This window comes from Lagopus leucura, unplaced genomic scaffold (genome assembly GCF_019238085.1).
Source record: "Lagopus leucura isolate 7727_CA_CO unplaced genomic scaffold, USGS_WTPT01 Super-Scaffold_100048, whole genome shotgun sequence".
Classification (NCBI taxonomy): domain Eukaryota; kingdom Metazoa; phylum Chordata; class Aves; order Galliformes; family Phasianidae; genus Lagopus; species Lagopus leucura.
The window spans coordinates 1068511-1137833 of NW_024962294.1; the positions used below are offsets into that span (position 1 = coordinate 1068511).

At 50.1% G+C, this 69323-nt stretch overlaps 4 protein-coding genes across 4 annotated transcripts in view; 2 read left to right on the top strand and 2 right to left on the bottom strand.

Moving 5' to 3' along the window:
• Positions 1-2777: 2777 nt before the first annotated feature.
• Positions 2778-28312, bottom strand: KIAA0319L (KIAA0319 like). The gene is made up of 21 exons (XM_042885006.1): positions 28211-28312; positions 27176-27342; positions 22432-23129; positions 17532-17823; positions 15565-15666; positions 14926-15023; positions 13669-13756; positions 12858-12950; positions 12138-12270; positions 11551-11779; positions 10737-10860; positions 10066-10198; positions 9600-9748; positions 9147-9298; positions 8836-8974; positions 8363-8522; positions 7447-7589; positions 7034-7156; positions 6442-6532; positions 5971-6062; positions 2778-4197 (listed from the first exon to the last, which is right to left on the bottom strand). Exons 2-21 carry the CDS (start codon positions 27315-27317, stop codon positions 4010-4012), a joined length of 3369 nt encoding a protein of 1122 aa, XP_042740940.1. The 5' UTR covers positions 27318-27342; positions 28211-28312; the 3' UTR covers positions 2778-4009.
• Positions 28313-28620: 308 nt separating this feature from the next.
• Positions 28621-33059, top strand: NCDN (neurochondrin). Its single transcript, XM_042885245.1, has 6 exons — positions 28621-28806; positions 29388-30374; positions 30746-30975; positions 31490-31705; positions 31915-32057; positions 32336-33059. Exons 1-6 carry the CDS (start codon positions 28711-28713, stop codon positions 32770-32772), a joined length of 2109 nt encoding a protein of 702 aa, XP_042741179.1. The 5' UTR covers positions 28621-28710; the 3' UTR covers positions 32773-33059.
• A 4010-nt stretch (positions 33060-37069) lies between these two features.
• TFAP2E (transcription factor AP-2 epsilon) lies at positions 37070-51991 on the top strand. The gene is made up of 7 exons (XM_042885265.1): positions 37070-37096; positions 37208-37654; positions 37993-38044; positions 48239-48461; positions 48815-48933; positions 50837-50978; positions 51612-51991. The coding sequence occupies exons 1-7, from the start codon at positions 37070-37072 to the stop codon at positions 51898-51900; spliced, it is 1299 nt and encodes a 432-aa protein (XP_042741199.1). The 3' UTR covers positions 51901-51991.
• A 9383-nt stretch (positions 51992-61374) lies between these two features.
• PSMB2 (proteasome 20S subunit beta 2) overlaps positions 61375-69323 on the bottom strand; it is an 8675-nt gene continuing 726 nt past the window's right edge. The window contains exons 2-6 of the mRNA XM_042885142.1: positions 69058-69180; positions 68348-68418; positions 63946-64108; positions 62483-62532; positions 61375-61606 (exon numbers count right to left, since the gene is read on the bottom strand). Coding sequence (XP_042741076.1) covers positions 61499-61606; positions 62483-62532; positions 63946-64108; positions 68348-68418; positions 69058-69180 — 515 coding nt within the window. The 3' untranslated portion in view covers positions 61375-61498. The remainder of the gene's footprint in view (positions 61607-62482; positions 62533-63945; positions 64109-68347; positions 68419-69057; positions 69181-69323) is intronic.

Genomic DNA, 69323 nt, shown 5'->3' on the forward strand with positions numbered 1-69323 from the left:
TGCAGGGCTGAGAGTTGGGCATCGCATCCCATCCCATCCCATCCCATCCCGCAGCATCAGGCATCCTCGCACCACACGTCCGGTGGTACCCCAGCCACCCAGGGCCACCCCCACTCCTCCTCCTGCCCTACACACGGGAACCCCCCTCAGCCCGGAGCTGTGCCCACCCAGCTGCCATCAGCAGAGCCGCGGTGCCGCGAGCAGCGGCCGCATCCCCACCCGCGCGGTTCTGCCTTCCAGCGGCGCTTGCTGAAGGTTAAACGCCGGCAGTAGGAAAAGCCCCGCAGCGCCCCGCGCCCACTCCCTCCCTGTCCTCCCCCCCCCAGCACTCACTGCCCTGGAGGCGCCCGGCGCGGAGCTCCGGTGGCAGCAGCTCTCCGCGTCCCCGCCAGCTGCACGCCGCTCCCCGTGACTTTGCCATAGGACTCCTCCGGTTCGTCCGCAGGAGCTTTGCAGCATCCTCCGGTTCAGCTGGAGAAGTTCCCTCACCGGAGAGGGAGGAGGGAGGGAGGGATTTAATGCAGCCCCCGCCTGAGCTGCGGGTGCCGCCGGGCTCAGGCGAAGCCCCTTCGGGCACGGCCCCCTCCCCGCCCCGCGCTGGGCCGCCGGGATGCGGCTGTGCCCGACGACGAGCATCTCCCCCTCGGGGCCGCGGCCACCTCCTCCTCCCCCCGCGGCCCCCGGTTGTCCCGCAGCGCCCGCAGCCCTCGCCCTGGCCCAGCAGAGGCGCGGAGGTCCCACGGGGCGCGACGGCCTTCGCCGCTCAGACCCCGCGGGGATGCGGACGCGGTGGGCGCGGGGATCCCGAGCGGAACGGGGACCCCCGGCAGAACCACCCGGCTGAGCCCGGCACGGCGGGGCTTTTAGGATCACGGCGCAGAGCGATGCTGCTCTGCCCACCCCGCTCGTCCCCCCCGGCCCTACCTCTGTGCGGGGTCAGCACGGGGACCCCGCGGTGCTGCCCATCCCGGCACCGACGGGCAATGCACGCCCCGCGGTGCGGCTGCCCCGGGTGGCTGCGCTGCTATTTTTGGCAGCCTCCGAAGAGCTCCTCTCGGGCTATTAATAATGAGAGTGCGAAATTCGTTTGGCCTCTCCTATATAAGGAAAGGTAGAGGCTCAGAGGCAGCTAAATATACTGGCGCGTGCGGGAGCGAGTGGGGAGGCTTTGGCACCGGGTGTGGAAAAGGGATCGTTGGAACAATGGAAAGACAGAGCGAGCTGCGCAGACGGACGGACGGACGGAGGGATCCCCGGGCTGCCCGCAGGCAGCGCCCGATGTCCCAGGGCTGCGTCTCTGCGGCAGAAGCACGAAGGGCAGAGCAGGAGCGGCCGGGATGCGCGCAGCACCGCGGTGCCACCAACACAGCCGCGTCCTCCCGCACCTCAGCCCCACCGCTGCCCCACTGCTGCCCGCAGACCTGAAAGGCCCCGACAGCTCCCAGAAGGGACAGCAGAGATCCGGGGAATCCCAAAGACAGGAAGGCAGTGAGGAGCGGTGCCAAACCCACACGGTCAGAGCAAGGACAGCGCGGGCAGAGGGGTGAGAACTGCTCTCAGCCTGAGCTCCACGAAGAGCCCTTTTCTGTTCTCCTTCTAATTCCACCTGGGTGAGGTGGTGGGAGTTAAGAAAGCAGAGAGATGAGCAGCGGCAAAACACCTCCCCTCTTCATTCACCAGAAACACTTGGTTAAAAACAATTACGTTTAGCCTGGATCCAATTAACGCTGCAATCAGGCACCGTGAAGCAGAGCTGGGCAGGTTGGGCGGCCCGCTGGTACGCAGAGGAGTGAAGGTTTGAGAGCAAACTGTTTTAAAACTGGATGGCAGCGTTTGCCTCCATCATCTTAACGAGGGTTCAAAGTCAATTTATGTGAAAGGAAATAAAACCAGAGGCTCCGAGCGTTTGTCCAACAGCCGCCTCCGCCTGTAACTTCCACACATGGGTGTCTCTAATTGTGAAATCATAATGCATAGCAATGCAGAAACCTTCCCCGTGCAAGGTCAGAGAGGGACCACAGAGCTCGGGTAGCAAATGAGCAACGCTGGTGGTGACGTGGAGGGGGGAAGAGGGGTTTGGGAGGAACGCATTCACTCTCACGCGCGGCCCCGGGGAGCCGCGTTAAGGGCGCGTTGTGTCACATGGCTGCAGCACGGCGGGGTTCTCCTCGTCCTCCTGCCCAGCGCCGGGCCGCACTCTGCACGCTGTGCCCCGTGCGGTGATGCCGAGGCATTGAGGGTTAAACGGCAGCGCGCTCCGGTGCCGCACGGTGAGGGAACGCCAACGGGGAGCGCTGCGCCGTCACAGAGCCGCGCTCGGCGCTGACAGATGGCCACGGAGGGAAATCCTGAGCGGGGAAACGCCGCAGCAGCTGAGCGAGGCACCTCAGCCTCCGTGTGTTTCCCGTAGAGAACGCCGAGGACAAAGAAAAGAACCTCGGCCGTGCAGTTTTTTGCTTCTTCCCTCTCCAACGCTCTGCGCTCGCGGTGAGCGTTACTGATCTCTGCAGCGGGGAGAGCCGGCGCACACAGCACTGCAGAGGGGATTCCCCCACGAGGACAGCGAGGGATGCGCAAGGCAGAGTCCTCCAGCACGGAACGAGCCCCAGCGCCACGTCGGCTCCATCCCCCCAGCTCCAAACCCTCCTTCTCTCGCACAGCGCTGAGCTGTGAGCCTTCCAGATGTGGGGGGCACCTCTGTGGCACAGCATCCCTGCGTGTGGGCTGAGGGGGAGACAACGGACGGCCCAGAACATAAACTCAGCAGCAGCCATGGCCACATTCAGCAGGGCAACGTCCCCCCGCATTCGATAGTGTTTAATCTTCAACTCGCTCGACACAAATCAGTAGTGCAGCAATATAAATACAACCGAGGAAGTCAAAGCCTTTTGGCTTTCACAGCTCGAAAACAAAACAAAATAAAACAAAATAAAAGCCAGTGAAACGAGTCTTCCAGTTTTAAACACAAAGGAAGGCAATAAACTGCCCACCCAAGCACTGAGGAGCAGCGGCATCCTTTGTGCCTGTGAGAGGACCGGGGTGCAGCCCATGACAGCAGCACAGTGAGATACAGAAGCAGCTATGGGGAAGGACCACAGCTGAACCCCGGCACTCACCAGGTTCTCAGGGTTCCCTTACCCCACTGCAGTTCAGAATTGAGATATGGTTGATGTTCAGACTCGTGGAGGGCTTAAAGACCAACAGAAAGTGCTGGGGGTGCTGAATGACATCTCAGAGCTTTGGAAATTAAGTCTGCTGTGAGACAGAGGTACCAAAGGTGAGAGTCCTTCCCTGCTCTGGTACCAAACAGGAGAGCTTGCTGCAGGAGGGGGTCTCCCAGCCCAGCTAATTACCACAGACAGATCAGCTTCTCCACACTGCCATCCCAGTGAGAAAAGTCTGACCGTTACTTAAGATGGCTACAAAACCCTCTCCTACCTGCAAGCTGATGCAGCATGACCACAGTGTTTAGATTCCTCCTCCTCTATGCTACAAAACAGCCAGTGCTTGTGAAAGGACAAGCCTAAATTAAAACAGCGCTTAAACCATTAGGGAAGGTGGAAAGAAAAGAACAGAACGGACAGCAGTAGTTGGTGGCGAGCTGCTGGAGCCTGGAGGGAGCTCAGAGCACAGCCTGCAGCACAGCTCTGACCTTCCTTCTTCAACAGATTTCCAAGGCAAAGAGCCTGGAAGTCCACAGGTGCTTCCTGTGCTGCAGTGAGGTGGGATAGGAGGGTCCTGCACACCCACAGTCGCTCCTTCCAGATCCAGCTCTGCCTTTTCTGATGCCTGCGGTTCACAGTTGTCTTCTCCTCCCTTTGATTTTCCTTGCAGTTCAAATTCAAGTACAACCAGTTTTAACTGAACGAAAAGAAACCCACAAAGTTATTTTCTACGGAACAAGTTAGCAGCTGCTGTCCTAACCAAAGCGGCCTCCAAAGGCCTTTGTAGAACAGGGACGGGCCTTCTCCTCCCTGCTGAGCTCCAGCAAAAGGCCACCTGAAGGCAGCTAGAGGACCTCCTCCCTCTGGCTCTTGGCTTTCAGTGTCACCTGCCCGTTGCGCAGGGAGCCGTTCTGGCTGCGGAGCAGCTTCCCTTTTTCCCGGTCAGGCCAGGTGAAGATGGCTTCATCGCTGTCCAGCTCTGACTCCGAGTGCATCAGGCTGGTGTTGAGGACCTGGGATTTCTGCCTGCCACCTTAGAAGGAGAGAGATTTGCAGGTTAAAGCAACTCAGCACTGCACAACCACAGCTCCCTCCACCCCCCGTCTCATTTCACGTCACGTCACAGGGGTGGCCTAACCTGACCTCCCCCCATCTGACACTCATTCCCTCACAGGCTGAAGCCAAAAACAGAGTTGATCCTGTTTCAGAAACCTCGGTGTGACAAGAGGTGACGCAGATGCTGCACACAGAGCAAAGCACAAGGCATGGGCAGGGAAACAAACCGCAGAATACCTGGGATCTGCCTCCCTGACCTTGCTGAGGGCACTGCCTAGAAAGCCCCCTGGGGGCTGGGGGCTGTGGTAAAGAGAACATGCAGGTGTGCAAGAGGAGATCACTGCGTTCTTACTCCTTTCCCTACTCTCATCTCTGCTTCTCTTGCCTGCAAGGGGAGGCAGATAAATGGGCTGAATTCAGATTAATGCGCAAGGACGGGAAAGAGACATTTGCTGATATTGTCAGCAGAGGAAACACTTAAATTTAGCTTTTCCTTAATGGAGAAATGCAGCCTTTCCTCTGTTAGGAAATGCTCCCTGGACGTATCTAGAAGGAAAGAAGACGTCTGTCAGCAGCCAGGCCTGGAAGAGGCAAAATGAGTTTGGTTATCAGGGAGCAAATGGTTGAGGCACCTTTGCAACAGCCTGCAGAACAACCAGGCCTTTATTTAACAGTGGGGCTCTCCTGCACCGTGAGGCAGAGTTGGGTGCTGAGGAGGAAACCCACCTGATTTTTATTCTACAGGAGCAGCTGGATTTGTGCAGCTCTCAGTTATGTGTCCAGCTCTGCTGCTGCAGTGCCCTCAGTGCCACCATCAGGCACCGTTTGCTTTGCTGGACCACTGCTGCATGGGATAGCACTAGGATGAGTCATTATTTTCCATAGTAATCAAGGACCAGGGACTGTTTTTCGCTCCCTCTAAAAGCAGGACCAGCATTCTCAATCAGAACACATATTTCAGCAGCCCAAGCACCGCGCTGCGTTTGGCAGGGCCAGGCTTTGCAGGCACCTTCCCATTCCTGCCTCCTCCCCTGGTCAATCAGCAGGTGACAAAGGCTGGCTTTTGGTATCAGATAGGACCTGATACAAGCCTGCAGCCACAGAAAACACTGTGGGCCTCACTGGTCTCCCTCCTAAGAGAAGCATTTGATTCCAGCAAAAATTAAAGGGTGGGTGAAGCTCTCAGAGCCTCATGCCCACGAGGAATGGAATGGATGCACTTACAAACAAGTACTGTGGAGTGGGAGAACATGAGGGCAGACATGAACAGCACTCTCTGCAGGCCACCAAGAATGCTGATGTTGCTTGGTGTCCTTTTGTTTACCAGTCAGTGTCAATCAGTTCAGTGAAATGCTCAAAGACACTGAATTCATGCTCAGCCTTGCCAAGGAATTGGATGCTGGCAAGAAAAGAGTACATGGAAAACTTGGGAGCTGGAGAAGCTGCAGCTGACACCCAGTTCTGGACTTCTTGGATCAGGTCAGTCTCTGAAGGGCTTATGTGCATCCACTTTGTGATGAGAAGCAGAAACACTTGGACTACGCCAGTTTCAGCCCCAAATATTTAAACCAAAGTTAGTTAACTTGATTAAACAGCCTGTCTGCAAATGAAACAAGCTGAGATCTTCAGAGACTCATCCATCAGTGATGAACATCATGTTTGTTTCACTCTGTGGTTTTTAAGTCCACCGAGGAAGAGTTTTCTTAGCAAGCATTCTGGAACTGCTGAGCTCTTCCCTCTCATGTTTTACCTGCTTTGGGATTTGGTTTTAACTCCAGGCTTTCTTGATCCGTTGCATCCAAAATCTTGTATTTGCTTTTTCTTTTGGATTTTCCTTTTCGTCTAAAGGGGGAAAGACAGAATTCAGAGGCAGGCTGCTTCTTCAGAACAGTTGGAAGAAAAAAACCAAACCAGAACAACACACTGATCTTCAAAGCCAGAATACTTGCTTATTTCAGACTATTGTTAACATCAGAAAGCAGAACATTAAAAACATTGCTTTAGTTGCACATTTACAGGCTAATCCAAGTCTCACTTCTTAAACAGACCCAGAGTTTTAGGGCTTCAATGTTCCACTTGAAACACTGAGCCAGAAAAACCAACGTCCCAGGGCTGAGCAGACAACCTGCTGGGACTCTGGGTTTAAAACTCTTTCACCTCCTAAAGCAGCCACTTGGCTCTGCAGCACTGACACTGGGGGGGGTTATGGCCTCAGTCCCACCTCTTGCAACAGCAGATCACCATCCAGGATAAGATTCCAAAGGCAACCACAATGACGAAAGAGGCAATGATCACATACAGCACACTCCACTCTGAAAGCAAAACACCCCAGAGATAAAGACGTTGTGGCAACTCATCCAGCTGACAGCGTGCACTTCAGATGACTGCTCTTGAGACAAGAAAGAAGGCAGGCTCGACCTTCTGTGGAATTACAGAGACTGGCACCCATCACTGGCAGGATCTCTGATTCTCCAATGGAAGCCAGAGGTTTGGGATCTGCAGTCTTTCTGCACAAGTTTGGGGTTTTTTTTTCTGTCTGTTGTCTTAAAAATTGGCTTTCCCATGGCAGAAAATCCCCCATAGGATCACAGTAACAAAGGGGCATAATTTATAAACTGAGAATGGACTCAACTCTTAACAAATGCTCACCATGAAGAGCATTTCCTAGCCACTCTTTCCTATGTGCTCTGTGAGACCAGCTCAGGGACTGCAGTGTCACAGTGAGCAATCAGGCACCTCTTACACAGCGAACCTCGGGCTACAAACTCTGTTTGCCTCCTAAAGGTGAGCAAAGCCAGGGAGCTTTCACATACCACAGTTACTTTCGCCATCCCCCATCTGCACCTTGATGAAGTTCTCCATCCAAAAAGGGTCACAGACGCAGCGTTTGGTGAAGGAGTCGCAGCGCCCGTGCTCAGAGCAGTTCAGCTGACAGGCTGGGGGCCAGAAACAGCAAGGTGAACTCAGTGACTCACACGTGAGGCAGCAAAAAAAGGACAAGACAGCTCAGTATGGCCAACCACCATGAGGTTTTTTACTCAAATCACCATGCCGTAACTGCAAGAAGGGCAAATGTGAGCACCCAGGCCTGATGCCAAATCAGCCAAGTCCTGCTTCATTAGCAACTTCACATGTGAACAGGCTCAGAAAATTCTTGCCGTTCTTGCAAGTATCCAAAAAGAGTGCAAAAGGCATCAGCTCACATCACAGCAGCTCTCTGACTTACTGACTGTGTTGATTTCCAGTGCCCGGAAGATGAGGAAGTCTGACTGCTGCTTCCGCAGTTCATTTCTTAGAGTCCAGGCCACCTCCCGTCCTTTGAAGATCTGATGGGGAGGCTGATTCTGCACAAAAAACACCATCTTCGTGCTGCAAGTCAGACAAAATGGTTATCTCCACTGCTTCTCCAAACACCACGCAGTCATTCCCCTCTGTCTGTCATTACAGGGACTCATTCAGAATCCCACACTTATTTGAACTTCAGGTAAACCTGCTCATGCAGCAGACACCCCACTGGGACATCTGATCCAACCCCATCTTCAAAGCTGCCATGGTTTTTAGTTTGCTAATGGCTTCGTCAAGCCAAGTTTCAAACATCTCCAAGCACAACTTTGCATGCTCACACTAAATGTGGAAATACCCAAGCCTTATGGCCTTACTGTTTTCATAATCTCCTCCCTTACCATGGGATGCCTGGACCTCCAGCACCCTCAGTCACAACTAAGGCAACAACAGACTGCTGTTAATATGGACAATGTGGCCCACATGCAAACTAACACTTGTTTAGAAGAGGCCAGCTGTAGCTTACTTTTAACCACGCTGCAGTCAAAACCAACCTTCTATTTTCTGTTCTAACAGCTGTTACACTGTTTCTCAACATTTAATTTCACATTAAATTGAACTAGTTGTGTAAATTGAACTAGTCTAGTAGTGCCCAATGAAAAGCAAAGCTTTTCTGGACAATCACCACCTGCAGAGGTGAAGGATAACCAAGACCTGCTTGGCAACTCAGAAACATCAATTTTACACAAGGTCTTTGCATGTCCTGGTTATCCAATCTGCTTCCCCAGGGGGAAAAAAGCCCCTTGGTCACTAAACACTTCAGCAATTCCTCTCCTTGTGCCTTCACAGACAAATCCTACCTTTGCTCAGTGTATGGCTGGATCTTTTGCACAGTGATGTCTGAGTCAAGGACCCCCAGCAGAACTCCTATCTGTCGGATGAACATGCCCTTCTGCCTCTCAGTCAGCTGGCTGACATTCACATCCAGAATGATCTCCACAAGGTTGTTTTTCCTAGGATCTAGAGAGAACACAGACAGCACAGACCTTTAGATCTTCTATTTAACAGTCCAGGTACAAGTCAGGTTTCTAGCATCCTTCTAAAATGCTTCTGGTTTGAATCCAAAAGTACAGAATACAGGTCTATGACCCTCATAGATAATGACATGGTAAGAGTCAGCCTCCTAGAACCACACAAAAATATGATTGGTTTCCCCTACACGTTTGACCTTTTACACTTCCAAGCAGGACCCAGAACTTGCAGTATAAACTGTATTCAGAACAGCAGGCCAATGAACTGTAGGCAAACTTGCTACAGCACAAAAAGCACTCACCAGGTTTGACTTCCACCGTGGTCCTTTCCACATCACTCTCTCCTTTGGCATCTGTTACTCTGAGATGGAATGTGTAAATTCCTTCTACCAGATTGGACAGGAGAAGCACCGGATGGTGGTCTGAATTATTTAAGACCTCCTGGAAGGCAGAGCAAAGCAAGTATCAGTAAACTAAGCATCAAACCAGGATGGCTTATCACTAAAAAGTAACCAGGGCAATGATCAGCTTGATGTTTCCTCAGGAGCTATCAACGCTCCCTCTCTCTGACTGCTGTGATGCTGCAGGATGCCATTTATAAAAGAAACTTTACCCCAGCTGCAGGGCTCCCCTCATCCCGAGTCCACAAGTAGCTGACAATTCCCTTATCATCAGAGGATTTTGATCCATCCAACTCAGCTGTATTTGTAGGCAAGGTGATGACAACATTCCCCGCAATCTTTGCAACTGGCGGCTTGTTTATCTCTAAGCAAACAGAAAGAAACAATTGGAGAGAAATCTGGTAGTGCCCAATGAAAAGCTACAGCCTTCAGCCTCTGCTGTAACCCAGAAATCCCCCTCTAAAGCTGGTGGAGAGAAGTGCCATTAGGTACTGTGGGAATCAGTGAACAACATCACTCCTCCGGGAAAGGGCAGACATCTGATAACACAGGCAATTTCAGTGCTCTGCTCATCATCCTTCTTCCATTCCTCCTAAGTTTGCCTCTTGCTCAATTGCTCAGAGATAACCTGGGCCCCAGGTAGTTCTGTGTACGGCTGGACCTACCTTCTTTGACAATAACGTTGACAGAACTTTGGCTCTGCAAGTTCCTTTCATCCTTAACTGTAAGAGTGAACTCATACGTCCCAACCTGGAGGCCTGTTACAGTGGCAATGCTGCTGTTGGCATTCTCCAACTTGACACCATCTGGTCCCCTAAACAGAGCACAAGAGGATCAGTTCCAACTTTGCACAGCGTGGGAGCTGACCATGAGGCTCAAGCAGAGTTTACAGGGTTGGAAACACAGACACCTGGAAATACAACCAAGTGCTTGGCAGAAAGCAAAATTATTTTCTCCCATCACAGCAAGGTAATCAAAAGAAAAAAGGGCAACATTCGCTCTAGTTTAGTGGTGAAGCTCATCATGCCTGACGTGGCAAGGATTTAAGACAAGAGGGGTAAATGTGGTGGTCCTGGTTGAGATGAAAGATCCAGATGCTTGCAGAAGAAGGGGCTGGAAGTTGATACGCACCGTGTTTTTTCCCACAGAAAGGAGACTATTTTCTGGTCATCTGAGCTCTTGCTGCCATCTAGAGTGGTGCTGTCCACAGGAAGAGTTAATTCTTTATCAGGACCAGCATCTGCCTTTGGGGGCTTATTGTTCTCTGAAAAAGCATTGCAATACTTTTTACACAGATGCCAGAAAGGTGGAGCTTGCTCCCCAGCATTAAGAAGTTCCTCCAAGAATCCCTACATATTTTCTGCCCATTATTTCAATCAACTCAGACCAAGTGAGTCAAAAAGCAGCTAAAAATTCAGATCAGAGTTTTATTGACACATCTACACTAAAAGGTAGATTAATGAAATCTAGGAGTTTTGATTTTTGACTCTCATCCTCTAAGCATTACCTCACCTTTCCTGCTCCTGCACTGTGAGCAGAGACAGCACTCAGGAAACACAATCCTGCCATCACAGGTGGATAATACCAACTAGATGACATTGTGAAAAATAAGATAACAGCCTGCAAGGGCAATATTTGTAGAAATTTTCTTAAGTTGGTTCATCAGCAACATAAAGTCCTGGAAAGGTCCTCAATTAAAGCTTTTCTGGAAGCAATAGAAAGCTACTACAAGATCTAGAGTATGCTGACACAGTGATGCCCACCTGGAACTGAAGAAGCAAAAGCAAGGAAGGGCAGCTTACCTGGCTGGACTATCACAGTGACCTCTGCAGTGGACTGGTGCCCAGCAGAATCAGTCACTATTAGCTGGTAAGTGTAGTCACCTTCTTGCAGTGCAGAGAGCTGCAAGACTGGCGTCCTCACCCCCTGTGAGAAACCATATGAATGCATTGAGAAGATTCTCTCCAGCAATGATTATAGATCTGAAGACTCTGTTTCTAAAGCCACTGTTATCAGCAGGTTCCAGGTGTTTATTATTACCTCCTGTTAAAGGACCAGAAGTCTTGTGTCACTTCTGGGAATCTCAGTGCCATCCTGCCCCTTGTTTTAGTTAGATAAAAGATGACACAGCCTGGCTCCACACCTTTTGACTGCACTTAAGCATCCATCCTATAGCACCATTGATTTAGTATTCACTAATGTTCTGAGGAGTCAGCAACTGAGCAGACAGAAAGCACACTTCCCTAGCAGTCACATAGGTTAAAAGGAGATACAAGCTATGCTGAGACCTGCTATATGGAACAGCAGAGTCCAAAGCTATCAAGTTCTCATTTCTCTTAATACTCTATCCTCAAGCAGTATTTAAAGCTGCATTGCTCAAGAAAGGAAATAGGATGCCACTGAAAACCTGTGGCTAGACTGGTGCACCAGCTCAGCCATAAGCTAATAGCATCTTTGTGTGGATTCAGTTTGAAGTACCGAATCGTCACATTCTTACTCTGTAAGCTTAAAAGGCAGATTTGCTATCAGCCATTTAAAAACTGCTTGATCATAGGAAAAAAAACCAACAAAACAGCTAACGAGTAATCAGAGATGAGATAGGAGACCTGCACCGACCTGCATCTCCATCACTTTCCCTTTGCTGTTAGGGCTGAGCAGCCACTCGTAGCTGACGATGCTGTGATCATCAGTGCTCTGGTTGCCATACAGGGTGATGGAGTTCTGAGGCAGGGTGATCACTTGGTTTGGGCCTGCATTTGCCACCGGGGGGTAATCCACTGCTTTGTTCACTGTCAAGTTGGCAGTGGTAGAGTTGCTGGCACCGTCTGAGTCCACTACTGTTAGACTGAAGGAAAAACACAGATAATTGTGAAAGCAACCCAGAGTCACAATTGTAAGAGCAGAATATAAAATGGTGGCTGGAGAGGCACAAGAAAAGCTAGAAAGTTAAGACACTTAAGGACAGTATTTCCTTTTCCTCTTCTAGTACTTTCATCATCTTGGACCAGTGCTACAAATTAAGAACAACAAAGCAGCCAGATAGCTTATCTTTTTTAAAGTGAAAAGCTATGAAACCACCTGAAATTCTGATGAATATATCTGAAAACCGAGTGCCATTCCTGTTTGTTTGGAGAGCAGGCTGACTTCAGGAGTATTGTACATTTTATCCTCAGGGAACAAGAACTGGCAAAGGTACAACCTACCTGAAAGTGTAATTGCCAGGAACCAGGTTGGTCAGTGTCAGAATGGCAGTGTCACTGGAAACCTTCTCTTCCCGCAAAGGACCCTTCAGTTCTTCCCAGTGATAGCTGACAATTTTATCATCATCCGTGCTTTCTGTGTCAATTATGACAGAAAATCATACAAGGAGCTGGAAAATAATGCTTCACAATCCCAGATGTTCAGTTCTCCACTTCAGTGCTGGGCTTAGCGAGCAAAAGCTTTTTTGGTCCAAACCCAACCTCAGATACCCAAAGTGTCTGCCCTCGTCTGCTCTGCTTCAGGGGTGCATTTGAATATCCTTGATTCCAGGTTTGTGTGTTGAGGGAATGAAAATAAACCCAAACACAAAGCCAAAAAATACAGATAAAATAGTACTGGTCCTGGACCAGCATTTAAAGAAACTCCTGAAAAGCTCTACTGTGGGCCAGGGTCATCACAAGTGATGTGTCAGCTAACCAAGGCACGAGAAGCTTAACACGAGAGGCCAGTTCTTTTGATTAAGAGCCTTTTTTTCCTAGGAGAATCACTCAGGGCAGCATCTGCAGAAGGAAACACGGAGAGGTGCCTGCGTGTCAGCATGTGGATTCCCCCCTCCTAGCAGGAGAAGCTGATTCTATGCACTGAACTTATCCACCAGGCCAGAAAGAAACAAACACAAAGAAACCAGGCACAGCAGCCTATTTAAAGCAGGAGATACTCACGGCTGCCATCAATAACAGTTGAAATGGTTGGCAGTGAAATCTCCTGGAAGGGTGGGGAGACGATGGCAACAGGAGGACGATTCACTCGAGGCTCTGCAACAAAAACAGAGCTGTTACAATGACACCTACAGGCAGACCATGGTACAAGGTCCTAGCCGAGGAGCTAGAAAACTGCTTTGCTTTTGGGCACTAGGAGTGGCGAGCAGAACACGTGCTGCACATCTGCCCTCTCCCCAGCTCTATCTATCCCTTCAGACCCTGCAACCATCTAACTGATAGCCTGGAGAATCCAGGAGTCCAAAATGTGGAGCAGATGTGCTGTGCAGCTTCAGGACAGGCACAGAGACCTGCATGATCACCAACACAGTAATTCTTGCTTCCAGCAAGTTATGAACCAGTGCAGGGAAGCAGTGCTAACAAAAAGGGCTTAAACAAGGAAGGAAGAGAACTGCTACCACACGAGTACTCCAGAAATGGCTGCAGTCCATCAGTGCTCCCATGCTGAGACGAGATGATTCTAAGTGAGCAGCACCTAGAGCTTCTAGTTTCTATTGCAACAGAGCTCTGCCAGCATGAGGCATTTCCTGAGCACTTGTGTATCAGTATTTCAGCCCTTGCACTGGGTGGTTGGCCTGCATGTGGTACAGCAAACAGCTGCGTGTATCAGCATAGCTTCACATCTCAGGAAATGACTCAATGCACACTGGGATCTGAGCACAATCAATTCCCATGATGTTAATCTAGGGTCCAGTCCAGTAAGCAAAACAGAGAGGCAGGAAGTTAGCAACAGATGCACTGACACTGAACTCACTTGGATTCACTGTCACATTCACATAGCCCTCTCCGTGTGCATTTTCCCCATCGACCACAACTTTGAATTCATACAGGCCAACAGTAAGCTGGAAAGCAAACACAAACAATTATTCACCTTTGATCAAGACAGCAGAACCACAGTTTGACCTGCTCAAAAGTCAACTCACCATGCCTTGGTGCTGTATTAGAAGCACAAAACACACAGTTCTGCTCCAATCCATGCATACGAGGCAAAGCACGGCTTCCAAGCCAAAATGTTACTGCATATATTTCAGTTTACAACAACTAATCAGAAACTAAAGACTAACATTTCTTACTGCCACAGGTGACAGGATTGTCAGTCAAGACTGACTTTCCATCAACAACAAGCAAACAGAACAGGTCTGAGGGATTAGTTCAGGCTGTCTGGCCACAGGAATCTGTACAAGCAGACTGTGCTTGAGATTTAAAAAGCCTGAATGTAAGAAAAAAAAGATCTCTTCTTATGTGTTTTTACAAAAAAAATGTATTTCTTCTCTTTCTTCTAGGGGACATGAGTCAGTTTGTCACCCTTTCGTCACAGCTGAACCCAAATGAGAAGGTCTGGGTGCTGCACAAGTCATGCAATCCAAGAGACTGAAAACCTGACAGGGACAGATGTGCTGCTTTTGAAGTGCTTTTCTCTGCATGGTATCACAGTTAATGCCTGCACATTTTGTTCTGAGTGCAGAAGAATCCCTGATGCTCAAAGGAATGTCCCATAAAAACAGAAGTGTATATTCATGCAATATTTAAAGTCATTCTCTTGTTAAGAAACTCCATGTGCAGAAACCAACAATCCTTTCATTCCTTTAGATCTTGTCTAAAAGCAGCAGCCAGGGACATGCTAGGAGGTATTCCATCTCTCCAAGCTAATGGAACCTGCCAGTCCTTTTAGAGACTAGCACATGGCTTCCAACCTAAACAGACCACTGCAGTGTTTCGGTAGTAGAAACATTCACAACCTTTTGTTAATGTTAAATTGTGTCCTTTTGAGTTTGACACATCGCATGTAGGCAGCTTTTAGATCCTGAAATCCATTTCTCCCCCTCGTTCCAGAGCAACCTCCTTTTTCTAAGGGACTCAGAAGAGGGCTTGTAGTGAAATGTTGGCTGCTGGCCCATCGTGCTATTTCCTCTTCATTGTGAAATCACACAAGTCTTTCCTGGCTGCCAGGATTCCTGTTTTCCTCACTTGGCATTCCATACAACAGGACACCAAGCAGCAAAAGCTTTACCTTAGATAACTTAAGGGTCTGGGAGTGTTTCCCTTCCATTTCTCCACTGTAGTCTTTCGGATGAGTAATCAGTTCCCACTCATAGGAATAAGTGGTTCCTTGAAAAAAGAACAAAAAAGAAAAGCTCCAGAAGTTGGTTTTTAAAGGACTGCCTTTCTGCCTGCTAAAAAAAAGCAAAGACATTAAACATTTACAAGGCCCATTCTGCTGCACAGAGAAATGAGACTGCTTAGAGTCTGGACTGCAGCTTTTTGGGAATATACCCAAGACAAGAGACAATCTGTGCTCCTAAACACATTTACTCCAAAGCCAAAGCCCATCTTTCTGCCTGGAAGGCATTAGAGAGCTTCGGAACAGTCACAACTCAGGATGGTAAGAGAGAAAAGCGTGATTGTGCTCACAAATCCTGCAGGCACAACATAATGCCAGTTTCTGAACAGGGACACGTCTCCCCCTGCTGCTGTGCACCACGTCACTTGCTCGCCTCCGCTCCTGCTGCTATTACTGACATGGAAACTGTCTTCTGACAAAAGACACTTTCAAGACTGCTGTTTGTAATGCTTTTTTAATGCTGTTTGTAATGCCTGCTGGTCTTTTCACCATCACCTGCCCTTGGCTGAAGCCCCAGGGAAGCCTTACCAGGTGGTGGTTCAGGAAGCACAAATGCATTCAGCTGAACTTCATTCTTTGGCAGGGTGACTTCTACGCTGTCTCCAGCAGAAACCACCAACTCCTTCATAACTGAGAGGGAGAAAGACAGAATTGAAAGAGAAACGGAATAATTACACACGTACCTAAAAAGCCACCTTTGCTTCAGAGCCCTTGGAATAAAAATCAGCAGCAAATGGGTGTATTTTGTAAACACCTCATCACTCAGTGCAACTCCTGCTCCAGGTTTCAGTTTCATTGCTAAAGCAGGAGCGCTAATGGGCAAAATTACTCTGTCACCTTCAACCCTTTGCAGATGCTGGGCAGCTCCTGCTCCTTTTCTGAAGAGCTGAAATGTGACCCTCAGGCACTGCACAGGGGCCTCTGGGCAGCCAGGTCCAGCAGGATGTGAAGGGCTTTTTGCTGACAGGTTTTTGGCAGAGAACCCGGCTGCAGCCTTATGGCAAAGCAAGACCAACATTGCTGTTTACCAAACTGCAATTTCAGATCTTTACAAATACATGAAGAATCCAAGGCATTTCTTAAGTTAAAAACTGCCTGGGGGCAAAGAAATTTTCTAAAATCTGCATAGCTACAGCACTGAGTTCGGGAACTCAGAATACAAACAGGATCCTTTTGTTTAGATTTTCCTCTTATCCTTTTCTTTTCCAAATAGAAAATCACTGCAGCACTTACTATGACCTTTCCTCCACTACCATTTCAAATCCACTGGCAGATAAAGAAAGCTTACTCCTTCCTAGTTTGCTACTTCCTAGTTTGATCCCATCAAAGACAATGTTTCAAAGATAGGTACCAAAAATCCAAGTAAAGATGGACATGGAAAACACCAGTAAATATTTAGCCTTGCTTCCATTTGTTTGATAGCTATTGGAATCAAGCAGTTAACTAAGAGAAAACAAATGTATCAGATCCTTTCTTCCCTCCCTCAATTACTCCACCTCCTGAGATTTTACAGCCCCATCAGTCTTTCAAGCTGCAAAGAATCCCAAGACAAAAAGAAACCTGACCTCATCAGAAAACAAACAGAGAAAAACTTAAAACTCCTCTGAGAAAAAAATACCCTTCACGTGACCACCTCTGCACCACTGAGCAAAACAAGGAGGCCCTGGCTATGCTGCTTTTCCAGCACAAACCACTGAAGACATTTTAAATAAGTCTTTCAGCTTCAGTTGGGTTTAAGTCCCTAAAAAGAATGCTAACTTGTTAGCACAGGCATCCAACCAGCTGCCTGCCTAAAACATCCTTGGATGCAACATTTCCTTTACATGTTCTGTTTGTTTCCTTGTAAGGGAAAAGAAACCCTATGTTCAAAAGAAATGCAGAAAATCAGATTAACTGAATTCTGAGCTCTCACACAACCAGCACGCATTGGTCAGTATGAGCAACACGTCCCCACAGGGTGAGATGATGGCCTGTGTGGGTCCACAGAGCTGCCCAAAGTGCGTTTTTGTTTTCCTACATCTTCAAATGTTTGCTTTCAGAAATGCCAGCGTGAACAGAAATGCCACTTTGCTGCAAAGCACAGCGTGGGCGAATGGCCAGGCACACTGCTCTGCTGTGCACTGACATTTCAGAGATGGAAGACAATCAGATGAACAGACATTCATTAAGCTTTCTGCTGAACTTGGTAGAGAACAACGTGTCACAGCTGCTGAAGCAGTGCTCCACATGACTGTGCCTCACACCACATCTCAACCTGCACTTTTATCACAGTTACTTTCAGTCCATTCTTGGAAACAAACCCAACGGTCCTGTGCAGATTTATGATGCCAGTATCTCACCAATTAATGGGGACCAACCACTGCACGCACTAACACTCATGTCCCAACATCCTTTTGATGGTACCACCCTTAAAAGACCCAGTGCTTTTCAGTGCTGCAGTGGTTTATCAACAAAACCTGAAGAGGTGACCATGAGGGATCCCTGCATGCTTTCACCTGGTGCAGCTGCAGTAGTGCTCGGTGCCACAGCAGTGTTTGTCTGGACTGGAGAAACACTGCTGTTTGTGGGAGCACCACTGGGCACAGAAGTAGAAGCCTGCATCTTCGTTGTGCTTTTCCCCTGTGCGGGGCTGATGGTGGGCAACGTATCTGAGGAGTGGGTTTGGATGTAAGCATCATCCAGCAGCTCAGGTTTCTCTGTCTTTCCAATAGCTGTCAAGCTCAGTGCCACAGGACTGGAGAGCGTAGTCAGCACTGGTGGCTCCGGTGCAGAAGTTCCTGCATGGATCTGGAAAGGAAAGAGTAGTTTTAGTCAAACTGAGCTCAGTTTTGTTTTGCTGTGTTTGTTTCACAGAGGATCAAAATGCCATTGGATTGTTCTATATACTGAACTCCACCAAAAGTTGCACTCCTCCATTCTGGGGGATGCTGAGAAGTCCCTGGGTTGTTTCTCCCCTTAAGGATGATGTTTTACTGCTTCTAAAACGTTTCTCCATGTTATTCCACAGCAGAGAAACCATTTCTAGCTGAGCAGAACACCAGCTGAGACCTCAGATCTAAGTACAGCATCTGAAGTGTCACTGCTGTTGATGTGGCAGACGTGACAGAAGATCTGGGCTCAAAACTGCAGAGAACAGGACCAAAAGAATGGAAAGGTGGAATAACACAGAAGCAGAAAACAAGGATTGGGAACTGGGGTTCATTTGGGGCGTTTGTTTTGGCCACGTCCTCCTTGTCCTAAAGCTGCACAGCTGGCAAGCACACAGAGAGGGGGCTGCAATGGCATTTTCATTTAATAATGAAAGATTTTCAGCAAGATGAAATTTATTCCAAATCTCCCTTCAAAGCAAGGTGGTCTGACATAAACAACTGCCTCAGTGCATGCCAGGGGAGATGCTGCTGGGGCAGGGAGCAGAGCCTGAGGGCAGAAAGCTTGCTCACATCTACACAGGATGAACAACTTTATTGAAAGTAATCAAAATGGCAGCAACAATTTCCTTTCTTTCATCAGAAAATTCCTTTTGCAGGACCCAGCCCTGTTCCCATTCCAGCTCTCAGTGCAGCAGGCACTGCTCTCGACAGCTCACCTTCCACCATGAAGCACACTTGTGCACCACCATGTGTGCAGCACATCCTGCCGAGCTAACCCTGCTTGGGGAACATCTGCTAAATGTTTAAGATGGAACAACTCCCTGCTTTTGACTTTGGAAGTGTTTTGGAACTGGATTGCTCACCGCTGCTCCTCACCATGGGAATCCATCACAAGCTCACATTGGAGGAAACGTTTTCAGGCTTTTATGCCATGCTTTTGGCATCCAGTCCAGGCAACAAGTGCTCTAGACTACAGTGGGCAACATCCTGCTAGTAAACGGGCCAGGCTTATTAAGTACAAAATGCTGGTTGTTAAAATAAAGCCATTCTGCATGCATTGGAACAGCCAGCCCAGCCATGAGCAGCAACAGAGGCACTGAAGGTTTCTTTGCAGAAGCATTTTTTGCTGTTTCAGGCAATTTCCTCCCTCCATATCCTGGTTAGCCTTCCCCAGCCCCTGAAAGCATTGCCCCGTGCTGCTCTCCAGCAGCAGCCTTGAGACCAGCAGCTGTGACTGGAGATACTGGCACACTCTTACCAAGTAAGATCAAGTCAGAAAAGCTTCATGAGAGCTCAGCAGCCAGGCAGGAACTCAGAAACACTCAAGACAAGCTGCTTCAGGAAAGCACAGGAGGGAAAAGGGTCCATGACTGCACACCACCACAGGGAACCTTTACTTTGCTTAGTGAGAATCGACCCATAAGGGCTGCAAAAACAGCTGTCACAAATAAGGCACAGCAGCTGCTGTGCTCAGTAGTATTCTCACTGAGATGGATGCTTCCTTGAGACACCTTTAAATGCCTAAAATACCTGACAGTTAAGAAAGACCCTTTTCCTCCCAGAAGTCTTCAGGATGAACCGACAGCCAAATGTCTGTGTGCAGCTCAAGTGAGATAAGCTTTGCCCGGGGCAACATCGCAGTCAAAAATGCCTCTGATGCTTGTAAGCTGAGACATTTCTTATCTTTACCCAATAACCCCAAATTCTTTAAAGCAAAGAACAGAAGATGGGGGTGAGGGGAAGACTAGAAGTTTGCCAGCTGTCCTATCTTATTAGCTTACAAAACAGAGAAAAGTGGCACAGTGGCCCAAGAGAATGTGCCAGACATTTCTTATTCCAACCTACAGCTGCCTTTGTCTGGGACAAGTGACCTCTCTCCCTGTCTGACAGCATTATGTCTGTAACATTCTAACAGAGCAGCTACGTGCATCAGAACCTGCCCTGAACTTTAAAGAAAAACACCCATGATCCAGAATTCTGCTTCATCCTTCAACTCAAACGGGCCTTTCTTTGGTGAGAGTGGTGTGCATATGCAAGACAGCCTCTCTGCAGCTCTGATTGTTGGCTCTGTTGTCAAAACCCCACTTTAAAGGCTGCAGATTTTCTCATGGTCTGCCTGCAGGACTGCTGCAGTGCTGCTGGAGCCATTGTCATCAGCAGGGCTGCACTTAAACACTTCTCCTGTTTGGCTATTGCATGCACTGGGAGAGTCTAAAATTGGCAAAGTAATTCTGCAACAAGGTGGAAAGATTTTAGTGCCTGGCAAATATCACTCACTAAAGAAAAAGCCCAGATTTCCCTTCCTTAGTTAAAGACAGGTGAGGGTGCACTGCAGCTCACCCTGCTGTGCTGTCCTTCCCCCATCTCTGCCACTGCAGCACGGATGTAGTTAAAGCCACAAATTAATGCTAGCTGCAAATCAGCAAGTGACACTGCAGATGGCTGTGAGGCTGCCAGAAATGTGAGAGGAAAATCAGAGCTCAGAGAGGCAATGTGCTCCTAAAGCATCACCTGACCATTCCCTGCATCTTTAGGGAAATCCTTTCATCTTCTCCTTGCCACGCATCCAATATTCTCACCCACCTCAGATGTTTGATGCTCCCAAGCATGCACTGCTTTGCATGCAGTGATTTCCTCCAGCTTCCACCCCACCTGCCAAATCTTTGTAACAAATACAGCATTAGAAGCACTGCATTCACCTGCTCAAACAATGTACCTGATCAAATCTAGCTCAGATTAAATTCTATTGATTTCCCCATGCGTGTAACTTCACTTCTTTTGGCCCCAAACCAACCCAGCTTGGAAAAATCCCTACTTTGGCATCTCCCTCCTGCAAAGGCTGGCCAGGGCCCAAGTACAAAGCCTTCAATGTTGTATCCTTGGCCTAAATTAAACTGCTCTCAGATCAGAAATGTGAGGACAGCTGCATAGCTTGACTTATATTTTGCTGCTGAAAGTTGGATGCTTCGCTAGCCAAGGAATTAGCCCAGGGCTGGGCAGCATCAGCCTCAACTCAACACTCCTGTTAAGGTGGTTTTTCTTAATTCTTCCTCAAAAACTGCATCCCAAACCTCAGAAATGTGGTTGCCAGGATTTTCATCACCTTTTAGGAAGAATTTCATCAAACATTCAGATCTTCTTGCCAGCAAAGACCAGAAAGGTGAAGGAAACCCACTGCCCCTCACATCCACCCAACAGTGCACCTTAATGACAAAGAGGAGCACTTGTACATATGGGAAATTTGGATACTTAGCAACGTTCACCCATTGATTACTCCATGTAATTTAATATTTGCAGCCCATTTTCTGACAGGCACTGAACAGTAATAATGAACACTCAGCTCTGTGCAGAACAAGCAGGGAGATACAGCAGCTCTTCAAGAGCAATAGAGCTCTCAACACAGGTTATGTGCAGAATAAATGAGAGGATGGGGTCACCGTGTAAATCTCAAATAGGAGGAGGAGGGGAAAAAGCAGCAGGGTAGGAATGCTGCAGTACTGCAGGGGAGAGAGAAAGCTGAGCTTTTATGTCAGCCCTGGGTGCTGCGAGGCTCTGGAAACTCAAACATTTGTGAAGTCCTGGTGCAGGATTTCACATGGCAGCAGGGCTGCCCTGCAGCTCCACGTGGTGCCTCTTGGCTGCTCTCCACATCCTGCTCACAGCCTCACCTGGAACCACGATTTGCATTCAAAGGAGAGAAAGAAATTCAGGCATTTCCAGTAGCAACAGGAAAAGGCACCAGGCTTCAAATCCTGGAGGTGTGGCAGAAGATATGCAAGGAATTTCACAAAGGATTCTTCTCGTTTCACTGTCATTTGTGGGCTTTTCTGTGTATTTTTAGAAATATTTATATCTGCAGATGTAAAAATGCTAACTTCTCTTAGGACCAACATCTGGATTTACTGGATTAACGTGGCGCGCGTTTGCAGCAGAGCCTGAACTGCTTTCATTCAACCAATGCCAATGTAAGCTTTTGGGGATTTGAAAAACTGAAAGCCTTCAAAAAGAGAAAAAAAGAAGAGAGTTAAGATGCCAACACAAGTAAGCAGGCTGACATGGGAAACCCTATGCATACAAGTCCAAGAATAATTTATCTGGCTGCTTCAGTTCAGTACTCCAAAGGAAACAGGTTTTGACTTTGTGGATCCAAAAAGGTACTTTAATGGGTAACAGGTATCAACTTCCAGGTGCTTCCCACTGACATCACAGCTATCATACCTCAATTTTGCATCTCATTTGGTCAGTATAGTCCATGATTTCATACAAAATGCAAGCATTATTATTATTATTTCCATCTTCCTTCTCAGTTTATCCCAAATAGGAAGAAGTAGGGGAAAAAAAACCAACTCATCCCCCCTCAAAACATACAAAACAAAGCAGAAAATGAACACTTGTCCTTGCCTTGCTGACAGGAGACTGAAAGCAAACATCTAGAAAGTTATTCTATCATGTAAACAGTCCAAATCTATATAAAGCAAGAGCAGGAGAGCGACAGCTGTCCAAGACAGCCCCATTAATCACTCACCTGTGGGAAGCCAGCACTGTCTGCATCACCAGATCCATTCACATTATTGCTTTTAGGAGGGAACGGGCTTTTGGTTTTCTGCTCTTGAGGATTGGGCCCATTTTTCAGCAAGTCTTTCTTTTGACTTGGATGGGCCTCAGGAACAGGCCTGTCCTCCCCCAGCTGCTTCAGCACTCGATCCTTCAGGCGCTCTGCATCACTTCGGCTGCTTCCAGGTCTGCTGTCTGCTGCTCTGGCTGCAGCCCCACCACCAGGGCTTGCTGCTGTGTCCCCTTTCAGGAGCTGCACTCTGTTATTTGCCAAGCTCCGTTTCTGGAAAGATCTCCATGGTTGTTTTTTCCCCCACACTGGGATGCCCCAATCTAACCACCTGCGAAGCCGGTTCTTCGCATCATTTCCTGTTTGAAGCTTGAAGAAGTGCTCTGTGCTTTTGGATTTCTTTAAAAACACCAAAACAGAATCAGAAGTGCCAGTCCTGTCTGTCTGACACACGGCAGGCAAGGAGCAGTTCACCTGGATGCACATGCTTTCCGAGAACCAGAAGGCATCACAGGCAGGGCTCCGGCAGCAGGCAGCCTGACAGGACTGCACGGTGTGAAAGCCTGCCAGGAGCTGCAAGTGATGATCTTCCCATGACTGCAAACGTCCACCAAGCACGATCTTCCCTGGCTCACACTTAGATCTGTTCCAGTCTGCATCTGGGAACGAAGAAGACAAAAGACAATTCTCAGTTTTCTAAAGCAGTCGACAAGAAATCCTCATCACCGCTGTCAAGGCAAAGTCACCATGCTCTGCCCATAGTCTCCCTGCAGTGCCAGCAGTGCCTTGCTTCACAGTATAAAAGCAATTATCTGCCATGCATTTCTTTACAATTAAAGCTGCTTCAGATTTCAGACTGGGGGTAGAGCAGCAATTGCTTTACATATGGATTTTATTTTTTTTTTTTCTTGTGCTTGTAGGGATCAATGGATTAAAGGCTTCCAAAATTCAGAGCTCTGCAGATTAAGGACTCCCTAAAAATAAACTAATGACCTATGGGACTGTTACACTGTGCTGTGCTCAGCATCCAAGGCACAGCAGGTCACTGGAAGATTACTTTACCAACTATGCCACTGGACTTTGAGTCGTGCAGCTGGAGGCTGTGCTCTGATCTGCCCCCTCCCTGTTCAGACCACAACACAAATGGGGATCTTTTTCTCCCCTGTTAAAGTAGTCACAATTTCCCTTGTTTTTTTCCCTCCTATTTTTCTAATCAAATGTGGAGCTCACAAGCAGCAGCCAGCCTCCACCTCCAGCAACAACCACCCTGGGAAACTCTCTGTGAGACTGTGACACAAACACAGCGTTCCCCACCTTGGCTGCTTTTATCATTTGACTTCAGAATATTCCTGCCACGGAGGCACTTACCTCACACTGCTGATGTGGCAATGAACTCTGATCCTCTCAATCGCAGTTAATACCCAGAATTGGCAGCACAGATTTGCTGTGACTCTCCCCCTCCTCCTGCATCACCCCCCAGTATCTCTGGGATAACATTATATGACCAAAGAAAGCGAGCAGCAATGACAGATGCACTTCACTGTAATCCAGTTATCACAAAACATCACAGTGGGTGTTACAGCTCTTCTATTACTCATCATTAAAGGCTTCCAAATACATTAATTTGGTTTACCCAGAGTGGATAAGGACATCTGTTCAAAATAAAGAGTGATGGCCATTTTCATGTTCCTTCCACGTGCACCTCTTGCAGCACCAAGAGTTTCAACTCAAAATGGGAACTCAGACCACGTGCAAAGTTTGTTCATGATACAGCAGAAAGAAAGAAGCAGAAATGTTATTCATGGCTCATTTGTGAGACTAGCACAGCAGAGGCAGTTTGAAGACAAAGCTGAAGCAAGCCAGCATCAGGCACAATAGGAGGCACCTGAGATCTGCAAGGGGATCACAAGGGCCCAGAGCTCTCTGTGGGTGTCTGAGCCCAGAACTGCAAGAAAGGAAGGGAAGCTCTTCACTTGAGAAAGTGCAATCTGTGAAATATTGCATATGTTCACCAGAAAGAGATGCTGACAACAGCAGCTTTACATCAACACAGCATTTCCTTGCAGAGCAGGCAGGCAGGCTGCCCAGGGCCAGCAGCTGACCTCATTCCACTCTGAAGTGCTGGGCTGAAGTCACCCCAACACGTGGCTGTGAGCAGGCAGGGATGAGCACCTGGCACCAACCTGGCAGGTGTGGAAATGGGGCAGAGCACCAGGAGGGGCTGTGAGCACACACACAGAGCACACATTGGGCTTGGAGGAGCAGGCAATGAAAGGAAGGATAACACTTCTGCTGGGAATTTCAAGAGGATCTGCAGAGGTTTGAGTTAGTCTTAAAAGAAAGCAACAAAAGAAATCCTCACTTTCTGTTTAAGGTGAAGCACTGTTCCTTAATACCTACTGTGCAGAAAGTGCTGCTTTCCACAACCTTAAAAAGCCCTTCTCATCCTGAACTCATCCATCCCTCCTCAGGTTGAGCCCTGGCTCATGCCTACCACACAAACTAAGGCTCAGTGCAGAACCCAGGGCTTTCCACCACAGGCACAGAACTGAGCACAAACAGAATGGCTGCATTTAAAATGCTCCCCAGGAAGACATCACTCGTGAGAAAGTCACTACATAGACAAGCATGATATGCATGCATCTAAAATTTGAAACTCTAATCTCCATAAGCATCTCCTAGGTATGCCAGAGCCAGGATTTAGTCTAGATGACAACACACCACCATGCTGAGAACACTCTGCTCTCCTTTAACCCGCCATGAAAATGCAGAGATCTGAATTATATTTCATCCAGACTTCATTTCCAAAGTTCTGGTAATGCCCACCTAGGGCATGTTTATCTGAAATAAGCCAATATGGTTTTTGTATTGCTCTACACTGATAGCTTAAAGCTCAATTAACTCACAGAAATACCAGAAGTTAAACAGGCAACTCACAATCTGGAATGCCAGCATTGAAGATGAGCACTTTTCATAGAACCACACTGATTCTCATCTATGCAGTTCCCGTGGTGTTTGGCAGGGGTCACAAATCATACAGCTTCACTGAATCACGCAGAGCTCTTCTATCAATCTATCAATCTACATTTGCATTTCACCTCTGGTCTGCCAAGAAAACTCACCTGGCCTGTTCACAACACAGTGCCTCCCCAGATCCCATAGGAACACCCTAAGGGCAGACAAAGCCCCACACTGCTATCTGCAGCCCTATAAATGGGGATCTCTGCAGCACTGGGCAGATGTGGACCTGTACCAAACGAGTGGAGGCAGCTGTAAGCACAGGCAGTTACCTACTTTGGCTTCCTTAGACAGAAGCCACCTGCTCAGCCCCTTACAGCTCTTCGTGCTACATCCCAAGCATGGCAGCTGCACAGAGGGACCTGCAGGCTGGGTCAGGCCAGCAGGGTGGTGAATTTGCTCACTGATCATCCATGCCAGCAGCTTCAGGGGATGCAAAGCAAATCTGCAGCAGGAATGTCCCTGTGCACAAGTCCTATCTGAGCTCCAGAAAGGAACCAGCCTTGCACAGCACCAATCACATCACTGCTGCACACTGTGTGCTTAGTCACTCCTCAACACTGCTTTTGTCATTTTTAGTTCTCTAGTGTATATATACATATGCAAAAAATGCTGTCCTTCTCAATCTGTAGAGCTCCTGTCCCTCTGATGCAACTCGCAGCTCTGCTGAACAGCAGGGAACTAAAATGGATAAGAACAGTTTCTATTAATAAGCTCAGGTTCATAGACTTAGGCAGTTAATCCCCCCTGATAGAGAATTAATGATTAACAACTTGACTGCACAGACTTTTTTTTAGCCTGTCACATGTAACCAAGTATGTCAACACAGCTCCCTGGGTAACCCCACATGAACACACCGATTTCTGGGCACCTCTGATTCCTCTTCAGTTGAACAAACTCTGCAGCCTAAGAGATACCTACAAAACCAAAAGAGCAACGTGCACACAGGGTAAAAATGCCACCTTCTGGGGAAGATGTGGGCTTAAAACACTGAAGAGAAATTTAACCCATTCATCTGAAAAGACAGAATTTGATATATATATATATTTTTTTAAAACAAAAGAAAACCCAAACACCCAGTCCTTTACATGAAAGTCTCCACACCCATCTGGTGAATTTACTTGAGCAAGAGGTTGATTACTCAAGTTTGAACAGGAAACATAAAAACAAACAAAAATTACCCGTAGGCAAATAGAATATTGACTTACAGTGTTTGTGGAGACTTTACAAACATTAAGTGCTTCAAAAGGCTCTTGCCTTCCCAACCTCCTTCAAGTACTGCTCAGATGAAATTATTAACCAGAGTATCACCTGCTCCTTTTTGAGAAAAGGACTTTCAGCTCAGAGAAAGCTCCCTGTGAGATACAAACGTCTGAAAGCCAGCAGCACACGTGAAGATGCCCACATTTGTGGGGCAGACAGACCCTGCTGCTCAATAAGCAGTTGGGTACCAGAGTGATACAGCATTATAAGAAACAAGCCCTCATTGCCCCACACCTCTCCACAGAGCTTTGGTTATCCCACATTTCTGACAGCTCATTTAGCAACCATCAAGTTAGTTTGGTTTTAATCCAGCTATGAAGGCTAGCAGCTAATAACTCCACTTTCCTCTCTGAGTATTTCAAACATGTGAGACAGATAAATACCCACAACACAGACAAGGTCCCAGGCAGAGCAGCACAATCACCTGTTGAGGAGCACAAGGCACACAGGCAGGCGCACACGTAGAGCAGCTGCAGGCTTCTCAGCTCCCTTGCAGGTCTTCCCCAGCAGTATTGTGGCAAAAATGGAGCACTAATGCTGAGCTTGGCTTCCAACCTCTTCTCCATGGCCTTTGTGGGCAGCAGCAGGGTTCTGGAACCACAGAAGATATCCACTGGTCATTGGTATATTCCTGCAAGGACTCACTCAGCATGATGGAGAGCACGGAGTGTTTGCAGAGGAAAAGAAACAGCTAATCTTATCAGCTGAGCACAGCAAATAAGCAACCATCCATGTCACAGTGCTAAAGTGAGACCTTTGGCAGCACAACTCCCAATCACTGAACTGCAGCAAGCCTTGCAACCCCCCCCCCCCCACCGGATTCAACAGGGAAACACCAAACAGCATAAATTGCAAAGTATTTGGGGCTTTTTGGGCTTCCAATAACCCACAGGCGATGGATCCTCACCCAGCTCCTCCAGCACAACACACTGACAAACCACACACTGACAAACCACACATCTGTGCGGCGATGTCACTGCTCACACACTGGTGCTGCTCAGTGCCAGCCACCAACAAAGCCAGCAGAACACAGAATCGTTGAGCAGCACGAAGATTAAGGGCACGTCCAGCTCCGTGGGCACAAACCAGAGAGCACTGATCCTCGCCTGAATGTCAATTTTCAGTATCCTGAATGTCAATTTTGGAGCCTCAGATGCTCCCGAAATCCCAACCATCTCTAAGCAAGGTGCGATACAAAACTCAATTCCGCACGAGGGATAAACAGCGCCTGTTTGCAGGGGCAATGGGGCGTTACTGGGCACGAGGAGCTCAACCTGCCACGGTTCCAGGCTCGGAAGGCAACGTCACCACAAAACCGGCCGTCAGCACGTCGCCTCAAACTCGTTAACTGCTAAATCCGGAGGGCAGCCGCCCCGCACACGGAACCGGCCGGCAGAGCCCAGCACCCCGCTCTGCCCCACGGTCCGACCCGCGGCGGCTCTCCGCGGCAGACACGTACCAGGGCCGCGTGCCGCTCCGCCGCTCCTCATACCGGGCGGCCGGGCCTCCAGCGCTCCGGGCCGGGGGGCAGCGCGGCCTCCTGCCCTGCGGCCATAGCGCCGGGCGTCCGCTCAGCCCCGGAAGCGCACGGACACCTTCCGGAAACGGAACCGACACACCGGGAACGCCTGGACCGGCGCCGTCGGCTCGGGGCTGCGCCGCTCCGCTGCCCGGCTCGGCGCGGGGAGGAACCTCGAGCCGCCGCTCCTCCCGCAGCCCCGGGAGGGATCGGCCGAGCAGCCGCGGGGGATTTGCCCATAGGGCGCGGCTTCGGGGACTACGCAACAAGGAGGCGGCTGATTGGTTGGCGCCGCGCTGCGAGCGCTCCGATTGGCTGAGGGGCCGCGGTGGCGATGTCCGCGTGGATCACGTGCGTGCCGCGGCGCGCCGTGGCGGCCGGGTGCCGTTTGCTGTGCAGAAAATAGCCGCCTAACCGCGTGCGGAGCCGCGCCGGTCGCCATGGCCTCGGGACCCGGAGCCGCCACGCTGAAGAAGTGCCTGGAGGTGCTGAAGGACGCCAGGAACGACAGCGAGCAGCTGGCAGCCCTGCTGCTGGTAAGGCTGCGTCACCGCCGGGCCTGGGCCGCCGCTCGTCGGTCCCGGGAGCGCCTAAAGCCGTAGCGAGCTTCTTGCTATTCATTGTGAGATTGAGAGCCACTTTATTGAGGGCGACGAAGATGATCAGGGGGCTGGAGCACCTCTCCTACGAGGACAGGCTGAGGGAGCTGGGCTCGTTCAGCCTGGAGAAAAGAAGGCTGCGGGGTCACCTCATTGCAGCCTTTCAGTGCCTAAATGGAGCCTGCAAACAGGAGGGGAATCAACTCTTGGAAAGGGGAGATAACAGCAGGACAAGGATAAATTGTTTTAAGTTGAGGCAGGGAAGATTGAGGTTGGATGTCAGGAGGAAGTTCTCTGCTATGAGAGCGGTGAGGTGCTGGAACAGCTGCCCAGAGAGGCTGTGATGCCCCGTCCATCCCTGGAGGTGTTCAAGGCCAAGTTGGATGGGGCCCTGGGCAGTCTGGGCTGCTGTGAAACATGGAGGTTGGTGGCCCTGGCATGTGGTGGGAGGTTGGAACTTCATGATCCTTGCGGTCCCTTCCAACCTGGGCCATTCTGTGATTGTCTTTGCTTTCCAGGTGACCAAAGCAGTCAGAGCTGGAGAGCTGGACTCAAAGACCCGCCGCCAGATCTTTGATGCCATCGGCTTCACATTCCCCAACCGCCTGCTGAACTCCAGGCAGGCACCACCAGGCTGCCCCGAGGACACATTCAGGGCGCTGGGCCTCACCCTGCTGGCGTGCTTCTGCACTGATCCAGAGCTGGCCGGCCACTCACAGATCCTGAACAAAATCCCAACCTTCAGCGACGTCCTGCTTTCCCCCTGTAACCCGGACAGCACGTCCATGGTGGATGATGCGTACCAATGCCTGGCTGCTGTTCTGGGCACTCCCAGGGGGCCCAGGGAAATGGTGACCAAAGGAGCCGTCTCTGCTCTGTGCCAGGCTTACACGAATGGTGGTTATGGCTCTGAGCGTGCCCTGACGCTGCTCTCGGGGCTGTTGGCTGTAGCAGAGGTGAAGTGCTGGCAGAGAAATGCTCCGCACCTCCTGGCTGTGCTGAGCAAGCTCTCTGAGGAGTTTGTCAAGGCTGAAGACGTGACCAAGTTTGAGCTGTGTGAGCTTTTGCCTTGCTTCATCCCCCTCTCACCACCACTTGCTGAACTCTCACAGGGCTCTGAGAGCATCTGTCAGCTTTACAAAGGGCTGGCCAGCATTCTGGGCAGTAAACTCAGCCAGTCACAGCGGGACCCTGCTCTGAAGCTTGCTGCCAGCCTCATGCAGGCCTGTGGGTCAGAGTGGATCCCAGCAGGGAGAACTGGCAGCAAGTTCCTGGCCTTGCTGGTGAACTTGGCTTGTGTGGAGGTCCGCCTAACCCTAGAGGAGCCTGATCCCTTGGAGGTGGAGGGGAAAAAAGAAGTGGTAACAGCCTGCTACGTTCTTATTGAGATGGGGATCCAGGAGTGTCTGAAAGAAGAGGAATCCCTGCTAGATGAAGCACAGAGAATGCAGCTCATGAGGATTATGGAGGAGGCGTTTGGAGCTGTAGTATTTTACCTGAGACAGGTAAAGAACTTTTAAGCAAGGAACACATTTGGTGTCTGTTCACTGTGGAATTTCTCTGGGAGGTTTTAAACAGCTCCTACAGTGCTTCAGTTGGGTCCTAGTGGCCTCTTACCCACATGCGGGTACAGCATGATGCATCCAAGCTCATAGATCACAAGATAGCAAATGAATAACTCAGTGATTACTGTGATTCTTGTTCTTATATTCCATCCTTTTCCTACCTCAGAATAAGAGAATCAGCATCTACTGTAACCACAGAAGTCCAGACTTGCCCTAGCAGCTCACGTTCATAAGCTGCATAGACCAAAATACACATCTTGGCCCACTGTACTTTTCATCCTTTTCTATCAGCTGCTTTCTTCTGTACCCAGGTTAAAGAGGAGGAGCTGCAGGATCCTTTTGTATTTGCTTCTGTTCGAATCCTTGGAGCTTGGATGGCAGAGGAGACATCCTCCCTCAAGCAGGAGATCTGTGAGCTCCTGCCTTTCCTTGTTCATTATGCCAAGAAGCTTTTCAAGGAGGGTGGTGCAGCAGAGAATCTTTCCCAGGCAGCTGGGCTGGTCAGCAGTGACAACTCCATTTTAGCCCAGGATGCTCTGAGGTATGTATGTTAAGTACAGAGCTGATGCATTTCAACACAAAATAACTCTTTTTTCCGTGTCCAGAGAAATGCATCCTGCATTTAGGTCAAGTTCTTGTTGATCCTTTGGTGTGAAAGAGGTGACTAGAACTGCCACAGTGCAATGCAGCTGTCCAAGCCCTCCATGTGTGACTAATGGGAGATGGCAGCTGCTCACACAGACCGAGAGGCAGGGAAAAACTTCTGCAAGTTGTGTGCCTAGGCTTTAGTGATAGCAAGCAGGAAAAGAATAGAGTCTTTGTAGAAGCAGATCAGCCCACATGGGCTCTTCTGTAAGATTTCAGCACATTTCCTTCAGGCATAAGGAACTCATCACTGTGTTCCTGGTTGAGCTGATTTTGAGAGTAGTTTCTCCTTTCCTTTCTCCCTGCAGTATCAATTATGTGGCTCTTTTTTCCTCAGTTTGATGTAAATCCAGGGCTTTGACCCCAGCTTTTACTCTACCTTTTGTTTTCAATTTTTTTCCACCTTGCAGACTTCTGCTACCTGGATTTTGCCATTTAACAGCAGAGGACAGACCCAGAGACATCCTCATCTCAGAAGGGGCACCAGCACTACTGTGTGATTACTTCCTGCATCAGTGGGGGGTGCTGAGCTCTCAGCCTGGGTCCCTGACAAGCACTGAGATGAGTCTACAGACTTTATGTGGGATCTTCCTTAACCTGGTTGTGACTGCACCAGACCTCATCAGGTAACAGAGCCACAGAAGCTTGTTTTAAAACTGTCAGTTGGAAGGAAGAGGATGCAATGAGAGATGAGCTTCCAGGATCCTTTAAGACACTTGCACTGAAAGTGATATCCCTTTTCTCAGTGCCAATCTCATTGCTTTTGTTAATGCTGCCTTTATCAAGTGTGTCTGGCTCTGCTCAGGAAGTTTCTCAGAGTTTCCTTTCTCTCTAGGCAGGAGAAAACTTTCTCTTCTTTGATGGACACGTTGCTGAGGTCTCTTCCCTTCCTTCTACCTCAGAAGGATCACCTGGTTCTAGCAGCCAACGTTGCCACTCTGGGATTGATGATGGCAAGGATCCTTTCAAATTCAGCAGGTAAGAAGCATTCCTGGTGGCAGAGCTGCACATTGCACAGACTGAAGACCCCAGAATGTAAGGGGAACAGCCCCAGTTTCACATAGGGCTTTTGTCATTGGAAGTGTGACAAAACCAGAATCCCAGAGGAGAAAGCAGTATGCAGGCTGAATGGCTGGGAAGCAGCGTGGAGCACAGTATTCTGCTCTCCCTGAAAGCCCTGCTGCAGGCCAGCCCACCAAAGGGTCCCTCCTTTGGCCAAGTATTTTATCAACTCATTTCTTTCCTCTCTCTTTCAGTTCTTCAGAAATCTGGCTCTGCAAAGGAGTTTTTCAAAGCCACCATTTGCTTCTTGTCCCAGGCTCACACGGCCCAAGCAGACCCTGGTAGCCACGGCTTGGCTCTGGCCGTATCCCCTGCCTATGTGAGTGCCTGGGATGACATCCGTGAGCTCTGGTTCCTGGGGATGCAGGCCTTGGCCAGCTGTGTGTCTCTCTTCCCCTGGCTGCCAGAAGCTGTGCTCCAGGCACAGTGGCTGGAGGAGCTCTCAGAGTTACTGACACGCGTCACTGCAGCCTCGGTGGATTTTGAGCTCATTGCTGCTTTGCAGGCTGTGCTGGTTGAGCTGGCCAGAGCCAGTGAGCCGTGCAGGGAAGTGATCCTGTCACACCATGGGGAGGAGTGGGCCAACCTTTATGGGATGGCAGCTCTGGAACAGTGTCTGTCCAAGCAATAAAGAGCCGTTTTTCAGCAGCGCCCTGGTGTGGGACATGAAGCCAGACACCCGCAGCATTCCTCATGCACCTTTTGGTGCCACTGAGGACAAGAAACATTTAAGTGACCAGCTTCATAAAGTCAGCAATGCAGCAGAGCTCTGCAGGATTCTCTCTGTCCAGAACCCGACACACACAACTATTGCTGCTTCAGAACATTTCCAGATGTACCTCATTTATCTTCTGTCAGCATTTCGTTTTAAAACCAGATCATTTGACTATTAAAGAGGTTTTCTGTTCCTTTTCCAAACATGCAACACTGGGATTTCTGCCCAAGGCCCTCAGAGGTTTCCTCTTTCTCTAACACACTTCCCAATTTTGGCACCCCTTCAGGATGTCACCTTACTTTCTGCGAAAGCCCTGCGTGTCACTGAAGTGGTTTTGCATGACAGGTAGAAGACTGCAAAAAAAGCAGCAACGGGAAGAGCTTGAACTTTTAACAGTAACAGCAAGGATAACTATGAAATTCAGCAGCAATCTGTCCCTTTCTACATGTGTGGGGGTGCAGAAAGGCCCTTCTGTTCACATCCACGATAGTGCCATCGTCCCAAATTCACCCTGTAACAGCTGCACAAGGCTTTGTGGTGTTTGCTTACACTCTTTGCTGCAGGGATGGATGTGCAAGGGTTGCTTCCTGCTCTTGCAGGGAAGAGGGGTCGTTCAGCCTGCAAAGACCTTCCCTCTTCATAGAGCCTCGGGTAAATGCTATGAAAACAAAATCAAGCGAACTACACCTCAGCATCTCAGCAGATGGAGAATTACCGTTTGATTTATGGCAGAAGGAACCCAGGTGTAAAAGCACACGCATCTGTACGGTGGAGGAATATACCATCAGGGCTTTGTCAGGGTGCCCTGGAAGCAGAGGCAGCAGCCTGGCTGGGGCAGAGCAGGAGCTGGACGAGCCGAGGATGGCTTCACCCAGCCCGCAGCTCTGCCAGCGCGTTTCGAGGCATTTCCACCAGGTGTCAGCATAGGAGCTCTGTGGGAGAGGCAGCCCGGCCGGCAGCTGGACGCGGCACTGATCCTGCTGCCCTGCATGGTTGGGGGCTGCGGGATGGGATGATGGAGAGAAAAACAGGCGGGGAGCTGCCCCGAAAGGAGGGCTGACTACAGGGAGCCCAGCTTAATGCACGTATCCAGCTCAAATTCAGCGCCTTACATAAGCAGAGAGGAGGCATCTGCTGTTGATCAGGTATCTTCCTGATCTCACCAGCTCAGCCCTGAAACGTTAATGCAAGTTGAAACAAAGGTAGGTGCTACCAGCAAGCAGAGCAAGCCAAGCAAGCAAATGAGAGTGCTGGAGTGGGAAAAGAGCAAACCTGGTGTGCGTGGGCTGCAGGCTTCCCATCCTGCCAGGAGCAGCTCATCCTGCAGCGCAGGGCAATAGAAACACGTCTCAGAATCGTCAGGAATAAAATAATCATCACAATCCAACCCATCAGATTCTTCAACCTCAGCTCTTCTCAATCCCACACAACGCAATGCTTCCAACCGAAGGCTGTGGGATTGCTAATCAAAGGCTATCGTTAGCATTAATGAGAGATAGGTGGCTGTATCAGCAGGTGGGAGCTCCCCAGTGCCCCCAGCTCAGGGATGTTTGTGTAATGCTGGGCTGACAGCATTAGCCCCACATTTACCTGGCCCCATCCAGGACCGGAGCAGTCCCACACCTCAGGTCCTTCCCTGTTGCCTTCAGTGCCCAAGCAAACTGCCTGCTAACACCCAGCTGCGCTCCCTGGCAGCAAACCCAGAGCCCCAGAAATCCTCCAAGTGCTGGGCAGCAGGTTTGAGCTGCATGAGTCCCAAATTCAGCACAGCGGCCCATGGTGTGAGGACCATCCAGAGCTGGACCTGCTCAGGGATGCTCGGGACACAATGCATCATTTTCTGTGCCATGAAATGCCTTCCTGAAGGCCAGCAGAGGACAGGGTGAGGATGAGACAACCCTCTGCTCAGCCAGAGCCCCCTCTGGGCTGACCCCCTGCCCAGACTGACCACCTCTATCTCCAGGCTGACCCCCTCAGGCTCTGGCAGAGCAGCACAGCCCAGGAGCAGCACATGGCCTAATGCCGTCGGGCTCTGCCACCCAGGGCTGTGTCCACCTGCAGGTCTGCCAGCTCTCCTCGTGGTGCAAAACATGGGCTGCAGCTGGGCTGGAGCTCTGAAGGTGAGCCGCACTGAGCTCTACCAGCCCAGCTATGGGTGCTGCTGCCAGGAGCTGCTGTGCCCCTCACAGAGCAGGACTGCAGGACCTGGGGCAGGCAGCAAGCAGCGCGTTGTCTACCAGCCCATCTGCAACACCGGGGCGAGCTCTGCAGGAACCAATCCCTTCCCACAGCTTGGACAACATGCAAAAGGCCCCAAACGAGCAGAGGCACATCCGCCACAGCTAAAATGTCACCATTCCATTGCAAGCCCTACCTCGGCTGTTTCACCTCGCCGTGTCTTCGTGTCATCCCAAGAGCACTGGAAAGGAGATGAGGTCTTTCCTAAGGCTGCTCTCTGGCACTGCAGGAGCCTCGTGCTGCAGGAGGGGATGGGGGCAGTGAGGGTCTGCCCAGAGCTGCACGTTCCCATTTGAGGATGGAAGCACAACTTCCCCACTCGCCGCATTCCGCAGGTTCACCTCTTCCAGATGAATAAAGAGTGGGCATTATTGAGGGACTCTAAGAATGAACTGGAACATCGCTGCGAAATACAGCATGTCCAATCCGATTTTTCTCAGCAAATGAAATGGATCTGGTGGAAAATAAACACGGGACTTTCAGGAGCAACGTCCTTGAAAAGCATCGGGGGGGGGGAAGGAAAGATGTGAGCACATCGGCCCTTTACCTCCTCATACCCCTCCTCCCTCTCCTAAATGCCATCTTTAACAGAAATAAATTAGAATAAATGATGAGTCTTTGCCTCCTAAAGACAGGTGGCGGGGTAATATTGAAAGAAATGAATAAAAATTCGTTTAATGAGCATTGTTAATTAAACCTGGAAATCAAAGAGGTCTGAGATGTGGGAATTCAGAAGAAAAATGAAAATGAAGGGAGCCGTAGCTCGGGGCAGGAAGAGCGGAATTAAATTAAATGTAATGTGGGATTGTGTTTGTTAACGTCTATCACACATCACAGTGTATTACAGTTTAGGGTAAAGTGTTTGTTTTCTGCTCGCACACAAATTACGCTCTGCCACGAATTGGAACTCCGGCACGGCGATGGGCAGCGCGGTCCCGGCACGGTGAGGATGCGGGACCGCGGAACCTGCATGCGTGCGTGCGGCTGCGTGTGCAGGAGCGCCAGGGCGAGCGTGCAAACGTGCCGATGTGGGTCGGTGTGCATCAGTGTCTGCATGCGTGTGAGCATCGGTGTGGGGCAGCGCGGTGCCGAGAAAACCCCCGGCACCTCAGAGCCGGAGCCCCGTGCCACGCGCAGGGACACGGCGCTGCCACGCTGCGACCCGAAGGGAGGGCGCAGAGAGGAGGAGGGAGGGATGGAGAGGAGGAGGGACGCATGGAGGACAGAAGGGAGGGCCGCTGGGCCGAGCGAGGAGCGCACGACGCCGCCCGCTCTCCGCTTTCCCCTCGCTCTGTCGCTCCGCAGCGCCCTCCGTCCCGCCCGTCCCCTCGGGCAGCAGTCGGTCCCGTAGCGCCGCACGTTCCTCTCTCCCTCTCGTTCTCTCTCCGGTGCCCGTCGGGCAGAAGTGAGGAGCGCCCCGGGGGGATCCCCGGGCTCTGTCCCTGCCCCGGGCACTGCTCCGGCCGCCGCCGTCGGGCAGAGGATTCCGGGCTGCCGCCGGCGGCTCCGACACTCCGCTCGGGTTAATAAAGCGAAACCGTCGGCCCCGCCGTTCCCCGCACCCGCCCTCTCCCGGCCCTCGGGGCTCTCGGGGAACGTGACCCGGGGCGGTGGGTGCTGACGTCGGGGGGAGCCCCGGGGGGGTGACGCGGGAACGGCGCGTGCCCGTGGGACAGCGGAGCCGCGCGGCCGTCCGACGGCGTCGGAGAGGCCCCGGCCGCCCTTCTCCCCCTCCGCCCGTCGGGAGTCGTCGGGGCCCCACGGGAGCGGGCGGCGCGTTCCCGGCCCCGCGCACTGACGCGCGGCCCCGGCGCGGCGGGCGCGCCCCCGCCACTATAACTGGAGTGCATGGAGTCGGGGCCGGCGCAGAGGAGCGGGCGGGCGATGGGAGACGCCGCTCCGGCGGGATAGAGGGGCGGAGACGGGGGCACCCCCGGGGCCCGGCCCGCCCGGGGCTCGCCGTGGGCCCGCACAGATGCTGGTGCACAGCTACCCGGGCATGGTGAGTGTGCGCCGGGCCGGGCCGGGGGTCGGGCCGGGGTCGGGGCCGGGATGTGGGATCCGGGACCGGGGCTCCGCTCTCCTCTCACCGCCGCTGTCTCCGCCGCCGCAGGACCGCGCCGAGGGGCTGCCCGGGGCGTCTGCCGGGGCCCGCTTGCCGCAGCTGCCCGCTCTCAACCAGACGCCCTACGGCTCGGCTCCGCCGCTCTGCCACACGCCCGCCGCCGACTTCCAGCCGCCCTACTTCCCCCCGCCATACCCGCAGCCGCCGCTGCCCTACCCGCAGGGCCAGGAGCCCGCTTACCCGCACCTGGCCGACCCGTACGCGGCGCTCAGCCCGCTGCACCAGCACCAGCAGCCCGCCTGGCCCCCGCAGCGCTCCCGGCAGGACGACGCGGGGCTGCTCTCGCAGACGCACCGCGCTCTGGGACTCGACCCCCGCCGCGAGTACCCCGCCGTGCCCCGCCTGCTCCACGGCCTGCCCGACGGCGGGCACGGCCTCCCCGACGGCCCGCTGGGCCTGCACGGCCTCGGGCACCACGGCCTCGAGGAGATCCAGGTAGCGGGGGCTCGGGGGGGAGGACGGGGGGTGGGCGCGGGGGAACGCGGCCGGATCCGGCTTTGGTGCCGGGAGCGACCCTGCGGGCAGAGCGGGGCCCCGGGGCGCTCGGACCTCCGGGCGAGGAGCGTCCTGCCCCGCTACCGGCAGGGAGCGCGCAGCGAGCGGCCGCCGAGAAGCCGGGCCGACGCTCCGCTCTTTCCCCCGGGGCCGCCGCGCTGGGGCTCGGCCGTAGCCGAACGATTTCATCGCGCCGCGGCCTCGCGGTCGCCCCGCGCCCAGCAGCCGGGAGCCGCGCCGGGAGCCCCCGCTGACGGCTTTTGCTTTGGTGCTTCCAGGCGGCGGACGACGGCGGGATGAACCTGCTCGATCAGTCCGTCATCAAGAAAGGTAAGAACCCGCGGGACGCGGCGCCGGGCCCGGCTCCTGCCCTCGAGGCTCCCTTCCGTCGGGTCCCCCGCGACGGCCAGCACAGCGCGACTCGGGAAGGGGGATAACTGGGGCGAGGAACCGGCGCGGTGTTCCGGCTCCGGTGCTGCTCGGAGGTCGCTGCTACACCCGGCGGCGAAACGAACGCGGCGGATCCTGGCGGGCCGAGCGCACACGGCTACTGGAGAGCCCCGACGGCCGCGGGCGGTTCGCGGTGGGAGCCCCGGTGGGACCGGAGCGATGCTGGGGTTGCAGCCGCGGTCCCGCAGCTCGCCGGGAGCGGGGAGGACGCATTGAACGGGGCCGAGGCGGTTCCGAGTGGGGCTGAGCCGCCTCCTGCACGATTTTGCTGCCGATTTTTGCCGACCCTTTGCTTCCAAACACGGCAGTGGTTCCACTCCGTAAAATAGTTTTTCTCATTAAAACATCGTCGGGGCACTGTTGGGAGCGAGAGGAGCACGAGGGACCGCTGTGCCGCACGGGGTGAGAGCCGCACGGAGCAACCGGGCGCTGCTGTCGGCGTTTTTAACAGCAGCGGGGAGAGGGAAAGGAGCACAGCGTGCGGGTGGCGGCCCGGACAGCAGACGAAAGATGCGGGATCGACACCGCGCGGGGGCTGCGGGGGCCGGAGGAGCGGTGCGGGCGGGGAGCCCCGGCCCTGCGCGATGCGGCGCGGCGCTCCCGGATCTCTTCCCTGCCCCCCGTTCCGTGTAAATGGGAGTTCAGCGAATTCGTGACACGCGGAGCACGAACGGACCGTCATTATTGGAGCTCTAATTGGAACACGCGTGAGGCGTTGCGTGAAATGGTCGCGGTGTGCGCTCCGCTCCGCGCCTTCCCTTTTGTGTGTGCGGGCGGCATCGGGGCGCTTCTGGAAGATGCTCTCAGGGACGGCGTTTGCGCGGAGTTCGGCTGAAACCAGCGCTCGTTTTCATTGATTTTTGTGCATATGCGTGGTTTGTTTTGCTACGTTTTGTTTTCCTCCCTTTTCCAAAACGGGCGCCTACCCCCAAATCTTCGTTTGCCTTCGGGAGGAATTATTGCTCGGTGCCACGTTTGGACCCGGAGATCCTTCGGTTGCTCCGTTCGGATATAAAAGGTCTCACGGCGCGCTGCTCTGTGCCTGGGGCGGCCGCGTCTCTTCCCATCCGTTCTTTCTTTATTTTTCCGCCGTGTTTGGAAGAAAGATGCGAACTCTTTGTGGGTCGGGGGCTCCCCGGCGGCTCGAAGCGTTTGCTGGAACAGCCGCGCAATGAGCGCCCGCGGTGCAGCGGGGCGACTCCGACCTCAACTGACGGATCTCCTTTCGTTCTGAGATACATCGTGGTCTCATTTAATTTAATTTATTGTGATTTATTTTGCGGCTCTGCTGTGAGCCGCGGCCCGGACCCTCCGGAGCCCAACAGCAAACCCCTTTTTTTTTGCCGTACGCCCTCGGAAAAATAAAAGCGGTGGCAGAGAATCCGCGGTGCGGGCGGCAGTGGGGTGGACGGGGGGGGGGGAGAGCAAATATCTCCATGGGAAGCGGAAGAAATTCGGTCCTAAATCCCCAACACCGCACTGGGGGCATCAATGCCCCAATTCCTCGCGGTGCGGCCGTCGGACGGAACCCCGATGGAAACGCGTGCGGCCCTCAGCCCGCAGCTGCCCTTCGTGAGCCGCCGCCGTGCTGCGATCCCGGGTCAACCAAACCCCGATCGCTGCCCCAAAGCGACCTCAGCTCCGCCGTGGGGGGCAGCGAACGCACAGCGGCTGCGGGGAGCGGTGCGGGACGGGGAGAAACGCGCTCCGGTATTTGCGGCTCTGCGTTTCGTGTCCCCCCCCCCCCCGCTTAAATAAACGGATTCAGCGGCTCTTAGCAGGGATTTTTTACGGGACTGCGAGCTGAGCGCTGCGCTCGGGGCCGTTTTGCTGCATGAAAGGGGACAGCGAGAGTGGAGGGGGGGGGGGGGAGGCAGCGGGGATCCCCCACACCGCACACAGGGGCTGCATCGCTCCGAAGGGTTACGTGAGCAAAGCCCTGCGTGGGGCAGCGCCGGTTTTCTGGCTGCCTGTTCTGGATCCGTTTGTTTGTTCTCTTTCTTTTTTTAATAAGCAGTGCAGAAATGGTTTTTTGGTTTTTTGTTTTTCCGGTGTCTTTTTCTTTGTTTTTTAAATGGTGCTTTTGGGTCGATTTGGTTTTTGTTTTTATTTTTGTTTTTTTTTTTGCTTTTTCCTCCTCCCCAAGCGTTTCTGTAAGACCGGGAATATAATGGATGTAAAAACATTATTGTGAGCTCTGAAAAAGTTCCGTCCGTGGCTCCATCTGCGTGCAGCAGGGTGGCATCTTCCAGCAATGGACCCCAGCATTCTGTCGTTGCATTTCTTAGCAAAACAAAAAACCAAACCCAAAACAAAACCCCAAACCACAAAAAAACCCAACCCTTCAGCTTGGTCGTAAAATAAGGAGGAGTTTTATGGCCTCACCGTTCTCTCGGGCTCAGCAGAAAGCTTTTGGTGGAGCCTTTTTATTCAGAAGGAGAACAAGAAATCCCTCTCCCCAACACGGTGCTGCCTGTGGGGTTGAGGGGAGCCGCGGGGGGGTCCCTGTGAGCAGAAGGCTTTGGCTGCTCGGCTCTGCTTCGTGTCTGTGAGCAGCAGAGATTTCCACAGGAAGGTTTTCGGCCGCCCCGCAGCAGCGGTGCAGGAATGCGGAGCTGGGCAGGGAGGTGGGCAGGACGGGGCAGGGGCTGTCAGCGCTCGGGAGCACGGAGGGCTGCGAGGCTGCGGGGCCTTTCCCCCTGTTTGGTCTGGTGGGAGCAGAGCCGCCGCTCTCAGCTCCATCCGTGGCCGAGCACCGAGCCAGACGCGGCGGCAGAAAAGCGCTCTGACGCTGGCAGCAGATGAGATAAACATCATTTCCTGCGATGGGGGAAGGCAGTGAATGAGGTCACCCTATAAAACACCTGGGGCTGCGAGGACTTGTTGCTCTCCGGGCTGCAGCAGCTCCGGGTGGGACGCGGCGCTGTGAGGCTGCAGGGCCGGGCTGCGCGCTCAGCTCTGCTCCCACCTCCAAGACGCGGCGCATGCAGGAACACCTCCTATCAAACAGCAAAAACTTGAAAGAAAGTTTTTCGCTCTGAACTGAGTCCAGATCGCCGTTCCTCCATTAAAATTATATTTTTAATGTCCTGTAATTGCGCCGGGATAAACCCAGGTGTGTGTTCATGTGAGATAACACACGGAGGTGCTGGTGGAGGTGCTGGGCTTTGTCTCAGCCTTCCCGGTGCCTCCCAGGCATGTGTTATCTCCGAGTTTCATATACCTTGTCATGACTTACTGCTTAATTAGATGTTTCTAAATGAATATTTTGCTTTGTTCCAAGCAAAGAGCAGCTCTTACAGGGGAGGTTCGGTGAAGCCAGCTGGGGTTGCTTGTTGGCGTGTGGCTGGTGAGTCAATCAGCAGGAGAGGGGCTCCGGGTGAGGTTTGCCCATAGGATGGGGCCGAGGTGCCCTGGAGATGCTCCTGCAGAGCAGTGCTTTGGCTGCTCCTGGGCCCATGGGACCCAGTGGTGGACGGTCGGCACGAGCTGCTTGTGGGGAGGGATGTGGGCAGCAGCAGCTGCTCTGATGGGGAAAACTCAGTGCCTCTGGGGAGGCCTCTCCTGTGGGCACTGGATTGCAGGGTGACATTTCTTCTGCTCCTCGCTGAAGTTCCTGGCCCAAAACCGGGGCTCCCGTGCTCCATTTTGTGCCCAGCACTCCAAACCTTTGCAACGCAGCCCTTTTTTCTCCACTCACCTGGCAGATCCTCCACTTTCCCCCTCCTGCTGTGCTGCTCGAGCTGTTCCTCCCCCCCCCCCCCCAGGCTCTGCTGGGTGGCTGGATGCAGCTCACAGTGCCCATTCTCCAGCCACAGTGCAGACTGCCTGCTTGCAGTGTGCTCCATAGGTGTGCATGCAGCCGTGCCCAGAGAGGTGGCCCTGAGGCTTTGCTTTGTAGCAGTGCCATGGTGTGGGGGCTCAGTGGGGCAGACCTGGGGGCTCTGTGCCACCTCTGTGAGGCAGAGGCCAGCGTGACCCATTCCTCCTTGTTCAGCACTATTCTGAGATCTGTGATCTTGGACCAAAAAAATATGCGTGCAATCCGTCTTAATTTTTTCAAGAGCCCAAACGTGGTTCTCTGAAGTTGCAGACTAGAGCCCTGACCATGGAAGCCTTCCACCCTTTCCTGTGTGATCCTGGGGAATAATTCGTTCTTGCTGTCCTTCCGTGTGTTTGTTTATTTTAATTCCTAGTGGAGGAACTAATTAGCAAGCGTGGAGGTAAAGCGTGGAGCTGCTGCGTGCTCAGCTCTCATCTCAGCGTGCTGCACCAGGTCTGCTCTGCTTGGGTATCAAAGAGAGGAGGGAGGAAGAGCAGGGAAGCGTGGATGAGCCCCAGCTGTGCAGTGCAGCCCAACATGGCCGAGGGGAGCAGAGCGTTCGCCCTCCTTGGGTCCTGCAGTGCATGCTTGGGATTCCAGCAGGCTGAGACTCCCCACCCTCTATCTCCAGCATTTATCTGGCACCAGTCTGTGGGTGCGAGGCGCCCATCCCCGGACTGGTCAGACGGGTCGTGATGGCAGCATTGGTGCTCACACAGCTGTGGCCAAAGGGACCCAGAGCTGCTGTGTGTCTGCGTGGTTCCCATCGGAGAGCCGAGCTGCACTGCGTCACGGTGGTCGTGCAAGGATCAGCACCGAGCGCCGTATGAAAAGGAGCATTTTTCTGTGATTATTCACGTCTAATCTTTGCTGAGGGGTTTTTTTCTTGCCCTTCAGTAATCAGAATGTGTTTTAACAAATTGATAGCAACGTTAGCACGGCTTACGTGGGATCCGCGCCGCGCGCAGGGGACACTGCAGCTTTGTTCTCCTCGTCAGCTTACGGAGATCCGAGCTGCCGCTCCTATAGGGAATGCAGGGAGAACCTCTCAAGCATGTTACTGCAAAATGGATTATACTGTTTAAACACATAAAGATCCCCTATACCGGCTGCCAAAATGTAATGGGAGTTTGCGCTGCTAAATGAATAAACCTGTGATGCTGAGGGCTATGGGGCAGAGCGGGGTGGCTGTGGGATGGCAGTGGGGACCTGCCCTCATTGCGGGTTCACAGCTCCTCTCGCTGACACCCCAGGGCTCCCCATCCTCCGGGTTCCTTTCCTTTCCTTCCCCCTGTGCCCGAGTGTTTTTCTATACAGAGGCAGAGCTGCTTCGATCCGCCCGGAGCAGGGAATCATAGAACCAAAAGTGGGATCTGAGCCCATTTCTGTTCGTTCCTGTGAGGACGTTGCTAACATTGCTGCCTTCCCATTCCCAGTGCTCCCATCCACGAGCACAGTGCAGCCCTACAACCATGCACAGCTCCCCCAAATTCACTACAGATTCAGAAGGAAGGTTTGAGGCCGAGTTACTGCGAAATGGCAAAGCAGGGAGATGCAGTAGCTGCAGTAATTGCAACAAGTGCAGTAATTGCACATTGCTTGCTCACCACCTCCCCAGTCCCAGAGGTGCTTGCAGTGCTTTTGGAAAGGTCTGGGTGCGTTTCGTTGCTGTGTGTCCTTCCAGCACATCACTGGGTGCACGGTGAGGCTGCGGGAAGAGGTGCAGGAAGGGAGATGGCCACGAATGTCACATGGCACCTTGTGATGGAGCTCATCCCTTAATGCATTGATTTGCATTGGAGGCATAATGACACACAGGGAGCTTTGCATGGGCCCAGCAGCTCTGCTGGGTGCTGTCCCGTGGGAACGCTGTGGGCCCTGCAGCTCCATCCCCTCCCGACGGTCCCAGCTCTGCTCCGTATCACAGTGCAGCAATCTGGACAGCACAGAGATAAAACCCGGATTCTTTCCGTCCATCCATTTGAAGAGGCCTCCGAGCCGATTCCTAGAGAGCCTCTTTGACATGGGGACTCAATTCAGGTGGTGCATTCGAGATAAAGAAAATACCTGTAGAACCCCTCTGGGAAGAAAGGATAATTACAGAGCGCGGTTTGAAATATGGCCGATGGCACTGACCTCCTTCCCGGCCCCTCCATAAATACCTCTGTGCTGAAGCATGAGGAAATGGCAGGAGCTGAACCGCGCACCTCCTCTGAAGCAGGCAGGAGCTGCTGCCTCTGGCTCACACCCACACGCAGACACTGCCTGATGTATGGATCCTGGGCTTGTAATTTACAGCAGAGGCACTCAGACAAAGGTTGGGTTGGTTCTGCTCTCGCTGGCAGACAGCCCCGCACGGCCCCTGTGCTTCTCTGCAGCGCTGCTCCTCCAGCAGCCAGTGCTCACAGCACTGCATGCAGAGGGCAGAGCAACGCGCCCGGCTGCAGGGAGCAGAGCCTGGGCTCAGTGCTCAGTGCCATCGCCATGCATCAGTGCCTGCAGCTCGACCCAGTGCATTGCCTCCCGCAGTGAGCAGCAGGACACAGCATGCAGCGGGAGCAGCTGGAAGGGTTGCATATGGTGCTGGTGATGCAGAGCAGAGGCCTCGCAGGGCTGAGCTGCTCCTTTGGGGGTGGAGATGGGAGACTGCCCCAGAGAAGGGGGTTTAGGGGGCTCAGCTGAGTTAGATGTGATCTGAGCTTCAGCACACTCCTGCTCTGAGAGAGGTGTCGCAATGAAACTGCCAGCATCCAATGGTCCAACGCTGCTGAGGAGGAGGATGTGCCTGAAATGGATCTGAGTAGGAGGAAACCAGACCTGTCTGACAGGCAGCAATCCGCATCTTCCCTCTGGACTCACTTTTCCCCTTGCAGCACCCCAAGCTTCAGCTGGCACTGGAACCAGGCAACTAATACCATAAGCAATTTGATTGCCAGGAGCCCCACATCTCCCTGCTTACAAATTATTTTGCAAGCCGGTAGCACAGTTCAGCATTTCATATTTTTTTTTGGTCTCTGGTAGGCAAAAGCTCTTTGCCCATGTAACTCAAGCTGTCTGTGGGACAACTGCACAGGGACGTGGTGCAGTGGGGACAGCAGCTGCCTCCCAGGAGTGAGCACTGCTGTCCCCTGTGCTGAGATGCTGCACTGTGCCTTTCCTCACCCACTGTGCATCCTGTTGGTGACATTCACCACCCAGGGGCTGCAGATGCCTTTGTCTCCCTTTTGTTGATGCTTGCACTGTGGAGGTGACCTCAGGGTCCAGCGTGGCACCAGGGAGCTGCTGGCAGTGGGTGCTGAGCCTCATGGAAGGACAGTGCTGTGATGATTACATCATTATTTTGCAGCATTAGAAGGAATCTGGAGCTTTGGAAGCACAGCACAAGGTAACAGGTTTTCTGGAGCCCAGTGTTTGGGAAGTGCTGTGCAGTCTGGATTGCTCTGAAGGCATGCAGTGAAACAGTGCGTGCGTTCAGGTCGTGCTCGTATGGTTGATTCCTGGTAAATCATTGAACTTGTTCTGTGCCCCGCTTGTCCCAAACTGCTGTAAGCAGGCAGCTCCTGGGGCGCCGCTGTGCGTTCAGGATGGGGTCGGGATTTGCTGTTCTGTGAGCTCTTCCCATCCTGCAGAGGTTCCTGAGCAGCCCAGCGATCGTATCCTGCACTGAGCACTGTGGGGTGGGCGATCCCTGTGCTGCCATCACAGCGTCCTGGGCTGGGCTGGGCTCAGCTGTGCTCTGTCCAATCCATCCATCCATCCATCAGGGAAAGGGATGAGTGCCCAAACCTTGCCTGACCAGTCTGTGTGTGATGCGCAGTTCTGTCCCCATTCCAGCACATTTCTGCCCCAGGTGCTGCTGTTCCAGGTCTCAGTCATCCGCTCGCTCACCAACACTGGCCACTGTTCACCCACTGGGGGAAGGTCCTTGGTGCCATGGGCAGGGGTCTCCGAGGACAAGCCCAGAACTTACATCCCAGTGCGGCCACCCCTGCGCCACATCCCTGCGCTCATCCATTCCACCCTGCCAAGGGCCAGCAGGGCTCAGCTCCAAGCACGTCCCACCCGCATCCTGGCAGCGTGGCACCCAGCTCTGCCATCGTGTCCCCCCTCTGTGGCCCTCACCGCGGTGCAGGTGACACGCTGGCTGCCACCCTGGTCTTACGCTTCCTTTTGTCTGCAGGCTGGCTCAGGTGCTCCGATCACCTGCTGCTTGCAGGAGCGGGGAAGCAGCAGCTGAAGATCGAGGGGGACTTTTGGTTTACTCAGATGACAAGAGACAATTTTGCTTCCCCCAAAGCCAAGGAAACAAAGCTGTCAGGCTTTAATGGTAGCTTGTCTCCCTCCTGCAGCATGTTTATGGGCAAACAAGCTGCAGAGCAGACCAGGCAAACTGCAGGTGAGGCCAAATCACAATCATTAATAATTAATGGCGACCGTGGCTATGTTTATTCTTGTATCAAGGCAACGTGGTGTGATGGATGCAGCGCTGTTGCAGTGGTGTGCCGTGCTGTCTGAGGTGCCCCTATCCCTGCACGTGCCAGGGCTGTGCCGGTGCCCGTGGGGCTTGGACACAGGGCTGCTGTGGGGCAGCTCCCAGTGGGGTTGTTTCAGGCTGTAGGGTCATTCCTTGAAATGCCACCGTGTCCTTTCAAAGCGCGTCCCCACGCCACCCCCCCCGTGCGTGCCAACACACATCCTGCCCTCTGCTCCATCCCACAGCAGTGCTTTGCAGCGCCTGGTGCTGCTGCCAGCTGGGTTGGCCTCCTCCCCACGCGCCCCATTCCAGGGACACGCGTGGTGCTGCATGGCCCCATCTCCTGCATGACACCCACATGTGCACGCAGCTCCCTGGCCACGCATGCGGGCTCGGGCAAAAGTCACAGCATGATCCTGGGCATGCAGGAATGTGTCCGTGTGTGAATGATGCAGAGTGCTTGGTGGGTGGGCAGAGTGCTGTGAGCAGCAGCTGCTCCCTGGGTGATGGGTCTGGTTGTGGGGCGGCTCGGTGCAGCATCCACCAGGTACCCGGCCCTGACACACACCTCTGCAGTAATGCATGGATGTTTGTGAAACTTGCAAGGGTAATTTAGAGACAAACACGACCTGTTCTAGGGCCCTGAAAGAGAACTTTGAAGTTGCTGCTTCCTGGAAATAGCTCTGGTTTCCTCCATCCCGTGATGACGTTGCTGTGATTCCCTTCCCACCCCTCAGCCAGTGGCCGCAGTAGCAGTGCCAGTGGGAGCGGTGCATCGTGCCCTTCAGTCTCTGGCCATGCCAAGGTCCCATGCTGAAAGGCAGCTTCTCTCATTCCAATTCATCTTACAGCCTTAAACACAAGCCATTTTTATGTAACATTGCTCCTTTTTTGCTGCCACGCCAACCAGTTGTTAAGCTGCACTTACAATATGCTGATTGTGAGCGTCCACTAATAGGTCTGACCCACGTAGCCATCCCCCATCAATTTTCAGGGTTTCTGTTCCATTCTGAGCATGTGTATTTCCTTTACAAACCCTGCATTACCTGCCACATGTGTGGCACCATGGGGCAACCATTACTGGGGAACCACAGGGAACGTCAGGGCCAAGCCGATGCGAAGCGATGCTGTTGGCAGCCCTCTTCGGCTTCATTGAAGATCCGTTGATGTATTTATTTTTTTTCCAGAGTTAAATTGGTTATTCACTTCAGAACATAAAAGCCAAAGAGTTTTGGCACTAGTTTCAGCCAGAACTTTTGACCCATAAAGCTTTGCTGCATCTTAGAGCGTTTCTTGCTGGGGTGACGCATGGGAGAAGCCGTGCTGCGCTGCCCCAGTGCTGTCTGACTCCTGTGCTCTGATGCTGCCCATGAGCAGCAGCTCCTGCTGTGTTACTGAGGTTTGAGCTCCTCAAGCTCCCTTTGCAGGGCTGACCCCGAAGCTGATGCCTTTCCCTGGTTCCCGTGTTCCTGGCACCTCTCAGCTCTGTGCAGGGCAGTGGGGCTGTGGGTCTTGAGAGACCTTCCCAAAGACCAACCTAAAACCCCAGTTTTCATTGCACCAGAGTGGGAGGTGTGGGAAAGCAGTGAGAGTAGAACCTGGGCTTCTTCCATTGTGCTTTTTTCTTCTTTTTTGTTTGGCTCCATCAACCTCACCCCTCTTCTCCTTCATTGAGGAGCACACGAAGCCATGCCATGGCTTCAGCTGCGGATGTGCTTCCCGAGATCTGCCCTCTGAAGCCTGCTCTCCTCTCCTCTCTCCCTTTCCTGCCCTGCAGTGCCCATCCCCTCGAAGGCCAACGGCACCATTCCCTCCCTGATGAACAAGGACGGGCTGATCGGAGGGGTGACGAACCCCAACGAGGTTTTCTGCTCGGTGCCCGGCCGCCTCTCGCTGCTCAGCTCCACCTCCAAGTACAAGGTGACGGTGGGGGAGGTGCAGAGGAGGCTCTCGCCCCCCGAGTGCCTCAACGCCTCCCTCCTCGGCGGGGTCCTGCGCAGGTAAGGCTGGGGGTGAGGAATTGCTGCTGCGTGGTTCGCTGGGGAACGGCCTTTTCGTTGCTTTCTCTTCTATTTCCTCCAAACCGAAAAGCTTACGCTGGAATCCAGAGAGCTGTGGATGCCCCATCCTTGGAGGTGCCCAAGGCCACGTTGAACGGGGCCGTGGCAATCTGGTCCAGTGCTTGATTTTGTACTTGGCAACCAGCCCGTGGCCAGGGGGTTGGATCTGGATGTCCTTGAGGTCCCTTCCAACCCAACTCTATGATTGTGATGATTCTATGAATTATGGTTCTTCTAATATGAATGGCAGCATCATTTTACTTTATTTTTTTCTCCTTTCTTTCTCTTTCCAGAGCAAAATCAAAAAATGGGGGTCGGTGTTTAAGGGAAAGGTTAGAGAAAATCGGCCTCAATCTACCCGCAGGACGGCGCAAAGCTGCCAATGTCACCCTGCTGACATCACTGGTGGAAGGTAAGAGCCCAGAGAGATGGGAGTGCCGAAACTCCAACACCCCTCATTTGCAGCTTTCCACAAATGACAGCACTTAAAGCAAAGTATGCCGTGGTCAACACTGAGACTGGAAGTGCCCTTTGTCGGTGTCTGCACTGACTGAAACACGTCTGTCCTCTGAAATGGGAGCATTTCTGTCGGAGCAGTCATAGCTCATTTGTGAAAGGGCATCTGGGGCTGAACGGGGCGAAACGTTGCAGCTGTGAGCTCCCCCTGGCCAGCCCTCAATTCACTGTTCACTCTGCCAAGCAGTTTTAGGAAAAGCTGGTCAAGACCACCGAAACCAAATAGGAAAAGGTGTGAGTGAAGCTGATGATGAGGTGTCAGGCCAACGCTGTTCTGCAGCACTGCGTGCCCACGATGGCCACCAGCTCGCTGTCCTTGGGAGCACCGAGGGCTTGGCTGGGGCTCCATAGAAACGCGGAATCACCGAGGTTGGAAAAGCCTTCTCAGATCCCTGTGTGCCCATTGACCACATCCCCAGGTGCCACGTGGAGCAGTGCTGCTGCTCAGAGCTGTGGGGTTGCCCCCCTCCCACCTTTGGCGCTATGGAAATGACGAGGTGGTGCCGCATCTTTGGAGAAAAGGACGCGGGACGCAGACAGACAGACAGACGCAGTGACAGCTCCGACTGCCTTCGAGCTCCGGAATCCATTGTGTCCGTGCCCAGTGTGCTGGAGGCAGCTGCCTGCAGATTCTGAATAGAAAATCATCTCCATTGTCGCCAGCAAATTAAATGACCCGCTTCATTAGGCGGAGGTTGTTACCGAGGGCAGTTGGTTTGTGCTGAATGAAAGGTTGATTTCCATTAAAAGAAAAGGAGGAGAAGAATGAAAGAAAGAAAGGAAGGAAGGAACGAACGTACGGTCTGATTTCAGGTGGCTGCTGATGCTGTGGTTACCATTTACCAGCTCATAGTAAATAGTGGTGTCATAGGTGCTCGCTGGATACGATCTCCTGCAAGTCAGTACTGGAGGTGTCTCACCCAGAGGAAGGCCTTACAGCACCGTCATTGCACACAGAGATGGATTGGTTCCCCTGCACCCCGGGTACCTCCTTCTCAGATGTTTGCTGCCACGCTTTATTCTTCTCCCCTCTGCCTTCCCCATTTTTGGTGTCACAGTGATTGTTTTTCAGCAGCTGTTGCGCTTTAATTGTTTTCTAACATGTGAACGACTGCAGTTCCAATTAAGTTTTTCCTCATCTGCTGCTTCTTTGGAGGAGGAGGTGGAAGTGGAAGCAGCAGATCTGTGCAGGAAGCACGCAGGCACATTCCCTGTGCCACAGCTCTGCAGAGCAGCCCTGGAGCTGGGTGGGCTGTGCTGGGATCTGGGTTAATGCTATCAGGATGGATGGCCTCGTGTGTGTGAGCCGCAGGGGGCACATCCAATTAGCTCTGCCTGCCCGAGCGGGATTTCGGGTGCTGGATGTGATCGATTGCCATCAGCTCTGATTATTTCCAGGGGGACGCCTGGAGATGGATCAATTCCATCAATGGGTGGGCTCTTCCAGGGGTGATGGATATGTGCATGTACAGCCAGCCCGAGGGCCTGGCTTGCTAAGGTCTCTTTTCACTCTCCTTTTAAGTCACCAGAGGAAGGGACCAGCTTCTGTTTAGAGGTGGTGGTAGTTCATTTAGACCCACATGCACTAATGGTCTTACAGATGGGTATGAGAAACTCTTAGTGGTGCCCACCAGCTTGAGAGCCATAGGGGGAGAGCGCTCCTGGGTGGCACTTGTGATAGGAGAGCACCCTGATTCCAGCAGAAATAAACCCCGACAGTGCCAGATCTGAGGCTGTTGGAGAAAATGTCCCCTTGCAGCCGGGTGCTGATGCATTGTGTGAATCTGTCCCACCTGCAGGTGAAGCTGTCCATCTGGCCCGGGATTTTGGCTACGTGTGTGAAACAGAATTCCCAGCCAAAGCGGCGGCAGAGTACCTGTGCCGACAGCACTCCGACCCCACGGAGCTCCACACCAGGAAGAACATGCTGCTGGCCACCAAGTGAGTGCTGTGCTGGGCCGGACTCCAGTCATGGTGCAGGGGCGGCCACAAAAGCTTTGTCTTCTGCAGGGAGGATGTGGTTGCATTGCTGTATGCAGCCAGACCTGGTCAGGGCTCCGAGCAGCCTGACTGAGCTGTAGATGCCCCTGTTCGTTTAAATCATAGAATCATTCTGGTTGGGAAAGCCCTTCCAGAGGGCTCACCAAGTCCAATCCCAGCCCACTCCCTCCATGGCTACTGATCATGTCCTCAATTGCCACATCTCCATTGTTCTGAACACCTTCAGGGATGCTGATCCCCCACTCCCTGGGCAGCCTGTGTCAGTGCATCCTTTTTCCCATAGCGCAACTTGCAGCCATCACCTCTTGTCCTATTGCTGTTACCTGGGAGCAGAGGCTGACCCCTCCCTTGCCACAACCTCCTTCAGCTCATTGTAGGGAGTGATGAGATGGCCCCGAGCCTCCTCTTCTCCAGTCCGAACCACTCCAGCTCCCCCAGCCTCCCCCTAATAAGTCTTGTGCTCCGTTGCCCTTCCCTCCACACACTCCAGCACCTCAATGCCTCTCTTGTCACGAGGGCTGCTGGACCAGATGACCTTTAAAGATCCCTTCCAACTCAAACCTTCTCTTCCAGGCAAATTTGCAAAGAGTTTGCAGACTTGATAGCACAGGACCGCTCACCTCTGGGGAACAGCCGCCCCTCGCTGATCCTGGAGCCGGGCGTGCAGAGCTGTCTGACTCATTTCAGCCTCATCACCCACGGCTTCGGCGGCCCGGCCATCTGTGCAGCACTGACAGCCTTCCAGAACTACCTGGTGGAGTCCCTCAAGGGGCTGGATAAAATGTTCATCAGCAGCACAGGGAACGGGCACACGGCCGGAGACTCCAAAGCGTCAGAGAAGGACGGGAAGCATCGGAAGTGAGGTGCAGGTTCCATCCCCTGCCTGGGGAGCTCCCACAGCCCGAGGAAGGTCAGCAGTGCCAGGAGGACGCGGCGCTTTCTGAACCGCTCCATTCGAACGGGGGGGGGGGGGGGCCGCGGCCCGGGCGCGAAACTCAAAATGCAAACTACAAAAAGAGAAACGGATCGAAGCTCAGCAGGAAGAAAACAACTCTGACAGACGTGGCGAGGAGGAGAAAATAAGCCAGTTTGATGGCTTTTTCGTTTTGCCTTTTTTTTGTTTTTTTAAATCACGGATGCAGGAAGCCAAGTCATGTGCAATTTTTTTTTTTTCCTTTCTTTCTTTCTTTTTTTTTTAAAGCCCGTAATAAAATCCTGCCAAGCTCCAGGAATTTGTTCTGAGCAAAGAACTGAGAGGAGCGAACAAAAGCCGCCCCAATACCAGGAGTGGGGGCACGAGCGGCACAGAGCTGTGCTTGGATCTGCCAGCTGGCTGTGACGGGCAAGCAAGTTGACCCAAGCAACCTTCCTATTTCTTCCTATTTCCCCACCTACAGCCCAGCCCTAAAGCCAGGCCAGGAGAAAACCTCCAGCTTTGGGTTTGAAGCGGTTTCAGGCTTCATTTTGCAGAGCACCTGCGATGCTCCCAGGAGGGACAAAGCAGGAACACGGAGCCCAGGACTTGCTGCAACTCCACAACCTACAGAGAACAGCACACACACGTTTTTAAAGTTATTATTAATAATAATGAATTAAGCACAAGGAGCAGAACTTGAACCAGGCCAAACTGAACTGTTCTAAATCTGTATATATTTATTTATGTGTAATTAAATCTGAAAGTTTTAAAATGTCCAGCGCGAGTTATTTATATCAAATTGAGTTGGTTATTTGGTTTGGTTTATTTTCTTTTTTTTTCTTTTTTCCTTTTTGAAAGATGGACGTTTCTGGTCTTTCTGCCATTAGAAATGGGAATGAAGTTTTGGATACACAGAACTGTAGCATGGACGAGATAGGCTATGATAACAATAGAAGTTCTGCAGGATTTTGTACTTGCTGTTGTTTCTCTTAATGCTGCACTAGATGTACAACACCCACACCGTAATGTCGTTCTCATTACCTTAATAAACCTCTTTTTATTTGAAGAAAGCACCTCCACCGTCTTTGTGAACGAAGGTCCTCCTGCCTCTGTGGCTGAACCTTGAAACTGTTGTGTAGATGTGAGAAAGGACACCCTTCAGTTCCATGGCTCACATCCATCCGACCGGCACAGCCAAGAGAAAGCTCAGGGAATGGCATTCCAGGGGAGCAGACATGGCAACGGCATTTGGCAAAACCAGAGGGGATGCTGAGAACGTTTGCAGCCTTCCCAACACATCTGTTGCTATCACAGCTAGAGAACTGGCAGCTGGGCACATAGGTTACCTTGGAATGTTCTCAAAATTCTGTTTCCTTTGGAGGTTGCAGAAGAGGACAGTGATAACAGAAATAATCCAATAGGTCCCAGAAGGAGCCACAGGCTTCCAGAGGGCCCCCTGTTTCAGCAAGAACACTTTATGTGCTGATGTAGTTTGTAGGGATGGCTCTGAGTCAGAAGCCTGTCCCTAAATACTCCCTTCTAAAACTTACGTGGGGATGCACATAAATTGGGAATCAGATTGGAAATGTCCCATGGTACGAAGCTTACAAAAACAAAAACCTAAATGACAGGCTCCACAGGTCTGGTTTTGCTCTGGACCTTCCCAAAGGAACAAGGAGAAGCCAGGGAACAGAATGGAAATCCTAGAACCACATTAGACACTTGTCTGCACTTCAAAGCTATTTTGGATAATGCAGGGCGTGAGCTGAAAGCACAGAAGTCATTCCTATATAAAATTACTCCAAAATAGGAGTGGCCTGCTCTGCATCATAATCCATTTTAAACATGGATTACGATAAAGGAGAACGAGGTGCTTTTGTGCTGGAGTGCAGGTTTCCCCCCATGGAGCTGCTTAGCATAACTATCCTGAAATCATTCAGCATGCAGACATCCCATGGCACTTGGTATCAGAGCAAACTGCCGTCCGATACATGATGAAAGTGCGTGCACACCAATATTAAAGAGTGAAATACTTCATAACGTAGCCGTGTTATGAAAACCTGACTTGGCTGGGGCATCCTTTGAATATCAAGTAACTCTTAAGCACAGCAGTGATGAGCAATGCAGACGGAGAATCAGGATGTGCCTACAGTAATTACACACCATGTCCATCAGGCGGAAAAAAATCTCTCCTCGTTTTCCTCTTTGGGCTCTGCAAGTCTTTTGAATGTTTGATGAGGCGTTTAGCAGTCTGGTGCCTGAAAGGCCAGGATGCCACCAATTACCCTTTAATGGGAAGGAAGTCTGATGATTTGGATTCACTTGTTGGTCTTGCCGTGGATGTTCAGGACTGACGGTGGACGCGTCGTGTTGGGTCAACATCTGAAGGCGCTGAGGCTTCCCAAAGGGGCTGAGATTTGGGGCTTTCTGCGTGCACACATGCATCCAGGCAGAGCACAGCTTTCAGAGGTTGTGCCAGGCCAGCCTTGCTTGCACATCAATGCTGGAGTTCCCCTCCTGAGGACACTCAGACAAGGCCGTGCCCCGGTGCGTTCTTTGCCTTTACAACCTAAGAGAAAAGGGATTTTCACACAATTTGGGGCTCCACCCTGCTATAAATTCCCACAGCGATTACAAATCGTGGGAAAATACGTGGGATTGTGTCGAGGAGTAAAAATAGATTCGGGCTCATGGTTTCTACCCTCGTTACAGAGCGCTGTGGAATTCCAATCCTAAAGGGGAAGTTAAAAAAAAAATATATAATTCTTTTTCCAATTAATTTGGAATGGATGACAAGTCCAGGGAAACCACATGGCAATCCTTGACAAGTGGAAAAGAGAACATTAACAAGATCTCTTCATTCCTCTGCAGTCAGCTATCCCAAGGGTGAACTCTGACTACGCTGCACCATTAAGACAAACAAGCAGAGGCTGTGCTTTGGCATTCTGCATGGCTTTGGATAAACTAAATAATTACCTTTAAGTAGGCGACCTTAAAAGCAACATAGTAATAATACCTCTCCATACTGAAACAGCACAATAAACAGACTTTGCTGACCTGTAGTTAATGCATTCTTTCATATATGAGAGAGTTCATTAAGTTCCAAGCTTTACATAGACAGTCCGAGGAGCCACACAACGAGCAGAGGAAGTTTTTCCTGTAAGTGCAACTGAATCGAGACGTCCAAAACAAAACCATTTTCCCATCAGGCGTTAAAAGAAGTCGTATTTGCAAGGGAGACAAAGTGCTTGCTTGAGAGATTGATTTGGCAGCCCAGACAAATGTGTGCAGCGTCCCACTATTGCCTTAATTATGCTAGCAGACTCCAGCAGAAACAGCCCAAACCCAGTCATTACACAGAACGTGAACATGTTGACCCAGAAGGTATCATTTTGGTCTTCCTGCCCAACCTTCTTCGCAGTGCAAAGAATTCCCACTGTGGCCACCTGAATTTCCAATAGGACACCACAAATAGCCACCATAATTCCAGGCACTGAACGCACACCCAAGCTTTGACCCCATAACTGCAGTGCTGCAGCATCCCAATAACCTCCCAAAGGCAGAGGGGTGAAGGATGCTCCAAATGGCTCCTTTGGGTGCTTTATCCTGACACCTTCAGCTGCTTCCTATTCTATCCTTCCCAGCAAACCAGAAGTTGAAACATATCCCGAAACTCAGAAGTATTTCCCTTAAGGACAGCTTCGCCTTGGTCTCACAGCCTATAGCCAAAGGTGTGAAATGAATGCAACTCAGCTTTTTTGTGCTGCGAAATGAACTCAGGGAAAGAGCAAGATGTCATTCCAAGAAGCTCAGCAGCACACAGAGATGCCTCTGGAAGCTACAGCCTTCTCACCTGATGATTGCTCTGCCTGCACACAGCTGTCCTGGGCTCCTTCCTGAGTTTTCCACTGTACAAAGCCTGAAATTGGCTGAAGAACATCCAAAAGGCAGAATTTCCTTGGTGTGACTTCTTGAATGACCTGCACTCAACATGAACCACAATCAGCCCACTGTTTTCAATCCAAACCAAATTTTCACGCATTCCATGTGGTTTTATAATCCCTTGCAATTGATACATTTCTGGTAATTCTCCAATGCCATCTAGGATTTACCTACTCTCAAGGGCACGCTGAGAAGTAAATCTTGTTCTTACTTACACTGTTACAGATCTGAGCAAAGGGAATCCACAGTTTGTTTCAGACTATTGGTGGCTGGAATACCACACACTTTTATTCTGTTGTTCACAGAGTCTCCTCACACCTTGGAGACATTCCAAAATCTATGTGGCTCTGTAAGGAGAGAACTTCTATTTCCTGTGCAGACCACACCATCCATGGGCATCTCTTTTCCACCAGGTTTACATCCCAGTAATAGGTGGGAAACCCCCTCACCTGGCAGAGCACCTTCCAGAGCAATAGGAAGAATGCTGAATAGCTGAGAGAATCTTTAAATTAGGTCTAATCTGGTGAAGTCCAAAGGCATAAGTGAATATTCCCATTTTAAGTATACACAAACTTGTCATAGTGCCTTTGGATCTGGTGAGCTAAGGAGTAATGCAGCTGAACGCAGTGAGGAAAATAGCTCTGTTCAGATCAGGGCAAAGATTGGCTTTTCTATTAATGCCATGTGTTAATAAGCTTTTTCACAGCTTTTGAACACAAAGCACCCTTTGGTTTAGTTCTCTGCAAATTTTGGAGCCAACACAGAAACCAAAACCGTATGGCTTTGCAGCTTCTAAATACATCAGCAGAGGTTAACCTCAAATCTTTAACCAGCTTATGCAAACATCAGAGATGAAGGCGAGCTGACCTCTGGCAGTGTTCACACAACCAGCCTTCCTGGTGTTTCATCAGAGCACGGGCAATAAACACTCAATATGAAAGCACAACCTTAGGAATATCAGATGTACCAGACCAAAGCCTCAGGTGTGCTGGTTTGGAGAGGTTTCTTGTGTGCTTTGAGTGAACACCACAAGACATATGAGATTAGAACCCCATTTTAACTGTTTTCTTCTTGATGGTGCCCACTCAGAGCAACACCATTTTAAGGATGACCAAGAGAAAGTGGAAAAAGCAAGTCTGAATCTTAGCATCATTTCTTTCAGCCATTGTCCGAAACAGCATTACATGGTGCTGCAGCTTTTCCTCCTTGGCATACTGTTGCCAGTAAAGCACTGCAAGCATCCCCACTTCAAGCACTTGGCAGTAAGCACCAAGAGCAGTTTTGCAAAGGAGACTGACCTGAAACTGCCCGGGAAAAAAAAAAACAACACAACAAATTAAAGATGTGCTTATCAGTGCTTGGATTAACAAAGAGAATGGGATGAGAATGGGTTCCAACCACTCTTTGGTCATTTTGGCAACTCACGAGCTACCAGACTTCACTTTCCTGCTTGTGAAACCATGGATGATCACAGGATGATTTTCCAACAACTACAGAAGAGAAAACGCATGTCTTTACAGGGAAGAGGCAACCCTGTACTCAGCCATTGCTATGCAAGGTATAAATTCACCCCTTCCCCATGATGCTGAGTTTCTGTGACCACCTGGTGATCTGCACAGAGATGGAGCAGCCAAACAGGTTTGCAAGGAGGAGGTATAGTGGATGCAAGATCACTGCCCTCTGCTGAATGGAAGAGGCTTCTGAGAGCCCACAAATCATGAAGCATCTTTGCCTTCTCCAAATTAACTAAAGGAGATGCACTGTTTTCATGGTTGTGCACAAACACCACAAATACTGACGATCTCAAAGAAATCTCCATTACGGAGCAGGTATTTTAGCCAAGTGAAAATGCAGTCAGTCAAGTCATTGCTTCAGACAACTGGACTATTAGGTTGCCTTAGAGTTCATTTACAATCCAAGCTTACACTCTACTCACCGGTATTCAGATTATCCACATTTTAGTTTCACCTCTGCAGAGGTTTGATCAGCAAAATTCAGTTTTGAATAACGCTTTGCTGCACTGCACAGGGAGAACATACTGCCAGTCCCCAAACATCCTTTCCCCTCTCCCCATTCCTAAACAGAGGGTTTGCTCTATTCCTTCCACAGCTGTCTTGAGTTAGACTACATGAATAAGCTTATTGGATAACCACCGAATTGCACATTAGCACAGAAACAAAACACTTCCAATGTCACTTCACATTTTCAAGACAACTATTTTCTTTTTAGCCCGGTCCTCAGCAGGTCATGGGTACTCAGAGGTTCAAAGCAACGCAGTCACGAGCACAGAAAACACAGTAGAAGTAAATGTTTTGATGCCACCACTTTCAGTTTCTTTCAGTTTCCTCTTTTTAATATCTGCTAAGACAACTTATGCCTGTTTAGTTTGATCAGTGCTCACGTGAGAATTTCCTGCACTTAGTTATGTTGATGGCAGCCCGATAACAACATATGGAACCCCTGAAAAAGGTTAAAGCTCTAAAGAATGTTAAGTGGCTCAAAGGATAAACTTTTTACAGGCAGGATAAATTAATTTTTCCTTCACACATTTGCTTGACAAGTAGCAAAGTCAGAGGCAGTCAGAGGCATCCTTAGAGCTCAAACTATTTCATACAGAATATTCTGTCCCTGCTTCAGGCTGGAAAACTGAATCAACCTAACCCACTGCTATGAACACAGCCCTTTTACCTTCAACAAAAAGCATCTTCTGACTGTGTAAGGTCCCCTGCTACTGGGGTCTGCTGGAACAAGCCAACTCCTTCAGCACAGCCCAGACCCAGCAGCTCTGCACCTACCCTCACACTCCCAGCATCAGCACAGCCCTAAGGCACACAGCTCTGCTCCTTGTAAACCGACCTCGTGGCTCCCGAAGAGATGAGCTGGTGCAGTGATCTGTTACACACACACTGCTCAGGAAAAGACCATTTTTAACAGGAAACCTAAAACGAGAAAAAGTGCCTTGTTAACTCTTTAGGCCCTGAGGCTTTGCCAGTAAAACATATGGTGAGAATTACCAGCCAAAGCAGAGCAGAGCAGAGCACGGTGGATACGATACCCTGCAAATGTTACCTTGGTTTACAACTTTTATTTTTTAATATGAAGAACAAAAATACATCAGTAAAAAGCAGGGGTTTTTTTTGTCCTTGTTCAATTTAATCCCAAAGACGAAACAGACAAAAGGTTTTCTTCCCCTTAATGGGAAGCTTAAAACTTTTCCTCTCAACACCCCATGCATTGTAACCAGGGATGTGGTAATGAAATGTTTCTGAATCTAAAGCTCAGCATCACAGCAGACCTTTAAAACATCCCTCAGGGTTTTGTATAGCAAAAGTGTTACACCTTTCCTTAGAAAGTATAAATTCTTGAGAAATCCACAAAACAACCTCCTCTTCTTCAGAGGCCGCAGACAAACCTCACTGTAAACATTCTTTTGTTCAACTGCTTTGTCAAAAAAGAGAAGAAAAAGAAAAAAAAGGGCTGCATTTATTCATTTCCAGAGGTTGCTGCTCTGTTGGTTTCTGATGTAACCCCTTGCATCCTCCTCTCAATGGGGGATTCAGATCCTGGTCCCTGCCCTCAGGCATAACATATGTTCCACTGCAACCTGAATTCAACGGGGATGTTTGCAATGGAATAATTGTTTTATGTTTATTAATCACCTGCATGCAAATAGGTGCCAATAAAAACACCAGGCAGAGCCTCTGCCAGACTTCTCACGTGATCTAATAGCACCACAGCCCAGTTCTGGTGTCTGAAATAATGACTGCCTCCAATAAGGAGGCATTGCAACTCTGATATGCAGTGACAAAAATATCACATCAGCTCACCCTGCAATGATGAGTTTGAAAAAGAGACGAAAAAAAACCTGCAAAAACATTCATCATCGGGGGTAAAATTAGATATGCTGCATGTTAAGCTGAACAACTACATTAATGCAACATGAAGAGGTGAGATTTCAAAAACAAAAGCAGAACACTGTTCATGTTAAATGTGACCTGCCAGGAGAAAATCATGCTAGGGACAACTTATGGGTAAGAAAAAAAAAGAACAAAAGCAGTTCGAGGTTTAAGAAAGTCAATTTCAGTGAGATCTTCCAGAGTTGTATTGGTGGCTTTAAATACAACTAACTGCAGACAAGAGCACAACAGAAAGAGCTCGTAATGAGACTAATCATGGAAAAAATTAAGACTACAAAGTCTGATGTGACTTCAGATTTAGCTTTAAGGGCAGTGTGAAGAGGTAGGATGAGTAAAAGCACCAGAGCTGCAAGTTTATCTGTGACAGAGTGAGGCTCAGCCTCCAGCTCCCATGTGATCAGGAATACAGCAATACCTGCTTTACAGCTGGCAGCTTTCTGAAGAGATAAGCATTCTGCATCCACTGAAATGGAGCTCTACTACTGCCTTCAATACACTCAGGATTTCAGGGTAAACCCCATGCATGGTACCAGCAGCAGTGCTGCCTCAGCCACATCCTGAACATCACCTGTACAGAGGATATAAATGCAAGTACCCTAAAAACACCAACAGAAAGCCAAAAAAGCTTAGACAGATGGATTGCTGGCTTGGTCACCTCTCCCAGGTGCATAAACGTAGGTGTTATACCATGTCACACAACATAACCCACACAGAATCCTGTACACATCCATCCATTGCCAAGATTGTTTTTCCAAACTGAAAACATGCACCCAAAGAGAATGTTTGAGACAGCTGAGCTGCACAATGTAATTTCAGGTAGGGAATCAGTCTCAATTAGCCTCAATTTCGTCCCAACAGAATCTCTTCTGGGCAGAGCATTAAGGATCAGCCACACAAACATCACTGAAGGCTCCTAGCTACAACCCAGACAGCATCAGTGATTTTTCTTACAGGAGCTCTCGCTAGCTGAGAGAATCCAGGGATTTATGAGAAGTGCTGAAATTATTTTTCATAGAGCTTCTAGGGACAATTAAGAAAAAACGATCAGACAATCAGTAAATGTGTTTGAATAACACAGCTCCAAGCTGACTGTGCCAGAAGAACATCCCTTCCCAGAATCCAGGTGAGTAAAAAGTGACACCAGCATTTTAAAATCCACTGTTTATTGAAAACCTCTCTTTTCACTTGGATTATATTGAAACCAAGAATAACAAAAGGAAGAATAACAAAAAGAAGTCTTTGAAAATCGGATTTTTATAACGCAGAGGTGAAGTCCTGTGAAAGATGCAATAGGATGCTGGTGTGTTTAGCACAAAGCACTTGCCTGCTGTTTGCTGAGCTTTAATACTCAGCGAGAGGAAGGTGAGTGCAAATTCTCATCCAGAAAATATGGTGGTTTTCCCACACATCAAAAAACTTACAGTAAAAACTATCAGAATCAGTGTAGGAGCAATCTGAACGTGGCACCATTGCCAACAGATCACGTCTCATCTTCATGAATGACGAAGGGAAGGAATTATTTACTTAAACAATCCCAGGAAGGACCAGTGGAATCAGAAGGTGGAACTGGCATAAATGTCAACCTTTATTCAATCTCCCAGCACAGTACACGCCTTGGGTGCTTCAAATGAATATTAAAAAACCAAAAACTGAACAAAAAGACTGCTGAAGGAAGATCTCAAGGGTTAAGACAACGCTTTTAGAAGGGGTACATTGTCCACTTCATGGATGCCATCCTTGTCAATGAATCGGGCATTGAAAGAAGTCAGATTTAAGACGAAGCGTTTCTGAAGCTGTTTAAAAGACAAAGGAGGTAAGATTAATCCAGAGCTTAAACAAAAGAGGATAGCATGACTTAAGGGATATGCTGTTGCTCATCACAATTTCCATCCTGTTCTTGTTGCTGATATTTAATGTCACTAGAACTAGGGTGACTTTCACAGCTCAGGAAACGTTTAGTACAATTTTGTTATAATATTATCCATGTTAGAGCAGAGATTCAAAGCACAAAAGCCTGTTAGCGTGGAAGACATTTAAGGAGGAAGACAGCAGGCTGTAACTCAGGACACAGTGCAGGCATCAAAAAGAATTTAATCAGAACCTTGTTAGAACAAGTCTTCTTAATGTTTCCCTAGTTGTTTCTTCCCAATGATATTAAATTCAATCCCAAAGACAGAGAATACTCTCCTTCAGTAAAAGCCTTGGAGTCCAAAATGATACGTTTACATTAAAATAGATTATGAACTTTCAGGTCAAATCTTCACCCCAATTAGACTTAGATATCACTTCACAAGCTGCAAGAGAAGTATCTTCTCGTTATGTGTAACACAAGTAACAGAGGGATGCTTGCATTACATTCAGAAGCAACATAAAAGAAAGTCAAAGACTGTCTGTATCAATATTATGCTAAGCATGAAAGAAGTAGAAGTAAAGAAAAGCAATTAAGCTTAAAGTTTATGTTCTGGAGGACATGAACCATGCTAAGACAGCGCAAGCACCCACAAATCCTTTTCCTCAGTAGCTATTCCACATCTGGTCGACGTGCTTTTATTATCCCTTCTGGCAAAGAGAGCAAAATATGCGACAAGAGGAACAGGAAAATATCAGCAAATGAATGCAAACAAACATTCCTTTCTCAGGATCACAAGGACCCAGGTTTGGCAACTCACCTCCTCCAGACATTTCTTTAGGAGCTCCACAGCTTCCTCACGTGTGATACCTGAAAGAAAACATCCCCAGATTGATTTAATTAGAGGCCATCTCTCTCAACAGAAACTTTATTAAATTTAAACAACTTTTCAGCTGAGCACCAAAAGCTCCACTTCCCAGCTCACAGAAAACACTTTCCAGATGTACTGAGGACGCCCTGAGCTGAAGCACTCACACTGCAACAAGCCATTGAGAATCGATTTGTTCCACTGAATGGGAAGCATGACGGAATTTTGCCTCCCATGGCCAGGGAGCAGGCTTTGGAGGAGTCCAGCCTCCCCTCTCCCCTCAAGTTTATTACAGTTTTAAATCAGCTCCATCTGTCCACAGCCGGCTGCAAGTCAGTGACAGTAGGCGGAGACCAGTTTTAGTGCTGTGTTCCCTGCTGGGTATTAGTTTTAATAATGGGAAAGGCACGTGTGTGATGCCCCTGCTATTCTCACACACTGGGATGAAATCCAGCACTGGATAGGGATGGCAAGCCATGACAGCCCATTGTCGTTTGCTGTTTTTCCTCTTTTCACAAGGAGGGATGAAAATGTGGTACCATCATTTGTAAAGGTCGTGGCTAGAAAGCAGCTAAGCTCCGTGGATCTTATTTCTAAAGCTTTTGTTCCTGACTCGCATTCACTGTTCAGTTAAAAGAGCTCCCATTAAAATGAAATTGCCATCCTACAGCTGCTTTTCTTGCAGTAGATAGATGGAAGGATTGCTAAGTGAACAAATTCACTGTGAGAACAAGCTCAGCTTTGCACACAATAAGGAGCAAAGCAGTTTTGTGGCTGAAGTCAAAGATGTCATTAATTACAGTTCCAGCTTTGCACATCTCATCTGAAGAACAGGGATGGAGCACAGATCTCAAATTAGGACTTTAGACAGCTACAAGCATACACAATTATAATTAACGACTGTGCCAGCTGACCTTCAGCACCTCAGAGCTCTGAGATAACCTTGCTAGGAAGGAATGTCTTTTCACCCCTGTATTTTTGATACACCACAAATGAAACCAATCCAAAACACGGAGCAAAAAGACAGGGGGTTGCACTCTGGAGTTCGATACTCTGGAATAGCCATGTCACAGCAACAAGCAAGCGGAAAACAAAATGCTATTTATTAAAAACTATTAACAGTAAACTGTCTAGAGAAGTCCAGTCATGTCCTATGTGAAACTGGAACTTCTTTTGCTTGCAGACCATTATGTTTCAAATAGGAAAATAGAAAGGACAGTCTGGTTTCACTTGACCCCTTCAGAAGCAGGAGGCAACCTTCAAAGCCACATTTAGGCTAACAGTCAAGTTTAAACCTGCAGCAGCACAGCAGTTGTGACAGACCACCTGGCTCTGTACACGCCAAGCTCACTCTTTAAGCCTTTAAGTTATTCATCAACAATAGGAGAATTTGTCTCTCTGCAGGCTCCACTTACCTGGCTTGTAATAGCGGTCCAGGATGCTGAGGGTGAGGAATGCACCGTATCCATGTGCTGCAAAAGGAGCTTTAGCCAGAGCTGCAAGGTAATCCATGTAATAAAGGGCAGGACCCTCATGGTCATCATAGCCAGCCAGGAGAAGGTTGACATGGTAAGGGGTCTGCAAACAGAAACAGCCACACACAAGGTTTTGGATCTTAACCATCACACAGAACAGTAACACAGCTGGTTTTGCAATTCTTTATGACACAGTGACCAGCAGCTGACATCCACGCTCTTTGCAGGAGATGCTGGACTTCAGCATCAGAAAGGATCAAGTCTCCTGGTGTTACAGCATGCAGAATCAAAAGAAAAAAGTACAACTCTGCCCTTTTTTTCTTGAAGATTTCATGGCGCATTCAAACAAAATGAAAACTTTGATCACGTTTTCACAACGAATTCTTTGACTTCAACATAAAAGTTGATGATTTTTACCATCAACAGGGGGGCACAATGTGAGCATTCTGCAGTCTGTAAGAACTTCTGTTAATTTCATATGCTCTTTCCTCAGTCACACCACTGTTAACCAGAGACCATTTTAGCACACATGGGAGCTTACAAACGGTGCAGCGTGAACAGATATGCACAGTGCTGCACAGCCTTAATTGGCAATTAATTTTTTATTGCGTGTACCAAACTTAATCTTCACTATTTTGCTAAATTGATCACACGAAGCTCTAAGGAACTGGTTTGTTACCATTTAAAATCAACTAAGATGCTGCAACACCACATCACCACGCTGTACATTAATCTTAAAGCATTTCAGAGTATCTGTAACCAGTAACTATGCAGCTGTACTCATCTAATTAGGCTGTATTTTATTTGCTCTCCAACATCACACAAGCTGATACTTGAAAGCCGTGACACAAGATCACTCAAATCACTGTGTGACTTGGAATTACCAACACTGGCATATGTGAGACACTCAGCAACAAACAAATGGCCTTAGACTCCAATCTGTAAGCTATTTTTCAGTTGTATGCTCTCCTGCTAAAGGGCTGAGATAACTTCTTTAAAGCAAATTAATTGTTACCCATGCTATCCTATTACTCTAATAAATAGATCATGCATTCCAATGTTTACTTCCATAAGTGAAAATATTCTCATACAAGCCTTTCTGCTGAGTTTACACAGGACTCAGTTCACACCCTCCAACAGTGACACTTATGCTCACAGTGCACTAAGATGCAAACACTCAGAATCCCCTACGTGGAACTTAATTGTACCAAGTGGTCACTGCTCCTTTCCAAGGCTCCATTTCAAACTAATCCCATGCCCACTGAGGACTTCAGTCCTCGAGTCCTGAGGACTCCACAGTCTTCAGAGGACTGCAGTGGCTGAATGGTGACCAAACACAGCGTTGCTGCTGCTCCAGGATAAACGCAGCTCCCCCAGATTTGCCTTTATTTCTCGCCACAAGCAGCTTTGCACTTTATGCTGTTTGATTTAAAATAACCACAGCAATTAAGGCACGTGTGAAATTCTTCAGAACTTACAGCTGAAGAGAACAGCTGTGAGAAATACAGCCAGCCAACAGGCTCAGGAGGCTGGGCTGCGACAGGCAGCCGTGTGACATCTGGCGGAAGCCAAAGTCACAGCAAGGGGGAGGGAGAAAGGTGGGAGCGAGGAAGCATCCTGCCGAGCGTGGACAAGGAGAGGGGAACTGACAGCCTTCCCTTGGACTCAGGCCAGAGCCTGTCACCTACAATTAAACACAGCATCACAACCCGATGAGAAGTTGAACTTCAAAAGGGTTTCAGGGGCAGAGGGAATTTTTCCTGCTCCCCACCATCACGCACACTCAATAGTAGGTCTAACATATAACACTGATTCACCTGCTGCATCAAATGCCAGTGTGGAGGCACAGTGGAAGGGGAACTGCAGCACCACTCACCTACTTAAAAGCCAGCAGGCTCCAATGCAGCATCTGGATTTGCCTCACTCACAAACGAGAAACAAGCAGCTCCCTGCAGACACTACTTCAGAGCCTAAAGCCCTGCATGAAGGCTGAATATGACTTGCAAGAACCCCACAGATCTGACACACTGCCTGCCACCTACAGCAATATCCTCAGCACTAGGAAAGTACTGTGAGAAATGTTGTACTACCCCTGTAAGGTCCTTATTACAAGACTCTGTGCATCACTGGCTGTGTGAACAGAAGCCATTTCCTTCAAAAGACAGCCTATTTCTACTCCAGCAACAGCTTCATGTCTGCATGCTTTGCTAAAGCTTCAGAGCTTTGCTAAAGCAGCAACCACACTCTAATTAGAATGGTTTCAATATTTATCAACATAAATGTAACACTGCACAGATTTACTGTACCAGCTGGTTAACACTATTTGTTTTCCCCTTCCGTTTTTCATGCTTCTGTTTCTACTCAGAAAGTAAAGCTCACAAGTGAAAGCACTGCCTGACAGCAGACATTTATTCCAGAGAATATTTATTAATAAGGTGTGGAGAAAAGCAGGGGAAACACAACCTCCCTCAATAGTGTGGAGCAGATTTTAAACTGTGAAACAGTACTATTAAAAAGAATGTGCATTGCAAGGTAACAAAAAGCCAGAGATTCATATTAGTACTGGCTCATCTGCCAATATGAACGAAATCAAACTACACAGCATAGAGAAGAACCAAGAACATTTTAATCATCCACATAATTCACATAGGAGCTTCCAGGAATCCTACATGCAATTTGAACAGATGCACAGAGCTGGTGTTAATCCTTGTATCGCATCAATTAAAAAGAGGCACAAAAATAGGACAAAAAGTTCTGATGGCAAGGTTTGTATAACCAAATTCTAAATGCACACGAAGACACGACGTGCTGTGCTTAAAGAAAAAGAGTTCTCAGAACAGAGATCACTGTAGTGTGACAGTGTCAGAGTGCACTGCTTGCTCTGGGGCACCGCCATCTGCAACAGCACAGCGTTTTGTCTCCAGTAAATAAACACATCTGCCTTTGCCAGTGTCCTCCCCACTGTGCTGCCCATCTGGAGCAGGTGAGCTGGAAGACAAGCAGGGGCTCAGGAAGCAGGAGAGGCACGGGGAGGGATCAGGCCCCAAGGGACGTGGCACAGAAGACAGAGCCACATCGTGCCACATGCTGCCAGCTAAGGATGCCAAAACCTCTGCTAAATTACTCTTGTTAGTGGTGTTTAAATCCTATTACAAAATGGTTGCTTCTGCACCCAGGCAGGACACTCAGCATTGCCTCACCTGTGGAACACAAGGACCCTGCAAGGAGTTATTCCACTACAAGCTTGATTAACTTCAAAATTTGATACCTTCAGCTGCCCTCCACAACAGAAAAGAGAAGGCTGCCATCAGGTTGCTCCTACAGATGAGTTCAGTGCACAGCTCTGTGCCTCACTGCACACAAGCCTAATGCTCAGAATAAAGCTGATGCTGACAGGGCCTGTATGTGCCCATGTAAAATATGATTTCAAGCCTGTGAAGTAAACTGCTGGAATAAGCACCAACCTCATTTACCCATGTCCAATCCCTGACAGATCTGTTCAACTTCATTTTCAATATCCTCTTTGCTCTTGTTTTGTTTTACGCGACACGCTGGGAAGAATGCTAACCAAGTAATTCCTAACCTTGGATCTTTAGAAGTCTGTTTGCCCCTCCTGAAAACATTAGAACATTTTACAAGAAGAATTAAGCCTTTTCTCCTGGGGAAATAACAGATTTATTGCAACACGCGTTACGCCCGTTTATCAAATTTGGGAAGCACAGATCCAAGGACACTGACTTGCATACAGCCAAACAAGATGAAAGGCAAAGAGAAGTTCTGACTTCACTGTGCTTCAAAGGGCATCCCAGCGTCACAGCTGGAGAATCACTGACAGGATGCATTTATTAGCAACACTTTGAAAAAAAAAAAAAAAGATTACCATGAGAAAAATCAGTAATTACAGCTCAGTAACTTGAGAAAAAACATAAAGCTTCGACTTGGATTTCATGTTTCCTGAAAGCCTCGTGCTGCTGTTTACAAAAGGGACTTGTTTTGCTAAGCACATCAAACAGCTTTGCTCTATTAAATCATTTTCCAAGAAGATTAAACGGATTCAGTGCATTTGCATGAAAACTAACAACCTTATCTAGATGCTAAAGAGGCTTAATTCACTGAGCTGCGCTTACATTTGGAACAAAATGTTCATTGGGCCCAAAGATGAAGTTTTAAGACCACAGTTGTATCAGTTATCAACACCCGATAACTTCTCTGAATGTGCAAATCAATATTTATTTTTCAGAAGAAATGACTTTTCCAAGTGAATTCACACACAGATACAGAAGCCAACACCTCTACATCAGACCCAAAAAGTTTTGGCCAAAATCTTTTGCTTATTACTCACTCGACTGCGAAGGTAATCAGCCAGATTTCGTCGTGTGAAGTTTGCAGCTGCAGTAGGAGACAATTCGTAACCTGTAGCAGAAATGCATATTGGATTAAAAAATCATACACATTTAAATCTATGATTTCCCATAGTATTTCATAGGTAACAACATAGAGATAATTTCATAGAATGGCCTGAGTTGCAAAGGAGCACAGCGCTCATCCAGTCCCAACCCCCTGCTGTGTGCAGGTCACCAACCAGCAGCCCAGGCTGCCCAGAGCCACATCCAGCCTGGCTTTGAATGCCTGCAGGGATGGGGCATCCACAGCCTCCTTGGGCAACCTGTTCCAGTGCCTCACCACCCTGAGTGAAAAACTTCCTCCTAAAATCCAGCCTAAACCACTGATTTTGGAGATAATAAGTTAACCCTTTAATATCGAAGTAATACATTATTTAATCTGCCTAACCCCATTTTATTCTGAAAGCTACAGTTACAGAGATAATCGTGCAAAGAGCCCTTAAAGTCCAGGTAGCTCATAGGTGTACAGAGCATTCAAACACACAGCTTGAAAAAGTCAAATACTACGAGCACATAGCTGGAATTTCTCAGCCACATACATCAGGAAAGCTGCTAACAGCTGGCACGCAATGGATATCTTCCTCAAACACTGTCACTGGTGTTAAAAACAGCTTAGTAGGGCTATAGATAAGTAATCTCTCTCACTCACCATTTCGCATTTTGTAGAGCTGAACGTTTTTCTGGATGTATTCTGCAAACTGCACGGTGTCTCCAGCCTCGCCAACACACAGCAGCAAGATCTTTTCACTCATCTTAAACATTTTATCGTGGTCTAGGCAGAGGAAACAAAGAGATCTGAAGTGAAATACAGTTTTAAGCAAAAGCACCACCAGCTGTAAAACTGAAGATTCCATAGAAAATTTACCAAAACTTACAGCTTTTTGGTAGCGTTCTAGAACAGGGCTTGGATTAAGG

Coding starts and splice junctions, on each gene's coding strand:
- TFAP2E (XM_042885265.1), top strand. CDS start 37,070: ATGCTGGTGCACAGCTACCCGGGCATG. Junction 48,462..48,814: donor CTCGGCGGGGTCCTGCGCAG/GTAAGGCTGGGG, acceptor TTCTCTTTCCAG/AGCAAAATCAAAAAATGGGG. Junction 50,979..51,611: donor AACATGCTGCTGGCCACCAA/GTGAGTGCTGTG, acceptor CTTCTCTTCCAG/GCAAATTTGCAAAGAGTTTG.
- NCDN (XM_042885245.1), top strand. CDS start 28,711: ATGGCCTCGGGACCCGGAGCCGCCACGCTGAAGAAGTGCCTGGAGGTG. Junction 28,807..29,387: donor AGCTGGCAGCCCTGCTGCTG/GTAAGGCTGCGT, acceptor TTTGCTTTCCAG/GTGACCAAAGCAGTCAGAGC. Junction 30,976..31,489: donor TTAGCCCAGGATGCTCTGAG/GTATGTATGTTA, acceptor TCCACCTTGCAG/ACTTCTGCTACCTGGATTTT.
- KIAA0319L (XM_042885006.1), bottom strand. CDS start 27,317: ATGGAGAAGAGGTTGGAAGCCAAGCTCAGCATTAGTGCTCCATTTTTG. Junction 23,130..27,175: donor TGCCTTGTGCTCCTCAACAG/GTGATTGTGCTG, acceptor CTTCGTTCCCAG/ATGCAGACTGGAACAGATCT. Junction 9,299..9,599: donor CAACGTTATTGTCAAAGAAG/GTAGGTCCAGCC, acceptor CTGTTTGCTTAG/AGATAAACAAGCCGCCAGTT.